General features: G+C 46.0%; 3 protein-coding genes and 1 long non-coding RNA gene across 6 annotated transcripts; all 4 read left to right on the forward strand.

The window, feature by feature from the left end:
• Positions 1 to 3,461: 3,461 nt before the first annotated feature.
• Positions 3,462 to 4,416, forward strand: LOC141018980 (uncharacterized). The gene is made up of 3 exons (XR_012180758.1): positions 3,462 to 3,538; positions 4,135 to 4,208; positions 4,345 to 4,416. It is a non-coding gene; the product is annotated as an uncharacterized lncRNA (long non-coding RNA).
• A 6,084-nt stretch (positions 4,417 to 10,500) lies between these two features.
• Positions 10,501 to 18,711, forward strand: LOC141019921 (uncharacterized). 2 transcript variants are annotated; one of them, XM_073494951.1, is made up of 3 exons: positions 12,120 to 12,165; positions 12,267 to 12,340; positions 16,195 to 18,711. In XM_073494951.1, the coding sequence occupies exon 3, from the start codon at positions 16,197 to 16,199 to the stop codon at positions 17,871 to 17,873; it is 1,677 nt and encodes a 558-aa protein (XP_073351052.1). In that variant the 5' UTR covers positions 12,120 to 12,165; positions 12,267 to 12,340; positions 16,195 to 16,196; the 3' UTR covers positions 17,874 to 18,711. The 2 variants fall into 2 exon arrangements, with proteins under 2 accessions (XP_073351051.1, XP_073351052.1); XM_073494950.1 differs by lacking the exons at positions 12,120 to 12,165; positions 12,267 to 12,340 and adding an exon at positions 10,501 to 10,587.
• An 11,816-nt stretch (positions 18,712 to 30,527) lies between these two features.
• On the forward strand, positions 30,528 to 52,918 carry arhgap27l (Rho GTPase activating protein 27, like). The gene is made up of 20 exons (XM_073494499.1): positions 30,528 to 31,928; positions 32,220 to 33,172; positions 37,781 to 38,002; positions 38,630 to 38,809; positions 39,446 to 39,610; positions 39,779 to 39,847; positions 40,062 to 40,139; positions 40,232 to 40,318; positions 40,438 to 40,518; positions 44,584 to 44,651; positions 44,788 to 44,875; positions 45,532 to 45,633; positions 45,716 to 45,814; positions 45,902 to 45,974; positions 47,241 to 47,360; positions 47,452 to 47,550; positions 47,626 to 47,703; positions 47,850 to 47,984; positions 48,771 to 48,876; positions 49,895 to 52,918. The coding sequence occupies exons 1-20, from the start codon at positions 31,898 to 31,900 to the stop codon at positions 50,070 to 50,072; spliced, it is 3,012 nt and encodes a 1,003-aa protein (XP_073350600.1). The 5' UTR covers positions 30,528 to 31,897; the 3' UTR covers positions 50,073 to 52,918.
• Positions 52,919 to 58,585: 5,667 nt separating this feature from the next.
• On the forward strand, positions 58,586 to 60,624 carry dnaaf19 (dynein axonemal assembly factor 19). Of its 2 annotated transcripts, none has more exons than XM_073495188.1 (3): positions 58,586 to 58,653; positions 59,209 to 59,360; positions 60,350 to 60,624. In XM_073495188.1, the coding sequence occupies exons 2-3, from the start codon at positions 59,209 to 59,211 to the stop codon at positions 60,486 to 60,488; spliced, it is 291 nt and encodes a 96-aa protein (XP_073351289.1). In that variant the 5' UTR covers positions 58,586 to 58,653; the 3' UTR covers positions 60,489 to 60,624. The 2 variants fall into 2 exon arrangements, with proteins under 2 accessions (XP_073351289.1, XP_073351290.1); XM_073495189.1 differs by lacking the exon at positions 58,586 to 58,653 and adding an exon at positions 58,757 to 59,045.
• Positions 60,625 to 60,948: the final 324 nt, after the last annotated feature.

Consider the following 60,948-nt stretch of genomic DNA (forward strand, 5'->3'; position numbering starts at 1 on the left):
TGACTAACTGTCAGTTTGTCAGTTGGCTGGACTTTTCTGCTGGACTCCTCAGTTCAGATGATTTCTCCAAGTTTCCTTTGGCGTTTTCTTTTCTGTTTTTCTTCTTTCAGGGAGGTAATTCCTCTAAAAGTGTTTCCTCTTCAAAATTTGTCACAAAATTGAAAGTTTATCTCATCTTAAAACACAAAAAAGAGATAATTTTCAGGAGCTCATGTTGCTGCTAACTGCTGCGGAACTCTCTCTCTCTCTCTCCCTCTCTCTCTCTCAATTTCAATTTCAATTTCAAAGGAGCTTTATTGGCATGAAAGTTTAAGCAATTTTGCCAAAGCAACAAAACACAATATACAATGTTGACACAGTAAATAATTACAGAATAAATAATAGATATATGATTAATAATAATGATAATAATGATAATAATAAAACAAATAAATTAATAAAGAAAAGAAAAGAAGAAGAAAAGAAAAGAGAAAAAATAAATAAATAAATAAATAAATAAAAATAAAAATGGAAAGTGTGTGTGTGTGTGTGTGTGTGTGTGTGTGTGTGCGTATCAGTGTGCAGGTTAGTGGAGGAGATCATGTCCGGTGTTTGCAGCTTCTCTTTTTCTGTGGCAGGCACTAACATATTTTGCTGCATCTGCAGCAGTGGCACTTTTCTCTCCCAGTAAATATTGTATTTTTTCTGTGTCTGGGAGTTTGTCAAAATTTGGGGTTGTGTGTGTGATTTTGTTGTAAAGTTTTGTTCTGATATCTGTGTATTTGTCACAGTGCAGCAGGAAGTGCTGCTCTGTCTCCACCTGTCTGTGTGGACAGAGCCGACACAGCCGCTCCTCTCTGGGCAGCCACGTCTGTCTGTGCCGGCCGCTCTCCAGGGCCAGGTTATGGCTGCTGAGTCTGTACATAGTCAACGTTTTCCTCAGTCTCGGGTCGGTTACAGAGCTCAGGTATTCTGCCATTGTGTATTGTCTGTTTAGGGCCAAATAGCATTGGAGTTTGCTTTGGGTTTTGGTTGTAGATGTCCAATAGTTGATGTAATTGTCTTTTTCTTTTGCTATAATTTGGCGGGGCCGGATTGTGTGAGGGCGGTCTTGGTGCCCGGTGCTGTTGGAGCTGAGCCTGTGGACCAGCTGGCTGAGGGGACTCCTGTCTGTGCTCTCCTCTTGGCATTGTAGGGCTTTGTAGTGGTAGGAGCCGGGCTCGCTGGCTTTGAGGTGTTGGTAGAATTTTATGGCTCTTTTTTGGATCCGAATTAACAGGGGAAATTGGCCTAATTCAGCTCTGCATCCGTTGTTGGGGGAGTTCCTGTGGACTTTGAGGATGCTTTTGCAGATCTCTGTGTGCAGGCTTTCCATTGGGTGTTTGTCCCATTTTTCAAGGTCTTGGTTGATGAGAGGGCCCCACACTCCACACACCCTCTCTCTCTCCCTCTCTATCTCTCTCTCTCTCGTAGACATCCAGGCTGTCTGGGATCAGTTTGCCGGGGTTGCTTCATCGCCCCCCACTGGTGGTTTCGGCCTATGCTGATGATGTTAATGTTTTTGTTCGGAATCAGGGAGACGTGTCTTTTCTAACACATGCCTTGGATCTTTTCAGCAAAGCTGCTTCAGCAAGGGTAAATTGGGGGAAAAGTGAGGCTTTGCAGTTGGGGTCGTGGGGGGAAACAGGGGCACCGGTGTTACCGGGGAACCTGAGCTGGGGAAGGCAGGGCATGAAGGTGCTGGGGGTGTTTCTGGGGAGTGAGGAGTTTCAGAAGAGGAACTGGGAGGGTGTGATGGAGAAAGTGTGTGCCAGACTGTCTAAGTGGAAATGGTTGCTCCCTCAGCTCTCCTACAGGGGAAGAGTCCTGATTGTCAATAACTTGGTTGCCTCGACCCTTTGGCACAAGCTGAGGGTCTTGCAGCCACCGAGGGGCCTGGTTGAAGCCATCCAGAGGAAGACGGTGGAGTTCTTCTGGTCGGGACACCACTGGCTGAGATCAGCGGTGCTGCACCTGCCGGTACATGAGGGTGGACAGGGCCTGGTCAACATCGCGGCGCGGGTCGCGGCTTTCAGGCTGCAGACGGCCCAGAGGCTTCTGTACAGTTTTGGTCTGCCGTGGATGGACACAGCCTGCTTGCTGCTGAGGAAGGCCGGTCGTCTCGGGTACGATAAACATCTGTTTCTGCTTGAGCTCAGCTCAGTGGACTTATCTGGTTTGACATCTTTTTACCAGTCGGTGCTCGAGGCGGCGCAGGTCTTCATTTTCCAGCGGAAGGATGCAGTAACACCTGGGATGTGGCTCTTTGAAGAACCTCTTCTATGGAACAGTTTTATCACCTCGGGGGTCCTGTCCTCCGACAGCCTCAGGGTCAGACTGAGGGAGGCCGGCTGCCTGAAGCTGGGGCACCTCCTAGGGACCTCCATCCCCCACCTGGCAGAGCGACTCAGCATTAGGTCCAGCAGAGTGCTGCACAGGCTGGTGGCAGAGGTCTGTGGGTCCCTGCCGGAGGTTCTTAGGGGGTTCGTGAAGGACCGGACTGTTCTGGACCAGTGGGATGAGCAGCATGAATATGTGTTTCCTGCCCTGATGGTTTCTCCTGCGGTTGGCCAGTGGCGTGAGGAGGAGGACCTCCTGCTTTCTCTGAGGACCCCACAGCTGGGAGACCTGGAGTCTCTGGGGAGAAAGGAGGTGTATAACATCGTCCTGAAGGTGGCAGGCCTGCGCTCTCTGGCCGAGTTGAAGGTGTCGAGGTGGACTGAGTTTTTTGGCAGGGGCTCTTCTCCAGGAGGTTGTTGGCGGTCCCTGTACAAACCCCCCGTTGAAAAACGGACGGGCGACCTCCAGTGGAGGATTGTACATGGGGCCATAGCTACAAACAGGTATCTGGCACACCTTGATCCTAGCACGGGGGTCAGCTGCTCCTTCTGCTCTGACACTGAGACATTACAACATCTCTTTGTCCAGTGTCCCAGACTGGAGCCTCTGTTCAGGCTGCTGCAGGGCTGGGTTCAGGGGTTAGGGGAGCACTTCACTTCCTGTTTATACATCTATGGGCCACGCTATTCCGCAAAGAAGAAGGCAACACACACACTCATCAACTACATCTCAGGGTTATCAAAGCTAGTCACGTGGAAAACACGTAAGAACAGGGTGAGGGGTCAGGGGTCACAGGAGGTGGTGGCTATGGTAACGGGGATGCTGGCAGCTCGGCTGAGGGTGGAGTTCAGCTTCTACAGGCTGACTGACCAGATGGAGGGTTTTGTAAAGACCTGGGCTGTAAATGGTGTTTTGTGTTCAGTCCAGGAGGACTCACTAGTCCTGAGTTTCTGAGTCTTTTTCTGTTGCTCAGTTGATTATGTCCTGTTTTTCTCTGTTGCAATTGTGTGATTGAATTTGATAGAGTTGTGTGACATAGTATGGACTGATAATTAAAGTTTGGTTTTAAAAATCAAAAAAAAAAAAATCTCTCGTAGACATCCTGACTTCAGGTTGCCCCGACTACAAGAAACAGCCTGTGAATCCGGTCAGTTCCTACTGGAAGAGCGTCTCGGCTGCAGTGAGTACCTTCACCTTCACCTTCACCTTCACATGACACAAACATTAAGGTGTTGCATCCTGAATGTTTTGTAGCTGTGCTTCTTGTCACTTTGCTGTTTCCTAAATAATATTAATTTCTAAATGACAGAAAATGCAGCACCTGCCAGGTGAACTCTCAGATTTAAGCAGGAGGGTCACATATTGTTCCCTCACACAACCTTCCTCATAAAACCGCAGGTTATTCTGAACTGGAGAACAGATCAGTCGCAATATCAGTTCAGTAAAGATGAGCGAGGGTTCACTGCAGCAGCCCTGACCTGGTTTGTTGGGTCAGAACTGGTGGTAGCGCGTGGGTTGCACAACGTGAGTGCTGGGTGGAGATGACGCCTGCGTCGGTCTGAGACTCACACTGGCTGTAAGATGAGTCGAGTCAGTAAATGTTTGTGGCAGCGAGCCCGGCAGGAGTCTGAGGGCTGGAACCTCTAAAACATCCGTCTCTGGCATTTATCTGAAAGGTCCTGAATGTTGTTGCCACCTCAAAGGTTCATGTACTATAAAATGTGCATTTGGTCTGGAATCAGACCCACTGAGCTGGTGTTTGTTGCTCTGCTGCAGTTTGCAAAGGCAGCCACAGGGGTGGTCACAGTGCTGCTGAGTGGAGCAGAAGATGCACCATTCAACAAGAACAGGTGAGCAGACGGTTCATTCACTGACAGCACTGGTTCTGTTCTACAACTCATTCACTGGTCAACAGCATCGTGTGATCCATGTAAGAAGAAGAATGACAGCTTTCCTGTTTTTATGTCCTCTTTATTTAATTTAAAGTATATTAGCAACTGATGAACTGATCAACTTACAAAAGGGGAAGGTGACTGCCCTGCGAGTGATTCTGGTCAACAAAGGGTAAGTGTTTAATTAATCAAACCTGTAGTTTTATGTATTGATGTGAACTGTGTGAGATTTATTTATTTATTTAGACAGTTATGGACACAAATATAAAGCTGTAGAATCATAAATGTGATATTTGTGATGTGATAGAGGAGGAATGTGTCGTCTGACCATCCTGTCTCTCATTTTATGACCACACTCGTTACTGATGTGTTTTTCTTTCTTGAAATCTTGAACGACTGATGCCCCAGTGGGCAATAGACTGGATCCTTTCTCCACCTGCCCCATCACCCATCATCTACCTGCCCCATGACCCCCCTCCTCTACTTGTAGTATGAAATCAATTGATCCAAACTTTGAATGCAGCACTCTGTGGTGACGAATCTCTGCAACACCTGAGAAGCGAGGTGGAAAGCAAGGTGAAAGTCAGCTATGAATGCAGATCTGCAACAGAGTAAGTGATTTTGATCAGAACATTGCTGCTTACATTTATTGATAGACAGAGGTTATTAAAAGTGTTCACCCCCTTGGATGTTTTCCCCTTTTGTTGCTTTTATAAATGGAATCATGATCAATATAATTTGACTTTTTTGACAAAAGATTGCAGAAACAAATGTGTGGCTGCACTAAAGGCTGGTCACACCTGCCTCCGCCAACCTGACAGAGCTGCAGCAGGTTTACAAAGAAGATGGAGGAAAGTCTGATTGACTCCACACAGACTCAGTGTTGTGACACCACACTGACCTGGAGGGTGAAAACTTATGCAGTCACTTACTTTATATATTTTCAATTAATTGACGTTACTTTGTAGAAACCTGTTTTCACTTTGACATTAAAGAGTTTATTTCTGTGTGTTGACCATGATTCCATTTATAAAAGCATGAAAAGGGAAAACATCATCAACATGTGGTGAACTTTTTATAGGCGCTGTATAATTAAATGAATTGCAGTTAACTGAAAGCTGATTTCTGATCTTAACATCGTTCTCTCTCAATTTCTTGAGAAACCGTGACACAGCTTTTCAAGCTGGTGCTCACAAAGGCTTAAAGCTGACGGAGACGCTGTAGCTCAGAATGAGACGTGTCTGAACAGGATCATGGTTCATATCTGATCAGCACTTCCTTCTTTGACAGTTTGATCTGAGTTTTTTCAGCCTCTGTTTTCATCGTACAGAACCGATATGGGGCCACTTCCGGTTCAGAATCTTTCTGGATGCTGCTCAACAGTTTGTTAAACTTTCTTTCTGAGAACATTTCAGGCAGAATCGAGCAGCACAGCAGCAGAATATTGGTTTATAGTTTTCAGCCCTGACTAGTTCAGGAAGTTTGGTCAGAGATTGGGCCTCTGGGTGCAGCGTCACACTGTTCATCCAATAAACTGCCAACATCAGACTGATACGGAGTTAATGTTTAAAAGAAGAAGTGGACTTGTGATGGAGGGGTTCAGTCTGGTGTTTCTTTTCAAAGTCTCCTGCGTATGAACGATAAACTTGGTTATGAACTGGCAGCAGATTGGATCTGTGAGCTGCTTTGTGTCGTGGTGTTTTGGGCCTCTCAGGTTGATTCTGGAGGCAGTGAGACGTGATGAATATTAAAACTTTGTTGACACGTTCAAATTATTCTTTCTTGGATAAAATATTAAAAATGTAAATCTTTCAACTTTTTCAATACAAAAAAACAAACTACACACGAGAAGTGTTACACTGACTTTAACTGGAAACACAATCTTCTTTTTCAGTTCGAAGTTAACAGCTGTAACTCCTGACAAATGGTGGGAAACTGCTAGTAAGTATATGTCTGAGCTACTTTTTAGAATCAAGAAACATTATATTTGGAAGCATTTACTCCTTTGAGGGGATTGAAAACGGGCCAATAAAAAGTGTTTTAAAGACACATCACATGTTGGAGCGACTGGAGGTCCGATCACACTGAACTCATATTTCCTCTCTGAGCTTCTTATGGACCAAATGAGTGGATGGTGTTGATTTGTGGAACCTGACGTGTCCTGGTTTCACTATTCTTAACTCACCAATGATACTGAAACACTTTAACCTGGATTCTGAGCAGTGCTTTAAACTTCACTCATGCCTGAGAATCAGACAAGAACAATCTTTACATGTTGTCTCCACTCTGCGACCCTGAGGTCCAGACTGACCAGGTCCAGACTGAACAGGTCCAGACTGACCAGGTCCAGACTGAACAGGTCCAGACTGAACAGGTCCAGACTGAACAGGTCCAGACTGAAGAAGTCGAGCCGATCAGCTGACTTGATTTATGTAGCATAAACTGATACACAACAACACACAAGATCAACAACGAATATGAACCATAACTCAGAACTCCAGATTAAACATCCTAGTCTACTAGTGTATGACTGACTGACTGACTGACTGGCTGGCTGGCTGGCTGGCTGGCTGGCTGGCTGGCTGACTGACTGACTGACTGACTGACTGGCTGGCTGGCTGGCTGGCTGACTGACTGACTGACTGACTGACTGGCTGGCTGCCTGACTGGCTGACTGACCGGCTCTCAAATATGTATAAAATGTATTATTATTCAAATATTTTAAACTTGTTCCTCATCTCACATTTCAGAACCCAAACAGGACGTCGTCGGGTAGAACTGCAGCCCAACATCAGATCCTTTATAAAATATATTCTGCTGCTCGTCTGCTTTCACTCTGCTGTCACACACACACACACACACACACACACACACACACACACACACACACACACACACACACTCACATGATGTCACATATGTTTCAGGCCTGAACTTGTTTTGAAACAAAAACTCTGTGTCAGATTAATTTGACGGCTGAATATCAGATTCCACTTGATCAAAGCTCAAATGATTGAAATGAAAGTTATTCTGACTCCATCATAACTTCAGTGTGTCAGGTTGCATCACCAGGTTCCTCATTACATCATGTCTGATCCTGCGACTCACTGCTGGAGCTGCTGACAGATTCAAAATCATTTCAGTGTATTTCTGCTCTGCTCAGATGGTTTTTAAACATCGACGTGTTACTCTGTCACTCTGCTGTTATAACCGGCTGTATGCTGTATACTTACAACAGGCTGACTGGAGGATGTGAGGAGCTCGGTTGTGACTGATTTCTGTTATTTTCTGTCGTTTAATAAAGCTTCAGCAAAGCACATGAACTCGGTCTCTTATTTCAGCCTCGACGATCAGACTCGTCTGCCTCCTCCGACCTGGGCTCTGTTCACCAGACTGAGCTCAGAGCTAAACTCTGAGTCGACGGTGCCTGAGATGAAAGTTCAGCCTGAGATTAACGTGTGCGTTGAGAATGACATCATCTAAAATTCTCCATGGCAACAGATAAATGAAGAGCAGAAAGCAGAAGGTTAACACTGTTCAGTTAAATCCACGTTCATCAACTTACAGACTTGAACTTCCTGAACGGGAAAGTGCTGGAACGTTATTGGATATTAGAGGTTTAAATAACATCTATTTACTGAGCTGTCACCTGACAATACAACACAACACTACACTTTTGTGTTTAGTGTTGTGTTTAGTTGTTTAGTGCAAACAACCAGCCTGTTAGCTGTGGGACGTCGGTGCTGCAAAATCATTCAATCAATATTAAAAGTTATTAAAGTGACAACTCTGGACATGTCATATTGTTGTATTTTTACATTTGCATTTTACACACTTAACATTAATTATTTTTTGTGATCAATTTTTTATTGATTTTTAAACATAAGTATGCAGGGTGAGGTTACACATTGATGAATCATCAATAAAGTAAGACAAAGTAAACTCACATGTCCATGTGATGTAGAATAAGCAAGTAGCTGTGGGGAGAAAGGGGAAAAACAAAGCAAACAACGACAGGAAGAGCAAATAAAAACAAAAACAAATACGCATTTTAAATAAAAATGTCTACGTCTACGTGTGGAGCTTTCCATCTGCAAGCTTTTAGTCGCTTCGCAGCTGTGAGGCCAGATTCATCTCTGCTTAACACAGAGGTTCACATTGGAGCTGTCATTAATTGGCAAGACTTCCGGTGAATAGTGTTTGTGTTTGGCCAAGTATTTTGGATAGTGTCTCTGTAACCATCCTCCAGAACTCTGCAACCCTCGGCCATCCCCAAACCATATGAAGAAGAGTGCCTGATGCAGTGTGATTACATAAGGTGCAGTTTGGTGATGGCACGGCTTTCATTGTATATAATATGCGGGGGGTGAAATATGACCTGGTGGTTGGGGATCCTGGAAGATAGTTGTATGTTCTGCCAGATTACTTTTCAGCTGAGGTTGGAGCTATTTAGAGAGAGGCCTGTCTTCCACAGTCTATCAATGGTTAGTGGCGTACAGGAGGCCTTATGCAAGTGTAGTGAACCTCAGTGAAGGTTGTGAACGCAACCCAGGTAGTCCAGCAAGACTCCTCCCTTAGCTCCTCCCCCTGCCCAGGTGCAGTATAAAAGGCCTCAGCTGGCTCAGTTCAGCCTCTTGCTGGTCCCTGATGGTGGTTGCCTGCCGAAGGTGGTTCACCTGCTGCTGTTCTGCTTTGCTTTTGTTAGGTTTGCCTTTTTCCCCTGTTTCTTTTCCTTTTGGACCAGCTTTTTCATCTGTTTTGGCCTTATTTGCACTCTTCTGATTTATTTTTGAGTGCTTTTGCTTTATTTTGGCCATTGTTGCCTATTTTGCTCATTTCTTGTGGTTTTGATTTGCTCGTTTGGTCCAGATTTATTAAGTTTGCTTACTTTAAGTACATTTCTGTTTGACACCTTACTTTGAGTGTGTATGTTTTGAGATATTGTTTAATTATCAGTTGGGTTGTTGGTTTTGTTAACTTAACCATAAGTGCGCAGTGCAGAGTTGAAGGTAGTGCGCCCCCTAGAGGCTGAGTGTATATTTCAGTGAACCTCAGAGCAGCATGTGAGCATGAACAAAGAATTTGGTTGTGAGAGCAAAAATCAAACTTTCAAACAGTTTGTGTGAAGTTTTGTGATCTAATGAAAGATGTTTATTCGTCCAGCGAATCCAGCGAACGTTCTCTCCCTCAAACACGTTTCAGAAATGATCAACCAGGTGTTGTTGTAGCGCCACCAGGTGGTCTGTTGATGTAGTTATTGTTGCCTGACAGTAGGATGTTGATGAGTTTGTCTACAGATTATTAGTTTCATCATAGCTTCATGACAGCTGAGCAGATTACACACACGTGTATAAAGTATATTCTGAGTCAGTCATTGTTTCCCAGAGGTCACAGGTGTCATTGATGAATATAAGTATCATCTGCATCAATGTAATATTCATGGAGTGTTTCCTGATATTACCTGAGGGAAGAATATATAATCAGAAGTGGTCCAAGCACAGGAGCTTATGGAGCTCCACGACTGACTTCGCTCCATGGAGGACTCATCGTTAAAGATCAGGTCTGGAGGAGGAAACCTGATTGTTGAGTCTCACTTCCAGGATGTCAAACACAGATGTTTTGTGTTGTTGTTGTTGTTGTTGTTGAGGGTCGGATCGAGCCACAAATTGATCGTTTACTCTCACCAACCTGAAACGTTGATATTTGACGTCCTGGGAATGAGACTCAACAATCAACCGTCTCTTCTCCAGAATCGATGACATAAAATAATAAAGAATAGAAAGTAAACATAAACCTCACAAACTTTTTAAAGTATGTAGATGATCTGAATGATACTGAAACTACAATGAAAAACTGACCTTTAAAGTTTAGTTGAAGCAGTTCTGTCAAGATCCAAATCAAATACAGAAAACTGAAGTTCAAATTACAGTGAAAGTCTCTGCTCAGAAACCTTGTGCAATATTTACTTGTTCAATAAAGATTGTGACAGCATGAGACCACTCAAGAGACTTTGTGACTTTGAGAAAATTGTGCTAAAAAACATAAAACATGAGGCCAGGGTTAGTCTGTGCAAACTTTACCTTTACTTGTACCCACTGCGTTGGAGGATCACTGGAAATAAAGGTTGTGAAAGTGGTGCTGGCCAGTTGGAGCCAGAGAGGGGGCATTAGTTTTATCAAAAGACCAAAGTATCACTCTGCTGATGTCAGCAAAAAAAATAAACTTCTGATTGCCAAAACAAACACAGTTCACATGTTGTGTACTTAAAGAGCAGCAGCCCGACAGAGAGTTTATTTCTTCGATTGCTTCTGATTCCTGCAGCCGCTCCTCAGCACAGGTACTTCTTCTTCTGCACAATAATAATATCTATCTATCAAAGGTTTCTCTATATATACATGTGAATCTAGGGAACGTTGGTTTTATATGTTGTGAAATAATACACTGTATGTGGATTGAGAAAGGAACTACAATTAAAATTGTGTCCATTAAATGAAAAAATGTAACGCAATGATTCTTGAGACTTCGGAGAAAACTTGTCCCAGAAAGAAAAGTGCTAATTCTGTTGAAAATAAGAAACATTTTCTTGCTTAAAATAATCATGGCTGATCATCCGTGGGTCATTTGTACAAGTGTAAAATTTTTACAATTTTTTGTTAATGTTTTTACAATTTATATGATTATATGTCAGCCCAGTACCCTCAAAACCAGTTGACCCAAAACAAGAGAATAACATTTGAATTTGATAAAAACTGAAAAAATCATGCAAAATGTATAAAACACATTCCAGATGAAAGAGCAGAATGTAAAACATCTTTAACACTAAAAGCGGAACATTTTCAACAACAGTTATTCTTATTTAATGGTCAGTCAAAATGTGTCTCTAGTTTTTGTCAACACCGTCAAATATTTATGAAAACACAATCAAATCAGACACCCACATGGTCAACTACACTCCCGGGCCGTCCCTTCCACCCTCCATGTTTACTAAATGCAACAAGGTTAAAAAAGCTGCTATAAGTTTGGTATTTTTTCTATAATTTTTACATATTTATTGATGTGTCTACTGTCACAACCATGAAATGTCAACTCAGATTCAGGGCTTCAGAACATTTATTGATTTACCAAATGTTGTTAATATTTCCAGAAGGATAAATTCTGCATGAAAAAATGTGATTTGTATTAATCAATGTAACATTGACTTGAGTGGTGAAATCAATTATTTGTTGTAATTGAGCCTCAGTCAGCACCGTCGGGTTGAGTCAACACCATCAGATGGACATTTTGTTTGTGTTAAATGAGTTTGTTTACAATCTGTTCCTCCAGTGCAGTTGATTTATTAAAGTAATTCTCTCTTTAAAATGACAAATGCTGTTTTTATGTCCAAATTTCTTATTTTATATATTTAATACAAATTATAAAAGTTGCATGATGGACGAGTTTCTAAAAGAGTACATGTGAAGTAGAACCTAAAATCTATTCTACACATAATAAATATATGTGTACTTATGGTATAGACATAATGCTGTATAAGCTCTGCAAGAGTAAATAAATAGGAATAATTAGCTTTTTATGGTGTTTGACAATGTTGAGTGAATTAAAGCATATTTAATTTTTTAAAAAGTACAAACTCAGGAGGTTGTACCAAAATAGTGCATGATTGCTGAGACCCTGCTCTATCAACATATAACTTGAGATTTCTTAATTCCTTCAACTATTTTCTTTTCAAAATCGAAACCTGTTTTATCCAAATTCTCAAAACATCAGTGAACAACCAATAATGCTTCTTGCTAAACTTCAGTCTCCATCAGTGACTCAGTGAGTTTTTCAGCTCTGAAGCTATTTAACAACAAATAATGTCACTCAGTTTTTTCTGCAGGACCAAATAACTTATAGATGTGACAGAACTACATTAAAGGTGCAGTACGCAAGAATTTTTGTTTAAATCATAAAAAAATGTTGACACAATGTGAAGAAATTACAGTTTTGACATCATGATGTCTGTGTATTGTGTTGCAGAGATATCTACTGAAGTTAACATGCTAAGTTAGCCTCTTCCCATCCCAGTCCAAAGCCCCTTTATAAGGAGTCAGGTATACACACCAACACTTTGCCAGTGCTTCAAGCCCCCAGTCCAGACTGCTAGCTGCACAGCTAACTGAGCTAACTAGCGACCAGCATCTTCAGTTAGTAGCAGTAAGTGTCTGGTGATACGCTGTTTGTTTAGAGTATAATTTCGACAGGTGACCAGTTCTTACATACTGCACCTTTAATACTACACAGAACCAACATCTGGCTCAACACAGTGAAGACTAGTGGAGAATGACATAACAATGACTTCCTGTTATTAACGTGACTGTCAACATTCAGCAACAACTTTTTAAATGAACACATGTTGTAAATGATCTTCAATGTCTCTGAGGTTCACGACACATTTCAACACAATCCAGTGAAAAAATAGACGTTGTTGAGAAAACACATACAAAGCGTCACATGATCATATTTGGATCAGGAGAACGGCTGGAGGATTTTGCAAGGTCCAGCAATTTATTACAACTTCTACATGAATCTTCTCAAGAAAATCCATCCTCATGCACATATATTCAGTCGTGGTCAAAAGTTTCCATCCGCTCATAAAGAACATGTTGATCATGTCAGTCTTCAGTTGATTCCCACAGCTCTCATGTGTCTGTGATCAATGAGAGGAACACAAACTACTTTGTCACAAAAACATTCATGAAGTTTGGTTCAATAATTAATTTATTATAAGTCTTCTGAACATGTGATCAAATCTGCTGGATCAAAAACATACATACAGTAATTTTAATATTTGGTTAAGTGTCTCTTGAGAAGAGGAGTAAAATACTCCATCTATGTCAAACTGGAACGACCGTCTCTGAACAGAGGAGGAGGCCTAAGACATCACTAATCAGCTCAACAACCATTCACACCTGGACTCACCTGGCCTTAGCAACCCACATGAAGGCCGGTTGGGTCAAGTGTCCTTCACTTCACAGAACCTTCATCAACATGGCTCTCTGTCATTTTCACCTCAGTTAGCTGCTTCTGATTAGTGATGTGCGAGTCATGAACGAATCGTTCAAAACTCAGGATTCTTTTTACTGACTCGGGAGTTACGAGTCATTGTCTCCATTAACTTGTTCACTGACTCACCGCTGCTGCTGCTGCCAACTAACTGCAAAGAGGAGACACGCCACACAACTGTTATTCTAACTGCAATTAAACTGCGTAAATGTATCAAGCTAATTGCTGTATTAGCTCCGTGGCTGAAGCAACGGCTCTGGTCATTATTTCAACTCAACTCCCCTGTCTCCTCTCCCTTCTGCCCGAGCTGCGCTGCATCACAGGCTGATACAGAAAAAGAAGGATTGACTGACCCAGCAGCTCACAGCTCACTCGCTCTCCCTCCCAGCTCGTAGAGCCCCTCCCCTACCTGAGAAACTCGCACTCCATGGCCACACTCTGGGTGACTGACTCAAGTGACTCATACAAACGAGTCAGTAAAAGGAATCGAGTATACCATCACTACTCCTGATCTCCATCCACAAGCTTCTGGTCCTCTGGATGAATGTTTACCCTCTCCTCTTGACAGAATCGGTGAAGTTCAACTAAATTTGTTGTCTTCCTGGCACAGACTTGTTTCTTCAGCACAGTCCACATGTTCTCGATGGGCTTCAAGTCAGGATTTTGGGAAGTCCATTCCTAAACCTCAATTCCAGCCTGATTGATCCGTTCCTTTACCACTTCTGATGTGTGTTTGGATCATTGTCCTGTTGGATCATCCAACTGCACCCAAGACTCAATCTTCTGCTGATCATTTTAGGTTTTCCTGAAGAATTTGGAGATAATCCTCCTTCTTCATTATTCCATTTACTTTCTGTAGAGCAGCAGATCCACTGGCAGCAGAACCGCCCCACAGCAGAACTCTACCAGCACCATGCTGGACAGTTGGTTTGGTGTTCTTGGGGTTAAAGGCCTCACCTTCTCTCCTCCAAACATATTGCTGCTCATTGTGGTCAAACAACTCAGTTTCTGTTTCATGTGACCACAGAGTTTCCCTCCAGAAGGTTTTTCTTCGTCCGTGTGATCAGCAGCAAACTTCAGTGGAGCTTTAAGGTTCTGCGTCTGGATCAAGAGCTTCTCTCAACGCAGCAGCCTCTCAGCTCATGTTGATGTAAAACACACCTGACTGTGGACTCTGACACCCGTCTCCAGCAACTTCTGATTCATTGCAGACTTGCTTTTTGGTGGTTTTTGGTTGAGTCTTGACCATCCTGACCAGTTTTCTCTCAGCAGCAGGTGATAGTTTGTGTTTTCTGATCATGGCAGTGACACAACTGTGCCGTGCACTTTATACTTACAAACAGTTGTTTGCACAGTTGATATTGGGACCTGCAACTGCTTTGAAATGACTCCAAGTGACTTTCCTGACTTGTTCAAATCAATAATGTGCTTGTTCCCCATTGTATATTGTATGTTCCTATTAAAATGATCAGCTGTGATCAATCAGAATCAGTCAGAAGAAGTTAAAGTCATTATGGACTCACCCTCATGCTGATGAGAAGTCCAGTGTAGTTTCTTATTCCTCAGAGTGCAGCTGGAGACCCGCGGGGTTCCCTCCTGCAGCGATAATCCATATAACAGGCGTCAATGGCGTCCGAGATGAAAAGGTCCATAAAACTACACAAAAACTTTGTAATATTCCTCCATACTGCTCGTCCGCTGCAATCCAAGTGTCCTGAAGTGGCGACATCCAGAGTTTACTGGAAACAACGTCATTCAGTACATTTTACAGCCTAAACAGTCACTGTGCTGTATCTGCCTGGAGGCACGAGGCTCCTCACAGCGTTTGCACTACGGAAGCTGCGGCGGACAAGATGAACGAGACTCGCGATAGATACACACACCGGTATTTACTTCCTGCTGTGAGCGACCGAGCGACACACAAACACAAGAGGGATCTTCTGCACTGGTGATTTGAAACTTTGACACTCACAGCAGGAAGTAAATACCGGTGTGTATCTATCGCGAGTCTCGTTCATCTTAGGCTGTAAAAATGTACTAAATGACATTGTTTCCAGTAAACTCTGGATGTCACCACTTCAGGACACTGGGATTGCAGATTGCAGCAGTATGGAGGAATATTACAAAGGTTTTGTGTAGTTTTATGGACCTTTTCGTCTCGGACGCCATTGACGCCTGTTATATGGATTATTGGTGCAGGAGGGAACCCGCGGGTCTCCAGCTGCACTCTGAGGAATAAGAAACTACACCGGACTCTCATCAGCATGAGGGTGAGTCCATAATGACTGAATTTCCTTCTAGAGTGAACTATTCCTTTAAGATGCTACAAAGAACATTTGATTCACAACTTTCTATAATCACCTGAACTGATGGTTCAACTTACTGTATGTATATTTATGATCACATGTTCAGAAGACCTATAATAAATTAAATTATTGAACCAAACTTCATGAATGTTTTTTTGTGTTGTTTTTGTTCTGCTCATTGATCACAGAAACATGAGAGCTGTAGACGGTCTGATGAACATGTTCTTTATGAGTGGATGTAAAGGTTTGACTACGACTGTACTCACACTGTGTCGTGTTATTCAAGTAAAACAATGTCTTATAAAATTTCATAATTTAATTGAGTCCTGTTAAAGGACATTAAAGGCGCAATATGTAAGATTTGGCCACTTGTCAAATTCATGCTGGAGTAACCACTAACTGTAGCTGCCTTTAGCTAGTTAGCTCAGTTAGCTGTGCAGCTAGCAGTTTGGACTGTGAGCTCTGTACCAGGGGAGTGTTAGTGTCTACCATCAGAGCTGTGGACTGGGATGGGCCAGGGCTAGTTAGCATGCTAACTTCAGTAGATATTCATCTCATTTAGTAAATAATTCCATGTCTTGTTGTCTGTGTTGCAGTCATGGCGTTCCCTCGGCTGTCTGCCTCGATGCTGTTGGCTTCACTGATCCTTCTTCTCTACTGGACGACCTCCTCAGCTCGCTCACACGAGCCCACCTCAGCTGATCTGTCAACGACCTCCAGGGAGAAGAGAGACTTAGATTTCGAGACCAGAGACAAAGTCAGTAAGACCTTTGGGGCGGCAACAGACGCTCTGTCTGCACTCAAAGACACCACATCAGAGGTGAAAAAGATTGCAGAATCAACGACAAAAGCCCTGAAGGCGCTCTCCAAATTTGCCAGCATGGCTCCCGGCATCGCTGGTGCGCTCTTCTCTATTGTCAACATGGTCTTGGCCTTCATTCCTCAGGATGACCCTGTGATGAATGAGGTAAAGAAAGGGTTTGCTGAGGTGAACAGGAAGCTGGACTCTCTCTCCATCCAGATCTCCAACCTGGCCACAGACGTGGAATGGTTCAACTACGTCAGCATCTACTCCCAAGACGAGCTCCGCATCCTCAACGCCTGGAGGAAGCTCAATGAGTTTATTGAGAACAGTGAGTCGGCAGAAAATCAAGAGGAAAAACTCCAACTGGCAGAAATATTCACCAACTACTACGAGTACACAGGAACTGAGGCCAGTGTGGCCAACTTCTACCATTACCTGACGATTGACAGCACGTCTCTCAGTGAAAACCTCAACAAGCTGCTGATGAAGAAGTTTAAATGTGACATTCGCAAGATGGCTGGTTATAACTTCTATTTCAGCACATTGCTGTTAGAGGGAATGGTGCTAAATGAAGCCTACTGGAAACTGATCGGTGTCAAAACATCAACCAAAGAAGCCGAACACGTCCAGATGTTCAAGAAGGTCTACAAAGCTCAGATATCAGCTGTGGACTTCTGCCTGAACAACACTGAGTATTACATGAAGAAGGACGTGGAGGAGATCAGCAAAGCACTCAGTCCTGACAACAAACAAGCCGTCGCTGCAGAGGTGAAGAAGAAGCTGGATGAGAAGTACGACTGGTACAACTGGGTGGTGCTGGTGTATGACACAGCCGATGATGATTCTTACATGCCGTATGAATTGACCAAGATCCCTGTGGGCACGATCACCATCGCTGTGGGCTACACTAGGAAAGCAAGCGTGGTATATAGAAGAGAAAATATCCAAGAAGAAGTAATTAACAAATACTTTGAGGGGAAAACGTGTGCTGTTAGGGACGATTTATCTGCACGGCGATATTTCTGGACAGATGACAATTTAGGTGGTTTGGTCAACGAGCACTATGTAACACATGCAGAATATTTCAGTGCGGCACATTTCATCTATAAGAGCGACTTTGTTGAGGAACCAAAACCCTTTTTTCAAGCTACATGTAGTTGGGAAAACTACAACTGGAAGATGTTCCTGCATGAATCCAGGAGGACGCCTGCCTGCAGTGACGACACATGTAACAATGGTGGAACCTGCAAGCGGCTGTTGGACTCCAATGACGGTCTGTGTGAGTGTCAGGACGGTTACTATGGTGACAGTTGTGAAGAGAAAATGGACACGTCATTGGCCAAGAAGATTGATACGCTTTATCCTGTAACCATTATCACCGGCACACACAGCAGGCTGAGAACGGTGGAGGCCAAACTGGTCCAGATCATTGACACCATCAATGACAGATGTCAACTTCGTCCCAACTAAACTAAACACACATCAACGGACTGAGAACAGCAGCATGACGGATGAAATGATGGAACAAGTAAAATCTCCAGAAAATACTCTGATGAAGTTAGAAACAAGAGATCTTCATCAGCCCAATCATACTTCTCAATTCTGCCAGCAGATGGCACCAAAGTCAAAAGAAAAGTTCCAGATTAAAAAGAAAATTCACCAAATAATTTGAAGGACACAAATAATGACTGTTCAATACAGAATTGCCCCTGTTGGAATTCCTGCCCGATATTGTACTTGTGTGTAAATAATTCATAATAAACAAAGTTTTAAAATCAGTCCAGTAGATCACCTCAGCTGGCAGCTGCAGCACAGCTGTAATGAAATCCTTTGGGGCAACGCCGACCGTCAAAGTTACGTTACCAACCAACCAACCAACCAGCCAACATTAGTGAAAACATATCATGTAACTATTTCACTCCGTTTATGTCATGGATCTGTGAACCAGCTTCAGTAGCTTTGGCTTGTTTCTGATTTTATTTTGGTTAATTGGTTAAATGGTTGATTTAACAATAAATTGCATGTGAGCCTTGATCACGTGGCGCCCCCTAGAGGCTGAATGTGTGTATATTTCACAGTGAACCTCAGAGCAGCATGTGTTTTGTGATCTAATGAAAGATGTTTATTCGTCCAGCTAATCCAGCAAACGTTCTCTCCCTCAAACACGTTTCAGAAATGATCAACCAGGCGTTGTTGTAGCGCCACCAGGTGGTCTGTTGATGTAGTTATTGTTGCCTGACAGTAGGATGTTGATGAGTTTGTCTGAAAAAGATTCAGAATCATTAAAACATTTGCAAAACTGTCAAAAGTGTGTCACAGTTTAATTATTGAATGTGATGTTATCTACTGTCAATCTACAGATTATTAGTTTCATCATAGCTTCATGACAGCTGAGCAGATCACACACACACACACACACACCACACACACACACAAACACACCACACACACCACACACACACACAAACACACCACACACACACACCACACACACACACCACACACCACACACACCACACACACACCACACACACACACCACACACACACACAAACACACCACACACACACACCACACACACACACCACACACCACACACACCACACACACACCACACACACACACCACACACACACACACACACACCACACACACACACCACACACACAAACACACCACACACACACACACACACCACACACCACACACACAAACACACCACACACACACACACCACACACACACCACACACACACACACACACACCACAGACACACGTATATTCTGAGTCAGTCATTGTTTCCCAGAGGTCGCAGGTACATAAATCGAATGTCCCAGTTTATTAAATACGATGTTATATTGTATATTTACAGTCCACAGATCTTCAGTTTCAGCATTTCAAGGTTTCCTCCTCCTGGTTTGCTTATAAAAGAGAAAAAGGAAAAAAGGACTTTTGTTAGCTTGAAAACAGCAGCTGGGGAAGCGGTCTGAGCACAGAACAGGTACTAAGGAGCATTAAACCAGACATCTACTACAAGCAGCTGATGAAGCACCAGCAGTGAAATATGCAGTATTATTAGTATGATATGATATATATGATATATTTGATCCTCCTCCTGACGACCCGTCTGGTTTCTGTTCTGTACTCTCTCTGTACGTTACTTTCTCTCTGAGCGATCGAGGTGTCATCAGAACGTGAATCACTCATCAGTTTGACTTTTAATCCCTTCAGTCTCTCATTATGAGGACGGAGGCTGTTGGAGGGACGCAACATTTCCTGTTCCCGATGTTGATTCAACTTCCTGTTGTTTTCAGCAGTGTAGAAGAGTCACAGTGTGCAGCTGTGCTGTGTCCACCTCAACCTAAACACTGTGTTCACTGACGTTTAAACAGAGAGAAGAAAGGAGTCCGGACAGACAGCACAGAAACAGGGAGACCAGGGAGACCAGGGAGACCAGGGAGACCAGGGAGACCAGGGACAACAGGGACAACAGGGAGACCAGGGACAACAGGGACAACAGGGACAACAGGGAGACCAGGGAGACCAGGGACAACAGGGAGACCAGGGACAACAGGGACAACAGGGACAACAGGGACAACAGGGAGACCAGGGACAACAGGGACAACAGGGACAACAGGGAGACCAGGGACAACAGGGAGAACAGGGAGACCAGGGAGACCAGGGAGACCAGGGACAACAGGGACAACAGGGACAACAGGGAGACCAGGGACAACAGGGAGACCAGGGACAACAGGGACAACAGGGACAACAGGGAGAACAGGGAGACCAGGGACAACAGGGACAACAGGGAGACCAGGGACAACAGGGACAACAGGGACAACAGGGAGACCAGGGACAACAGGGAGACCAGGGACAACAGGGACAACAGGGACAACAGGGAGACCAGGGACAACAGGGACAACAGGGACAACAGGGAGACCAGGGAGACCAGGGACAACAGGGAGACCAGGGACAACAGGGAGACCAGGGAGACCAGGGACAACAGGGAGACCAGGGACAACAGGGACAACAGGGACAACAGGGAGACCAGGGGGAACAGGGAGACCAGGGACAACAGGGAGACCAGGGACAACGGGGACAACGGGGAGAACAGGGAGAACAGGGAGACCAGGGACAACAGGGACAACAGGGACAACAGGGAGACCAGGGAGACCAGGGAGAACAGGGAGACCAGGGACAACAGGGAGACCAGGGACAACAGGGACAACAGGGACAACAGGGAGACCAGGGAGAACAGGGAGACCAGGGAGACCAGGGACAACAGGGACAACAGGGAGACCAGGGAGACCAGGGAGAACAGGGAGACCAGGGACAACAGGGAGACCAGGGAGAACAGGGAGACCAGGGACAACAGGGAGACCAGGGACAACAGGGACAACAGGGAGACCAGGGACAACAGGGACAACAGGGAGACCAGGGACAACAGGGACAACAGGGAGACCAGGGAGACCAGGGAGAACAGGGAGACCAGGGACAACAGGGAGACCAGGGAGACCAGGGACAACAGGGAGACCAGGGACAACAGGGACAACGGGGACAACGGGGAGAACAGGGACAACAGGGAGACCAGGGACAACAGGGACAACAGGGAGACCAGGGAGACCAGGGAGACCAGGGACAACAGGGAGACCAGGGACAACAGGGACAACAGGGAGACCAGGGAGACCAGGGAGAACAGGGAGAACAGGGACAACAGGGAGACCAGGGACAACAGGGACAACAGGGAGACCAGGGAGACCAGGGACAACAGGGACAACAGGGAGACCAGGGACAACAGGGACAACAGGGAGACCAGGGAGACCAGGGAGACCAGGGACAACAGGGAGACCAGGGACAACAGGGACAACAGGGAGACCAGGGAGACCAGGGAGAACAGGGAGAACAGGGAGAACAGGGAGACCAGGGAGACCAGGGACAACAGGGAGACCAGGGACAACAGGGAGATCAGGTCTCTGCTGACGACGGAGACACACCTAGAAACTCTGAAGCCTTTCAGTCGCCGGCTGGTTTTGACTCTGTTCGTCTGCAGACTGGACCACAGCTGTAGTGTTGAGTGTGTGCAGCGAACAGAATACAGCGCCGCCGGTCCACCAGAGGGCAGCATGTACATTTACTCTTGTGCTTCCCAAGAGTATTTCTTTTTTTACTTTGTACTTCCACTCCTCGACATTTTGGAGACAAATATTGTACTTCTCACTCCACTACATTTATTTGATAACTTTAGTTACTAGTCACTTTACAGAGGTTTGTCTCTGACTGAACTCAGACGAGCTTCACTCAAACTGGACCACAGTCACCAGAACAGTGTTGGTTTGTCTCCACAGTCACCCCTGGTTCTGTCCAAATGAATCCTCAGTTCACAGAGTAACATGAAAATATTCTGTCCTCTCCTGTCTCTCTCTCTCTCTCTCTCTCTCTCTGTCCTCTCCTGTCTCTCTCTCTCTCTCTCTGTCCTCTCCTGTCTCTCTCTCTGTCCTCTCCTGTCTCTCTCTCTGTCTCTCTGTCTGTCTGTCTCTCTCTCTCTCCTGTCTCTCTCTCTGTCCTGTCTCTCTCTCTGTCCTCACCTGTCCTCTCCTGTCTCTCTCTCTGTCCTCACCTGTCTCTCTCTCTGTCCTCACCTGTCCTCTCCTGTCTCTCTCTCTCTCCTGTCTCTCTCTCTGTCCTCACCTGTCCTCTCCTGTCTCTCTCTCTGTCCTCACCTGTCTCTCTCTCTGTCCTCACCTGTCCTCTCCTGTCTCTCTCTCTGTCCTCACCTGTCCTCTCCTGTCTCTCTCTCTGTCCTCACCTGTCCTCTCCTGTCTCTCTCTCTGTCCTCACCTGTCCTCTCTCTGTCTCTCTCTCTGTCCTCTCCTGTCTCTCTCTCTCTCTCTGTCCTCTCCTGTCTCTCTTTCTCTGTCTCTCTCTCTCTGTCCTCTCCTGTCTCTCTCTCTCTCTGTCCTCACCTGTCCTCTCCCCTCTCTCTCTCTGTCCTCTCCTGTCTCTCTCTCTCTCTCTGTCCTCTCCTGTCTCTCTCTCTCTCTCTCTCTCTCTCTGTCCTCTCCTGTCTCTCTCTCTCTCTCTCTCTCTGTCCTCACCTGTCTCTCTCTCTGTCCTCACCTGTCCTCTCCTGTCTCTCTCTCTCTCCTGTCTCTCTCTCTGTCCTCACCTGTCCTCTCCTGTCTCTCTCTCTGTCCTCACCTGTCTCTCTCTCTGTCCTCACCTGTCCTCTCCTGTCTCTCTCTCTGTCCTCACCTGTCCTCTCCTGTCTCTCTCTCTGTCCTCACCTGTCCTCTCCTGTCTCTCTCTCTGTCCTCACCTGTCCTCTCTCTGTCTCTCTCTCTGTCCTCTCCTGTCTCTCTCTCTCTCTCTGTCCTCTCCTGTCTCTCTTTCTCTGTCTCTCTCTCTCTGTCCTCTCCTGTCTCTCTCTCTCTCTGTCCTCACCTGTCCTCTCCCCTCTCTCTCTCTGTCCTCTCCTGTCTCTCTCTCTCTCTCTGTCCTCTCCTGTCTCTCTCTCTCTCTCTCTCTCTCTCTCTCTGTCCTCTCCTGTCTCTCTCTCTCTCTCTCTCTCTGTCCTCACCTGTCCTCTCCTGTCTCTCTGTCTGTCTGTCTCTCTCTCTCTCTCTCTCTCCTGTCTCTCTCTCTGTCCTCGGCTGCCGTGTCTTCTCGTCCCCGGAGTCATAGTCCTGGTGAGAGCTGCTGTAAATCACCTCTGTAGTGTGTCCTCTGCCTTCACACTGACCTCAGAGTTCAGTCCCAGTCTGGTGCCATGACTCCAGTCAGCTAACAGCACCACTTAGCTCCACGGCTAACTGAGCTAGCAGCAGTCGTTGGTTACTTTGCTGATGTTTTTGGTGCTACCTTTGAATTCTCGTGGCCTCCCGATAACATCAAACATGTTTCATATTCACAATTTAAAATCTTTTAAATGAGCAGATACTGCAAGTATATACACATAAACATAAAGTATCAGCCTGTTTGTCACACATGTACACATCAGTATGAAACACATCAATATCTTCTTTCTCTGTGATTTATGATCATGATGTTGAAATACATCACAGTGTAACTCATGTCTGAAGTGGACTGACTGAGAAATCACACATATAGAAAAATAAATCCCTGGATGAATAATGAAACATGAACCGAGTGTTTATATTGACTCCTCCCTCTGTCTGCTCGTTTCAGACTCTCAGAGACGACACCATGAATCCACCTGTTTGCATTTTGCTTTTAAAGCCTTAATGAAGTATTTTCTTCAAATCAATGTGTTATTTTCTTTAATGGCAACAAAAAATGAATTCCTGCAATCATCCCGTCTGGATGAGATCTTCTGATTTTATGATTTGGTGCAACATGTGACGCAGCAGCAACCAGTCAGGTTCAGATCTGAGACCAGAGGCTTCATCATTAATCACATGTTAACAAGAGAAACTGAAGAAAATATCACTTTAATTTTACAGTAAATTACTGGATAATAATAACGGTGAATTCACAGTACTGTTGTAATGTTGATGATATGTTGTGTTTCTACACTATTTACTGTGAAGATACACGATGCTACTGTGATTAGCATCTGTAGTGATATTCTGTACTATACTGTAATATTACAACAATGTGCTGTTTATATATTCACCCAAACATATTGCTTGTTAGCATGTTAGCCTGTTAGCATGTGTAACTTGTTGGGCCACTTGTAGCCTGTTGTTAGCATGTTAGCATGTATACCTTGTTGTAGCTAAATAGCTGTATGTTGCTGTGCCCTGATTACAGTATTTCCTTTTAATTTGTACCATTTTTACTTTTTTACGATCACTTTAGTTGCTTAAATTCAGCTTCACAGCAGTTTACTGTAATGTTCTAATAGTTCGCCGACCCAAACATCAATCATTACAGCAGCTTAGTGTCGTGAGAAGTGAAGAGCTGTTAACGTGTTTGTTAACGGTTTATTAAGTTACACTGAAGCAGCCGACACACTGAACTCAGAGCAGATTTAATCCAATCAAGTTATTTTTAATAATTAAATCACTTTTAATGTTATAAAGTATTTAACGTCCTAAAGGCCGACTGCAGATACTACTTCTACTAAATCTGAGTAGTTTCAACTATGTGAGCCTTTAATCAAAGTTTCATTATTTATTAATGATATTTGTTATTTTTTACATTATTGTTATTATGAATTCAGTATTTTGGGTCATTAGTATAATTGAAAATCTTTTGTTTTGTGTTCAGTACAGCTCTGCACGTTGTTTATGAAAGCTTCTGTATAAATCTGTTTTATTAGTGATGTTCTGATCAACAACATGAAGTCTGAGACGCTCAGGTGCTGCTGATGCACCGCCTGCTGACTGCAGCCAGGGGGCGACGCTGGTCCACACAGAGAGAGCTGCAGGTCCGACTGTCCTCTTCTGTCAAACAGGAAGTAAACTGTGGGGGGGGGGGGGCAACAAGCTGAGACTGGCAGGTCAGGGAGGGGCGAGAGAGAGAGAGAGAGAGAGAGAGAGAGAGAGAGAGAGAGAGAGAGGAACCTGTTTCTGTGAGTTGGACTCGCCCCTTCAGGAATAGAAGAGAAAAAAACACAAAGAGCAGGATGGTTGGATCTGACTTTAACTGCCGGTAAAACAACTAACTATCATCTATCTGTCTGTCTGTCTGTGTGTGTGTGTGTCTGTGTGTGTCTGTCTGTCTGTCTGTCTGTCTGTGTGTGTGTGTGTGTGTCTGTCTGTCTGTCTGTCTGTCTGTCTGTGTGTCCATGGATTGAGTTGGGCTCGGACTTGGACATTTTTATTGCTGCTCTGATTGTGTGTGTGTGTGTGTGTGTGTGTGTGTGTTTGAACGTAACAATTCAAAAACTTGTTTCACTGCAAAAAGTAGAAAAAAGTCTTTCTGGTAAACCTACGCTGAGGGGACGTCAGTCTGATGGCACACCTGCGTTACGGGGACTGTTTTATTTATTTCTTGGTTAAGAACTGACGTGTGTGTGTGTGTGTGTGTGTGTGTGTGTGTGTGTGTGTGTGTGTGTGTGTGTTGGCAGGAATGTGTCACCGGGTGTGTTTCGCACAGACTCACACTGTGTCGTGACTTCTGGCTCGTTCTGCGTCTGTAAAATGTAAAAATGACAAAATGAAGCCGATCGTACGAAGTGAAAAGTTTAAATGTTGTTTAGCTCAGATTTATGTCCAAACGTGTATATCGTCAGCATAAAACAATGAGGTTGACTTCCTGTTTACTTTAAAGTGTTTTATTGTAAATTTGACATATTTGAAATATGAAATTACTTCTCAGATCTTTTACTGACAGAAAAGTGTAAAAAAAAATTTAAAGACACGTCCTTTTCAAAATAAAATATTTTAGGAGCTAGTCTTACAGATCCTTGAGATCCTTGAGTGGGGTTTGGGGGTCCTTTAGGTGCTTTCAGAGGTCCTTGAACAGGTTAGAGGTCCTGGAAGATGCTGCGGTGGTCCTTGAGGAGGTTATAGAAGTTCTTGATTTGAGCGTATAGGTCCTTCCTGAGAGTGTCGAGGTCCTTCATGAGGGTGTTGAGGTCCTTCCTGAGAGTGTCGAGGTCCTTGAGCAGGTTATAGATGATGTTGGGGCGATGCTGAGATCATTAAAGATTTTGTTGATGTCCTTGAGCCTGTTACAGAGGTCCTTGAAGAGGCTGGGGGCACCTGAGGAGGTTGTAGCGGTCCTTGAGCATCTTGTTCAGGCCTGTGAATAGGTCCTTGAATAGGGGTAGAAAGGAGAGCACTGACATCCTTAAGGAGGCTGTACAGGTCCTTGAGCAGTTTGTTGAGGTCCTTGAGGAGGTTGTAGAGGTCCTTGAGCCGGTTCTTGAGGTTCTTGAGAAGGTCTCAGAGAACTTCAGTGAGGTTCGACTGGTCTTTGAGGAGTTTCCAGGGGTTCTTTACAAGGTCTTGAGGGTTTTTGAACCTGCTTTGATACCTGCTTTGAACAGTCAGCTGACATCCAATCAGAGAGCAGTATTCATGTGTGTGTGGTGTAAACAGACAAAGAGATAAACATAAACAGTCAGTGTGGTCAGACTCAGAGCTCCTCCAAACATTCCTGTTAAAGTTCAGCTGCAGGAGGCGGAGTCCGCCACCGACCGGGTTATGATTTAAACTTGGTTATTTCTGTTCTGTGTGTGTGTGTGTGTGTGTGTGTGTGTCACCACACCCAGCGCTCACACTGAGGGTAAAGGTTGGCTGTTGTGTTTATGATGTCACATGACACATGGTGGGCGTGGCTCCAGACTCTGAGCCTCTCGGTCTGTTTTCTGTGAACTGCTCCTTTAAATTCTTTGTCTCTTCTGATTGGTCGACGGGGCGTGTCCGGCCACAAAGCCTCAACCTCGGTTTAATGATTGACAGCTCTGCTCGGTTTATTTTCTCACACACTTCAGTCCTGTGGTCGCACCGAGGAGGGAGTGTGTGTGTGTGTGTGTGTGTGTGTGTGTGTGTGTGCTTGTGTGTTACATTCCTGGCGGGGTGGGTGTGGCTCAGAGACAAGCCGGGGGGGGGGGGGGGGGGGGTCGGCTCCATTCCAGCTCCTCAGGCTCTCACACACACCTGAGCCAGGTGTGTTCAGGTGTGTTCAGGTGTGTGTGAGTCACAGCAGGTTCACTCTTCACTGCATCAGATAAACAGAAACACAACAAACAGGAAGTCTTTAAATCTATACATTAATTTATCGATCAGAAGTTTAATGATCATCTCACAATCTGCTGAGTACGGAGGCCTCCCAAAGTGTGTGTCCCTGCTGATTGGTTGTCTGGCAGCTGTGGGCGTGGCTTATGTGTGATGACCAATGAGAGTAGAGAGTGTTTGAAAACAACGATAGCTTCTCCAGAGGTTAGCGTAGCTGCTACAGCATCAGTTGGGGCTTTTCCAAACACGTATGACTCAGTTTGACTCGACTCGGCTCGACTTGGTTCGACTCAGTTTGACTCGGTCCGACTCGGCTCGACTCGGTTTGACTCGCCTCGACTCAGTTGGACTCGGTTGAACTCGGCTCGACTCGGCTCAACTCAGTTCGACTCGGTTCGACTTGGCTCGACTCGGTTCGACTCGGTTTGACCTGGCTCGACTCAGCTCGACTCGGTTCGACTCGGTTCGACTCGGCTCGACTTGGTTCGACTCAGCTCGACTCGGTTGAACTCGGCTCGACTCGGTTGAACTCGGCTCGACTCGGTTCGACTCAGCTCGACTCGGTTGAACTCGGCTCGACTCGGCTCAACTCAGTTCGACTCAGCTCGACTCGGTTGAACTCGGCTCGACTCGGCTCAACTCAGTTCGACTCGGCTCGACTCGGTTCGACTCGGTTCGACTCGGCTCGACTTGGTTCGACTCAGTTTGACTCGGTTTGACCCGGCTCGACTCGGCTCGACTCGGCTCGACTCGGTTCGACTCGGTTCGACTCGGCTCGACTTGGTTTGACTCAGTTTGACTCGGTTTGACCCGGCTTGACTCGGCTCGACTCAGCTCGTCTCGGTTGAACTCGGTTCGACTCGGCTCGACTTGGTTCGACTCAGTTTGACTCGGTTTGACTCGGTTCGACTCAGCTCGACTCGGCTTGACTTGGTTCGACTCGGTTTGACTCAGTTGGACTCGGCTCGACTCGGTTTGACTCAGTTCGACTCAGTTCGACTCAGCTCGACTCGGTTTGACTCAGTTCGACTCAGTTCGACTCAGCTCGACTCAGCTCGACTCGGCTCGACTTGGTTCGACTCGGTTTGACTCAGTTGGACTCGGCTCGACTCGGTTTGACTCAGTTCGACTCAGTTCGACTCAGCTCGACTCGGTTTGACTCAGTTCGACTCAGCTCGACTCGGTTTGACTCAGTTTGACTCGGTTTGACTCGGTTCGACTCAGCTCGACTCGGCTCGACTTGGTTCGACTCGGTTTGACTCAGTTGGACTCGGCTCGACTCGGTTTGACTCAGTTCGACTCAGTTCGACTCAGCTCGACTCGGTTTGACTCAGTTCGACTCAGTTCGACTCAGCTCGACTCAGCTCGACTCGGCTCGACTCGGTTTGACCCGGCTCGACTCGGCTCGACTCGGCTCAGTTCGACTCAGTTTGACTCGGTTTGACCCGGCTCGACTCGGCTCGACTCGGTTCGACTCGGTTTGACTCGGCTCGACTTGGTTCGACTCAGTTTGACTCGGTTTGACCCGGCTCGACTCGGTTTGACTCAGTTCGACTCAGTTCGACTCAGCTCGACTCAGCTCGACTCGGCTCGACTCGGTTTGACCCGGCTCGACTCGGCTCGACTCGGCTCAGTTCGACTCAGTTTGACTCGGTTTGACCCGGCTCGACTCGGCTCGACTTGGTTTGACTCGGCTCGACTTGGTTCGACTCAGTTTGACTCGGTTTGACCCGGCTCGACTCGGTTTGACTCAGTTGGACTCGGTTGGACTCGGTTTGACTCGGTTCGACTCGGTTTGACTCAGTTGGACTCGGTTTGACTCGGTTCGACTCGGTTCGACTCAGCTCGACTCAGCTCGACTCAGCTCGACTCGGTTTGACCCGGCTCGACTCGGTTTGACTCAGTTGGACTCGGTTTGACCCGGCTCGACTCGGCTCGACTCGGTTCGACTCGGCTCGACTCGGCTCGACTCAGCTCGACTCGGTTTGACCCGGCTCGACTCGGTTTGACTCGGTTCGACTCGGTTTGACTCGGTTCGACTTGGTTCGACTCGGCTCGACTCGGCTCGACTCGGCTCAGTTGGACTCTGTAGTCACGTTTCTTTCTGCTGTAGAGTTTAACATGACTCTCATTGACTCACTGCGGAGCCTCAAGTGGCCGTTAGTGGAGCTGCAGCTGCTACAGAGCTGCATTATGTGAACTACAGTGACGGCCACAACGTCTGAACTCAGAACTTGTGTAGAACCTGCAGCTGAGTTCGGACTCTGACATGCAGCGATACAGAAACACACTCGATCACATGTATTGATCAGTTATTGATGATCGTTCAGGTAGAAGGACACAGAGTGAAACTTCTGCTGAGCTTCATCTGAATCTACTGCTGTCACACTATTGTTCTTACAAAGACAGGAAACACACACACACACACTCACACAGCAGGGTGTGATGTCACCGAGGGGTGGAGTCTACATGGTCATGTGGGCGGAGCTTAGAGCAGACAGGAAGAGCAGACACTTCCCTCTGTAAACAGAACAGGCCTGAGATCAGCCTCCCGCTATTGTTCTGTGTGTGTGTGTGTGTGTGTGTGTGTGTGTGTTGCTCAGAGGTCAGTGTTGGTAGAAGTATTCAGATCCTTGAGTAAAAGTGCAACTACCACACTGAAAATACTTAATACAGTACTTTTTAAAATGCTAACAATACATATTAATGCTAACGATACATATTAATGCTAACGATACATATTAATGCTAACGATACATATTAATGCTAACGATACATATTAATGCTATCTATACTGATGTATGCTAACCTTTCTTTACAAACATGCTAACCTCTTGTTGCTCACATTACTTTATGTAATGCTAACCTCATGTTTCTTCATGCTAAACTTATTTTTGAGCTAAATGTTCTCATGTTTAGCTCTTTCATATCCTGTTGGCTGGTTTAACTTGCAGCAAAGCATCATGGTCTATAAGATCATCACATGTTTGTCTGGAGGAGACCCGGACAAAACAGCAGCACACAGAGACATTACAACAGAGCCAATCAAAAGGAGGTCTGAGAGCAGCTGAGAGAGACAACAAGTCCTCATGTTCAAATCAAATCAGTTCTCCACATCTGAAATGTGGATGAGGAGGAGGAGGAGGATCCATGGATGCAGGAACTAGAGGGGCCGAGGGGGCTGCAGCGCCTCCTAAAGTGAGGCCAACATTTGCTGAATTTACCGGACGGCCCAAATAATGAAGAATTAGTCAGAGACAGTGTTTCGCAAAGTTTATAAAGTTTGTCTCAACTCAACAACTCACTAAATTGAGATATTTGTTAAGGGAGTCTGGAGACTTTGTCTCCCTCTTCCTGTGACATGTTGGTGTTCAGTTTCTGTCTGCTGTCGTGTAAAACGTTTAAAAATGTTGTGAATTGATGTTAATAACATTCAGAAACATGAACGTCAGCGTACAGACGGCCTCCCTGTGAGGATCCGTTCACTGCAGCTCATTGAAACATGTTACCTGATCACCTGCACCCACTGATGAAAGGCAGGTTTTCACCTGAGCAAAGAATGCCTTTGTTAAGCCCCGCCCCTCTACCTGAGGAGTGGGCGGACACTGTGCAGTGTTGTCTCTCTGAGGCTGAACCTCCATTTGCTGTGACTTTGAGCGCAGAGTTGAAGAGAGGAGCAGAGAGGTGAGTGTGAATATGATCATACTGACACTTGACAGGTGAGTGATCAGCTCCACCTGTTGACTCCACAGACCTGCTGCTGGACATCATGTGATTTACAGCTGGACCAGGTGTGAGGTGTCAGGAACGCACGAGGGAGAAGCATGAGGGTTAGCGTTAGCGTCAGCAGCTAATTTGTAGTCAAACTTGTTCTGACAAGAAGAAGCAGAGAAACACATAACTGTCATTCCTGTGTTTGTGTGTGAGGAGCTGTTTACACTGGGGCTGGTTCTGATCCACTGGGGCTGGTTCTGATCCACTGGGGCTGGTTCTGATCCACTGTCACAGCCGGAACAGTCTCATAGAAAACATTCAAATATGAAAACTGGACATTAAAACAGACTGAAGTGTTCTGACTGTGTCTTCAGGTACGTCTCTAACGTTGATCTGCAGCTTCAGTCCGACACGTCTGAGCCTGTGTAAGTTAATGTTCAGAACCAATCAGAGGAGAGGACGGCAGGTCACATGATGACGCAGAATAATACACTTTAATGTCACAGATCTGAGGAGGACCGTGAAGACAGCAACACAGAAACACAACAACAATCTCTGAAACATGAGGGTTAGCTGTTAGCATGTGGCTAACTGATGGAACTTTAAACTGTATTATTTTACTGAACATGTTTATGATGACGCTGCCATGACATCATGACATCATGACATCATGTTAAGAGTTTCTCCACATTACAGTGTGTTGACAGCTGTTCTCCTGCAGATGTGAACAAAGCAGTACTAAGACTTTAACATCTCCAGAGGAAGCTGCAGGCAATCTGATAAACTACCTCCAGTGATGTCACTCAGTGTCTGAGTTGCATTGTGGGTAATGTAGGCTCCAGGGTTTGAAAAGGAAGCAGACTGAGTGGGATAGTAAAGGTGCTCACATTAGAACTTGAGGATGTGACCAGCTGAGGTCTGGACGTGTTCAGTCACTGAGGCTAATGCTAAGCTAGCTGCTGATGATCAGACAGGCTGCTACGTGTTTGTGAGGACTTGTTGAATCTGCTCTGATGTGACTTTCTCTCCTTCAGGGGGTTGATGATCAGGTGTGACCTTTGACCCCTCACCTTCAGCACCATCTGCCTGTCTACCTGAGGGGGGCGGGGCTTGAGGAGCCCAGAGCCGTCACCATGGCAACGACCTCCACCATGCTCGGCAGAGGTGAGTCAGCGGCCAAGATGAGTCCTGAATGGATCAACAGCAGGAGTAACGTTAGCATCAGTAGCATCATAGCAGTTATGTTAGCAGTGCTAACGTTAGCAGTGATAGCGAAGTAGCAGTTAAATAAGTGGCATAGTACTTTAGCAGTGTGAGTAATTATAGTAGGAGAAGTGATGTCATGAGCAGCAGCTGTAGTAGTTGAGTTAGCATTAGCATTAACCTTTGATCATGGATATAACTCTGTTCTTCATCAATTCCCCTGATCCTCCTGTCTGGTCTGGGTCCCTTCAGGTCTGGGTCTGGTTCTGGTGGAGTTTCAGTATGAGTACCAGGGTCGGGACGGGGCGCTGGTCTCCATCAAACCCAACGAACGCTACGTCCTGCTGGCCAAGACCAATGACCACTGGTGGCAGGTCCGGAGCGACCAAAACTCCAAACCCTTCTACATCCCTGCCAAGTACGTCAAGGAGCTGCCATCAGACTTCCCCTCCCCTCTGGACTTTGCTGATCCAACCAGTCCTGAACCAGTGGTGCTTCCTGTGGCTGTCCCAGCCCCAGTCCCAGTCCCAGTCCCTGTCCCAGTCCCTGTCCCTGTCCCTGTCCTAAAGACTCTGGAGGAGTCCAGTGGGACTAAAAGCAAACCAGGAGACGAGGTGACGATCCGGCTCAGACCGGATGCCTCCACCGGGTACCGCAAGGCCGAGAACCGCATGTCTACATTTGGCGTCCCACTGGACTTCCATGACCTGTCGCCTCTGGTGGCACCGACATCGCGTCATTCCAGCAACCCTTCTGCCGCTCCTGCAGAGACGGAGACCACAACCACTGATGGGACTACAAACATGTCCGATGACGGTCTGAGTAAAAAGAACCCAGGGCTCCTGGACGACCACTGGGACTCTGGGAAACATCGAGTTCCCAGTTTCAGTCCAGCAGACCCCCTCTCCACACCCCGGACCCAGACCCAGCCCATCCCCGTGGAGACTCCAGTGGTCCCCCCTCACAATGAGCTCCACAGCTCGCCATCCACAGGTCACCATGACAACCAGGAGTCCCCGATGGAGGTGGAGGAGGAGATCAGCGTGGAGGAGAGCACCGGCGAGGAGGATTCACTAAAAGAGGAAGATTCAAACCACATCTACGAGTCCATCCAGGACTTGAACCTGGACCTGGACACTCTGGTCGGAGGAAGAGTGAGTCCTGGAGTGCCACCTGAACCTGCGCCGGCCCCACCCCCCACACAGGTAAGACACCTGAGGCATCCTCAGTCTGTGTTGTTGTCAAAAGTCTTCAGTTCTGTTGTTGTGTTGTCTGGTCGTCTCTGCTCACAGTCTCATGTTTGGTCTGATGGCGGCTGATTAATCATCAGTAATCAAACCGTGTGAACACAGACGCTGTCAGCAGGAGTCGATCTGTCGTTCAGTCAGGCTGCAGCTTCACAAAATAAAAGCCCTGTCCAGCGTCTCACTTCCTGCAGCGTCCACACAGGAAGTAGAGAGGAGAGAAAGAGAAGCTGTTTCCTCTTTTTCTTTGACCTTTGACCTCCAACTCCTCCACACTCTCCTCATCTCGACCTCGATCAACACGTTTGTTTTCTTCTTCTTTCATTTTAATTATTTCATTTAGCACCAAAACACGTGTGTGTGTGTGTGTGTGTGTGTGTGTGTGTGTGTGTGTGTGTGTGTGTGTGTGTGTGTGTGTGTGTGTGTGTGTGTGTGTGTGTGTGTGTGTCTGATGGTGATGTCACAGCAGGATGTGATGAGGTCAGCAGGATGTAGTGATGTCACAGCTGGCAGGATGTGTTCAATGTCAGACAGGAAACTGGGAGAGGATGACGCTGCAGTGACACCTGCAGGATGAGGGAGGAACAACCAGAGTAACCTGACACCTGAGAGAGAGAGAGAGAGAGAGAGAGAGAGAGAGAGAGAGAGAGAGAGAGAGAGAGAGAGAGAGAGAGACAGAGAGAGAGAGAGAGACAGAGAGAGAGAGTGTGTGAGAGAGAGAGTGTGTGAGAGAGAGAGTGAGTGTGTGTGTGTGTGTGTGTGTGTGTGTGTGTGTGAGAGACAGACAGAGAGAGAGAGAGAGATGATTTTTAGTTTAAGACTTTAGTTCCCAATTGATCCAGATTGAGTCAGAATCAGGACCTGTGGGTTCTGGTCTGATGTCGGTCATAAAGTCCTGAGGCTCTGTCCTGATTGGCTGAAGTGTCGACAACACTGGACGACAGGAGAGGAGGTTCACCTGAACAGGTGGTCCTGGAGCTGAGACCTTCACGGTGCTCTCACAGCTCTACAGTACAAGTACACTTCTTCTCCTTCTTCTTCTTCTTCTTCTCCTTCTTCTCCTCCTTCTTCTTCTTCTTCTCCTCCTTCTCCTTCTCCTTCTTCTCCTCCTTCTTCTTCTTCTTCTCCTCCTTCTCCTTCTCCTTCTTCTCCTTCTTCTTCTTCTTCTTGTCGTAAGAGTCAGTACAGACCAGCAGGGGGCAGCATCACGTTGTCTTCCTGCTGTCTTGACTCTGGTCACAGACTCTGCTGTTGTTGCTCTGACTGAGCGACATTAAAACACACCTGGACACACCTGGCTCAGCATGATTCCATGAAGGTTTGGAAAAGATGACTGGGATCATGTGAGCTTCCAGGAGTCCTTGTTTAAGCTCAAGGTGTCCCTAAAGGTTCCAGGTGTCTTTGAGAAGGTTTTATGAATTCCTGAGGAGGTTCCAGGAGTCCTTTAGGAAGTTCTGAGGATCTGTGAAGACCTTTGGGGATGTTCAGGAAGTCCTGTGGGCCCTTGAAAAGGTTCCTGGAATCCTTGAAGACAGTGTGTGAGTCATTGAGGAGGCGATGAAGTTAAAGAAGTTACTAATACCCAGACAGCCAATCAGCGGACAGGGGGCGTGGCTATATATATACAGCAGATTGGCAAGGGGCGGGGCATCCGGTAGCAGATAGGCAGGGGGCGGGGCTTCCTGCAGCAGAGAGTCATCATGACAGCTTCAGTATCAGACGGATTACAAACTGACAGAGAGAGGCATTATGGGTAAGTCCTCACTGGTTTTATTTGTTCTGCAGGTGAAGTTTTTTTAAAAACAAACAGAAACCAAATGGAGTTTTGAATGGAAACAGTCACTGAGAGCTGCCTGTGTGTTGCCTGTGTGTTGGTTGTGTGTTGCCTGTGTGTTGGTTGTGTGTTGCCTGTGTGTTGGTTGTGTGTTGCCTGTGTGTTGGTTGTGTGTTGGTTGTGTGTTGCCTGTGTGTTGCCTGTGTGTTGGTTGTGTGTTGCCTGTGTGAGGCTGCAGAGCTCAACATTAACATGAATAATAGATGAGAACAGAGAGGAACAGCTGATCTGCAGTCAGCTGACAGGAAGTGAGGTGTGCTCTCACCAGCTCCCTCACTGTGGTCTCTACACACTGAAGGATTTAAATCATCAAGTAAAGACACGACAAAACAAACTGCATTCTTCTTCTTCTTCTTCTTCTTCTTTGTCTTCTTCTTCTATATATATATATATATAAATATATATATGTATATGTATATATATATATATATAAGTTCTTCATGTTGAGTCAGTGTGATTATATTTATTTAATGCAGACTTTCACATAAACCTCATGTGTTTATTATTTACATTCAACTTATAGAATTTAATAGAAGAAAACTTGTAAATACTCAAAGTTCCAGTTTGAGACAAAATCATTAGTCTCATGTTTTCAGTTTAAATCTGAGCCGCTGCATGTTTGTTGTTTTACTGTAATCATTTAGTGTGTGTGTGTGTGTGTGTGTGTGTGTGTGTGTGTGTGTGTGTGTGTGTGTTTATAAAACAGAGGAGGAGCTCTTCCTGTTGGACAGCAGCTCACTCCACCCAGAGACAAACATTTCTGTTAATGAGGAAGAGATGAGACGTTTGTCCAAAACACAAAACACATTCAGACACAAGAGAAATGAAACGCTGTCACTTTACAGAGCGAGCGACTGAAATGATGAACAAACCAACTCATGGCTGCAGCTCTACTGTGAAGCTCTACCGCGAGCAGAGACGCGAGCTGCAGCTTCACCGCGAGCAGAGACGCGAGCTGCAGCTTCACCGCGAGCAGAGACGCGAGCTGCAGCTTCACCGCGAGCAGCACATGAAGTCAGCCACAGCATGCAGATATGTCCTCTGTGTTTCTGCCGTTTATGACTCAGAACAGAAGGTTTGATCAGCGTCTCTGTGTGAACAGCAACATGCAGTATATAAAGAGACGAGGTGTCCGTTACCAGAACTAATGGCGGCGTGTTGGCCTGAACCATCTGACCCACAGCAGAGTGACCGCCTGATACCATGGTCACTCACCAAAGGATGAAAACATGAAAGGATGAAACATTAATTTATATTTTCATGTGTTTTGTGATCAGAATTGAAATGTTTTAACACCTGAGGGTCGGACTAACAGCTGGAACAATCACTACAATCCCATCAGGTTCTTATGTAATGGAAACGGTCAGTACTTTAGTAAATAGGACGGACCGTAGCTACGACTCAGCAACTTGACGCTAGCTACTCCACTCAGCTGTTAGCCAGAAAGCTAATGTTGGACTAACGGGATTAAAATGTAATTAAAATGTAAGATACAGGCTGTAGGGTCGTTCCAGAGGCGACTGTTTATCAGAAGTTAAGTTAAGAAGGATGTGAGGTGGATGTGAGGTGGATGTGAGGTGGATGTGAGGTGGATGTAAGGTGGATGTGAGGTGGATGTGAGGTGGATGTAAGGTGGATGTGAGGTGGATGTGAGGTGGATGTGAGGTGGATGTGAGGTGGATGTAAGGTGGATATAAGGTGGATGTAAGGTGGATGTGAGGTGGATATAAGGTGGATGTGAGGTGGATGTGAGGTGGATGTGAGGTGGATGTGAGGTGGATGTAAGGTGGATGTGAGGTGGATGTGAGGTGGATGTGAGGTGGATGTGAGGTGGATGTAAGGTGGATATAAGGTGGATGTGAGGTGGATATAAGGTGGATGTGAGGTGGATGTGAGGTGGATGTAAGGTGGATATAAGGTGGATGTAAGGTGGATGTGAGGTGGATATAAGGTGGATGTGAGGTGGATGTGAGGTGGATGTAAGGTGGATGTAAGGTGGATGTGAGGTGGATATAAGGTGGATGTGAGGTGGATGTGAGGTGGATGTAAGGTGGATGTGAGGTGGATGTGAGGTGGATGTGAGGTGGATGTAAGGTGGATGTGAGGTGGATATAAGGTGGATGTGAGGTGGATGTGAGGTGGATGTAAGGTGGATGTAAGGTGGATGTGAGGTGGATATAAGGTGGATGTGAGGTGGATGTAAGGTGGATGTGAGGTGGATGTGAGGTGGATGTGAGGTGGATGTAAGGTGGATGTGAGGTGGATATAAGGTGGATGTGAGGTGGATGTGAGGTGGATGTAAGGTGGATGTGAGGTGGATGTGAGGTGGATGTGAGGTGGATGTAAGGTGGATGTGAGGTGGATGTGAGGTGGATGTGAGGTGGATGTAAGGTGGATGTGAGGTGGATATAAGGTGGATGTGAGGTGGATGTGAGGTGGATGTGAGGTGGATGTGAGGTGGATGTGAGGTGGATGTTTGGTCATCAGGATCTCAGCCACATCACTTGATAACAGCAGTCACATGATTATGAAGTGTCTGCAGAGACGTTGTAGATTCACATGTTACCATGTGACCCGGAGCTTCGTCATGTCGGAGCTGCCTGGTTCAGTGTGAACAAACACAGACTGTGTAGAGGTGAGACTCTGATACAGAACCTGTGAGCAGAGCGTCAGACTGTGATATCCAATCAGAGACCAGCCTCTCTCTCTCTCTCTCTCTCTCTCTCTGTCTGTAGGATCACAGCTCGCTCGACCCTAGCTCGCCCATCTACGCTAACATCTCCAGTCTGAAGAAAACGTCTGTCCCTCAGATCTCCGTCTCTGGCCCCGCCCTCCCCTCATCGCCTCCTCCGGACCACGCCCCCTCAGCTCCAGACCACACCCCCTCATCGTCTGTCTCCTCGTCCGCTGGGATGATAAGCCCCACCTCCCCGCTCAGCCCGCAGGACGGATGGCAGGTGAGGTGACCTCTGATAGGTCGGAAGCACAGGTGTGTGACTGAGCAGCAGTCTGAGACACAGACGGATGAAGTTAAAGGGTTGAAAGCAGCTAAAGCGACAGTTTAGACAGAACACCTCACAGACGTGAGGACTGTAGAGAGACGAGATGGTGGGAATAAGGACAGAGGACAGTACATGTGTCGGTCCAAAAGATGATTTCTGAGACTGAAAGGAGTTAAAGTGATGACATTCAGGGACTAGAAGAAGAAGAAAGGAGGAAATTAAACGTCACTTGACAAGTGTTTTTCTCCGCTGTGTTGTTTTATTGTAATGATAATCTAAATACCAGCCTCAGGTTCCTGGTTCCTCTCTGATGTTCACAGCTCAGTCACATGCTCCTGTCGGCCGCTCACGTGCTCGTATGTAATCCAGCTTTCTTCGCCGTCTCTTCATGTCACTGACACTCACTGATGTAATTAAAGTTTAATGAGGCGTCATCGGAGCGGTTCAGGTCTGTTTCAGTGTGATCAAATGAACAGGTGAAGCTCACACGTTACTGAGGAACCTTCCTGTCCGACTGCCCCTGAACGCACCATCCTCTGTGTGTGATGTTTAAATGTGGTCTGTGCTCGTTGACCCGTCCAGGTGCACACGGACCAGGACAGCGGGAAGGTGTTTTACTTCCATCCTGTAACCAGACAGACCACCTGGACCGACCCACACGGCCCGCCACCCCCGCCTGCTCGAGACACGGACCGGTCCAGGACGAGCGAGGGGGGGCAGCTGACCTCCCCCTCCCCTCTGCTCTCCCCCGCCTCCTCTCAGGTAACAAACACCTGGACTCAGTCATGTGACTGAAGACAATGTGACCTTCACTTGACCTTTAATCTGAGTTCACCTGTGCAGGAGTCCATCAGCACTTCAAAATAAGACAGGGACATGTCAAAATAAAACAGGAACACTTCAAAATAAAACAGGAACATGTCAAAATGAGCTGTCCTTTAAGGTCAGTTTGTTTCTTCAGATTGTGAAGATCGATCTCTTCTCATTAACATTTCTTCCTTTAATGTTACAAAACAAAGTAAAGTCACAGTTAATGTGAACAAACAGTTTAATTCAATCAAACAGTAAAACGATGCGTTTGAAACAAACGCTGACAGACACAGACCAACAAGCTTCATCAACTTTTAAAGTTTAATTATTTTACTTCAATATCCAACCAGGCTAACGGTTCTGCTAACAGATGATTGTGTGTAACGTTGGTGCCTTCAAGACCGTCAGTGAGCTGATGTAAACGTTTTAATTTATCTTAATTAGTTAGTCTCAGTATGAATATAATGCTGTGAAATAATTACAGTGTGATTCTCAACACGTTACAACGGCCTGAATAGAATTAAAGTGTAGATTGTGACGTCATGATGTCACAGCGTCACTCACCAATGACACGTCACTTCCCGACAGGGTTCTGGTGGTTGGGAGCAGCTGGTGGATGAAGTCTCAGGGAGGTTTTACTACTACAACCCCACCTCAGGAGCCACGTCATGGGTCGCACCAGAGCCTCCCTCCCCCTCCTCCCCCTCCTCACCCCCAGGATCTACAACCAGCAGGAGGCCCGACGACGGCCCGGTACGTCCTGAGACGAGTCCGGATTCAGTCTGGATTAGTTAAATTACAGCAGAACATGTCGTCTGGTTCTACACGGACCTTTAAATGTGACGTCATGACAACAGATCTGTAATCTGATTACAAACTGTGAATTATCTTTAATAACTGTTGTTTCTGATTGAACCGAAGCCTCCGCTGCCAGAGGAAGATTATCCTGTACAGCTCCACAAGGACAACATGGACGCTGTCTTCACATCGGTACCACACACACACACACACTCTCACACACACACACACACACACACACACACTCACTCACTCACTCACTCACTCACTCACTCACTCACTCACTCACTCACACACACACACACACACACACACACACACACAACACACTCACACACACACATACATGGATCAAGTGGATTTTACAACTCTAACATTTGAATTTGCTTCCTGTTTTTTTTCCCAGAATCCTCAGCAGCTCGTGATTCCCAGAGCTCATCTGGACATGAAAGACGGACACGGCTCCCAGTGGAGGCCGCAGGAGGTAATCAATCAATCATTTACCGATCAGTCACTTTCAGTGAGTCAGACCTAATTCATCAATAATTAATTCATTTATTGCTCCACCTTCCACAGTTGCCCCAAAGGCTGATGGGAAATGGAGTTTCCGAGGAGGTGTCGACGGTGCAGATCAGGAACTGGAGACACAGCGTGGCCGAAGACGTGAGTGGAACCCACAGAACAAACACAGGATGAGTTGTCACTTAGAACCACCTGCAGAAACAGAAGGACACGTTCAGGTAACGTCTCTCAGGACAGACAAACTCTGCTGTTTGTTCCAGACGTTCTCGCCGAGCCACAGGAGGAACGTCTCTGACTTCACTGACGTGTCCAACAGAAGACAGTCCCCTGACAGTCCACAGGTACACTCACCCCCGTCTCTCTGTCTCACACCTGTCTCACCCTGTCTCACACCTGTCTCACCCTGTCTCACCCCTGTCTCACCCTGTCTCACCCCTGTCTCTCTGTCTCACACCTGTCTCACCCCTGTCTCACCCTGTCTCACCCCTGTCTCTCTGTCTCACACCTGTCTCACCCCTGTCTCTCTGTCTCACCCTGTCTCTCTGTCTCACCCTGTCTCACACCTGTCTCTCTGTCTCACACCTGTCTCACCCTGTCTCACCCTGTCTCTGTCTCACCCCTGTCTCACCCTGTCTCACACCTGTCTCACCCTGTCTCTCTGTCTCACCCCTGTCTCACCCTGTCTCACACCTGTCTCACCCTGTCTCACCCCTGTCTCTCTGTCTCACACCTGTCTCACCCTGTCTCACCCCTGTCTCTCTGTCTCACCCTGTCTCTCTGTCTCACCTCTGTCTCACCCTGTCTCTCTGTCTCACCCTGTCTCACCCCTGTCTCTCTGTCTCACCCTGTCTCTCTGTCTCACCTCTGTCTCACCCTGTCTCTCTGTCTCACCCCTGTCTCACACCTGTCTCACCCTGTCTCACACCTGTCTCTCTGTCTCACCCCTGTCTCACCCCTGCCTCGCCCCTGTCTCTCTGTCTCACCCGTCTCTTTGTCTCACCCCTGTCTCTCTGTCTCACCCGTCTCTTTGTCTCACCCCTGTCTCACCCCTGTCTCTGTGTCTCACCCCTGTCTCTCTGTCTCACCCCTGTCTCTCTGTCTCACCCCTGTCTCTTTGTCTCACCCCTGTCTCTGTGTCTCACCCCTGTCTCTCTGTCTCACCCCTGTCTCACCCCTGTCTCTGTGTCTCACCCCTGTCTCACCCCTGTCTGTGTCTCACCCCTGTCTCTCTGTCTCACCCCTGTCTCACCCCTGTCTCACCCCTGTCTCTTTGTCTCACCCCTGTCTCACCCCTGTCTCTCTGTCTCACCCCTGTCTCACCCCTGTCTCTGTGTCTCACCCCTGTCTCTTTGTCTCACCCCTGTCTCTCTGTCTCACCCTTGTCTCTCTGTCTCACCCCTGTCTCTGTGTCTCACCCCTGTCTCACCCCTGTCTCTTTGTCTCACCCCTGTCTCACCCCTGTCTCTGTGTCTCACCCCTGTCTCACCCCTGTCTCTTTGTCTCACCCCTGTCTCTCTGTCTCACCCCTGTCTCTTTGTCTCACCCCTGTCTCTCTCTCACCCTTGTCTCTCTGTCTCACCCCTGTCCCACCCCTGTCTCTCTGTCTCACCCTTGTCTCACCCTTGTCTCTGTGTCTCACCCCTGTCTCTGTGTCTCACCCCTGTCTCTCTGTCTCACCCCTGTCTCACCCCTGTCTCTTTGTCTCACCCCTGTCTCACCCCTGTCTCTGTGTCTCACCCCTGTCTCACCCCTGTCTCTCTGTCTCACCCCTGTCTCTTTGTCTCACCCCTGTCTCTCTGTCTCACCCTTGTCTCTCTGTCTCACCCCTGTCTCACCCTTGTCTCTGTGTCTCACCCCTGTCTCACCCTTGTCTCTGTGTCTCACCCCTGTCTCTCTGTCTCACCCCTGTCTCTGTGTCTCACCCCTGTCTCTCTGTCTCACCCCTGTCTCACCCCTGTCTCTTTGTCTCACCCCTGTCTCACCCCTGTCTCACCCCTGTCTCTGTGTCTCACCCCTGTCTCTGTGTCTCACCCCTGTCTCACCCCTGTCTCTTTGTCTCACCCCTGTCTCTCTGTCTCACCCTTGTCTCTCTGTCTCACCCCTGTCTCACCCCTGTCTCTGTGTCTCACCCCTGTCTCACCCCTGTCTCTCTGTCTCACCCCTGTCTCACCCCTGTCTCTGTGTCTCACCCCTGTCTCACCCGTCTCTGTGTCTCACCCCTGCCTCACCCCTGTCTCTGTGTCTCACCCCTGCCTCACCCCTGTCTCTGTGTCTCACCCCTGTCTCACCCGTCTCTCGGTCTCAGTCCGTTTCACCTCATTCATTCATCCTGTTCTCCTCATCAAGCTCTCTGACAGGATCAGACTGAAGAGGAACCTGTCCGACCGGAGCACAGGCTCCTCCCACCAGCAGCACGTAGGTCCCGGCCCCTGATTGGCTGCTGGGTGTCTGTTGGGTTGTCTGTCACAGATCAGAACTGGGTCAGGTCTCTGGTGGTTGTCGTCTGTTACAGCCGCTCAGTTTTTACAACCTTTAGTTCTTACACAGAGAATCAAACTAACATTATACTTTCTCAAACACTAACTGGTCATGTGGGGGAACCTTCAGACGGGCGGCGCCCCCTGCTGTCTGCCATCAGTATGACGGCTGCAGGCTCACCTGGATGAATCAGAACAGCCTTAAAGGACGCCGTCCAACACTTTGACGCAGATCATGTGAGGTCCAGATGTGGCCGTAATGAATACTGTGGCCTGTAGGAGGCGCTGACAGGACCAGAGAGTTGCCCCATGTGTCTCCACTAACCATTCGTTCATGATGAGTACTAACATGACTGAAGCTCTGCTCAGGTTCTGGTGGTGGTGCTGTTGATGGTCCTGCTGGTGGTTCTGGTGGTGGTCCTGTTGATGGTCCTGCTGGTAGTTCTGGTGGTGGTCCATTCAGTGGTCCTGCTGGTGGTTCTAGTGGAGGTCCTGTTGATGGTCCTGCTGGTGGTTCTGGTGGTTCTGATGATGATGCTGAGGATCTAACTGCTCTGTGTGGATAATAATAACATGTTTATGTTTATTTGTTAAGAACTGAGTTCTGTTCGCTTCCTGTGAGTGGATGACGAGGGACTTGTCACAGATATTGATTGGTGTTAACAGAACCAACAGTGCTGGATGTGTATTCAGCTCTGAACTTTTTCCTTGGCTGAGACCTTCCCGTCTCTCTCGGTTCTCTTCACAAGCCTGTGGACGACATGTTGAAGTTGTTTACTGCTGCTGGGCCGTGGATTTCTCTGTGATGGACTGGGATCAGATTTTCTGGAGCAGTCCAAATGATGTAACTTCATGTCTCGTCTCGGTGCTTCTCTCCGCTCCGCTAACAGAGAGCAACAGCAGCTAACGTTAGTTTCACAGAGAACCTTTAAGAATAACATTGTTGGGCTGATGCCGGCGTGTCGGTGAGATATGGTACAACATGAATTGTAGCACTTTTAGGGAACAAAAGACACAAACTGGATCAGAATAAAACTGATCAAACTAAAGTTGGTTCACGCTCCAGCTTGTAAGACTTCCCAACTTGTCAAAGACGCTTTGGGATGGACCCGACCTGCAATCCTGAAGCGTCAGTATCTGAGTCGGAATGAGGCTCAAAAATCAACTTTCTTACAAACTGGACCTTTAAACGAGATCAGATCAAACATTCAGAGGTCTGTTTGAAAGACGACTCAGTCAGACGTCCTTCACTGCAGTGAGTCCTTGGGAAAGTTTAGAGGTCCTTGAGAAGCATCAAGGAGAAGTTCTAGAGATCCAGTGGTTCTTGAGAAGTACAGTATATGTTGGTTTTAGAGGACGAGCTTCTAGAAGTGGTTGAGGAGATCCAACAGGGTTTCTGTCGTCTCTGTTTCTTGTTCTTGTGTTTAAGGAAATTCTCTGAGACCTGGAGGAGTTTAAGGTGTCCTTGAGAAGGTATTCTGGATCTTTGCCGAGATTTCTCTGAGGACAATCTCAGGGTCCATGAGAAGTTTTTAGAGGAACAGCGAGTGGTCCTTGAGGAGGTTTTGTTTGTCCTTAGGTGGCACACGGGGTAATTGTGCAGGTTGAAAGGGTCTGTGATGGTCTCCAGGTCCTTGTGGATCTTTGAGTTGTCTTTAAAGAGGTTCATGGGCCTCAACGGACTCCTGGTGATGTTCCAAAGGTTCTCAAGACTGATAATTCACTGAGACAAAAGTGTTTGAGCTGCAGACACACACACACACACACACACACACACACACACACACACACACACACACACACCACTCCCATGTTTTCACAGGACTCACATTTCAAAGCTGACCTGCAGCTTTGAAGAAACCTGAGAACTCACCTGTGTGTGTGTGTGTGTGTGTGTGTGTGTGTGTGTGTGTGTGTGTGTGTGTGCAGTGCCATCTGCTGGAGAAAGCAGGAATCATCAATAAAACCAAAGTAGTTGATGGCGGCAAAAAGATCAGGTGAGTTTGTGGGTCTGTAGATTTTAAAGCTGCAGAACGATTTCATAGAAGAAGAAACTGTCACTGTTTTTTCTTTCTTTTAGTTTTCTCGTCATTAACACAAGTTAGTGTCTGTTTGTGTTGTTGTTGCTGACAGGAAGAACTGGAGTCAGTCTTGGACCGTCCTCCACGGGGGGATCCTCACCTTCCACAAGGACCCCAAATCTGCTCCCACTGGGAACGCTGTAAGAACCAGTGACACATACTGGAGCTGTGACTGGGTTTTAACACCGCTCATTATATTAATAACACTGAGCTGATTAATTATCACAATAAGTCAACAGATAATTCAACATAAAACATCAAATGTGAAAAAACTCCGATGATTAGATCCTCAGAATTATGAAACTGCCAAAATCAAATTTTAATAAATAAATAAATAAATGCCACAGTTAATAAATTATAAGCCATTAAATGTATAATGATTTTTCTTTTCATTTAATTTATTATTATGTTTTATTTTTATTTATTTAAATGTTTATTTCTGTATTTTATTTTTGTCAATAAACACAGAAGCAAATATAAACAGAAATATTTATTAATACATTAATTCATGTTTGTTTTTAGTTTTATTTTTGGTGAATTTAATAAAATTGTTTTTTTATTTACGTTGGATTTTCGCAGTTGCAGTCCTCCAAATACTGTTTATCACCATCACTGTTTCATCTGACTCATCATGAAATACATTCATTTAAAAATATGATACTTTGGCTCTGATGCAGCATCTGTAAAGTAACTAGTAACTTAAGTTATCAGATAAATGTAGTGGAGTAAAAAGTGATGATGATGATGATGATGATGATGATGATGATGATGATGATGATGACTTCCTGTCCTTCAGAGTAAGACGTCTCAGATCGTTCCAGAGTACACGGTGGAGCTTAGAGGAGCCTCGTTGGGCTGGGCCGCCAAAGACAAGTCGTCCAAGAAGAACGTTCTCGAGGTACGCTACCTGTTGCCATGGTTACAGTCTGATGTCATCGTGTGTGGCGTGTGCAACATGGCGTGTTTGTGTTTGTGTGCAGCTAAAGACTCGTCAGGGCTGTGAGTATCTGATGCAGTATGACACCGAGAGCATCATCACTGATTGGCTGAAAGTGATCCAGGACACCATCAGACAGCTGGTAACACGCACGCGCACACACACACACACACACACACACACACACTCAGATAGTAAGAACCAGTTGAACTGAGTCTGAGTGTTTCAGGAGCTGGATCATCTGTCAGAGGACGAGGACGAAGCTGCTTCAGACAAAGAGGACAAAGACAGGAAGAGGACATGTGAGTCTACAATCACTGTAACACTTTCCATTCATCTCCACTGAGCAAACTCAGTTTGCAGAGGAAGATGATGATGCTGCTGAAAGCTCCAGAACAAGCAGGAGAGCTGACCTTCAGCCCAAAAGTCCAATTTTAATAACCTCGTTACACAGAGGTGTTGGCTGGTTGGTTGGTTGGTTGGCTGGTTGGCTGGTTGGTTGGTTGGTTGGTTGGTTGGCTGGTTGGTTGGCTGGTTGGTTGGCTGGTTGGTTGGTTGGCTGGTTGGTTTGTTGGATGTTTGTTGGCTGGTTGGTTGGTTGGCTGGTTGGTTTGTTGGATGTTTGTTGGCTGGTTGGTTGGTTTGTTGGATGGTTTGTTGGCTGGTTGGTTTGTTGGATGGTTGGTTGGTTGGTTGGTTGGTTGGTTGGTTGGTTGGTTGGTTGGATGGTTGGTTGGTTGGTTGGTTGGATGGTTGGTTGGTTTGTTGGATGGTTGGTTGGTTTGTTGGATGGTTTGTTGGTTGGTTGGTTGGTTGGTTGGTTGGCTGGTTGGTTGGCTGGTTGGTTGTCTGGTTGGTTTGTTGGATGTTTGTTGGCTGGTTGGTTGGTTGGTTGGTTGGTTGGTTGGTTTGTTGGCTGGTTGGTTTGTTGGATGGTTGGTTGGTTTCTTGGATGGTTTGTTGGCTGGTTGGTTGGTTGGTTGGTTTGTTGGATGGTTTGTTGGCTGGTTCAGTTAATGGTCGGTCAGTCAGTTACACAGATAACACAGAAGCTACTGAACAGACAAACCCGGATGGAGGATGGGTCTCTGCCCTGAATGTTTTTGTTAATTTCTCAGGGAGTAATTCGTGGATCTTGATGAAAAAATTCATGTGTATTTAGGTGGCTGGTATCTATGACCGAGTACAATCTGATGCAGATCCTGATAAGAACCCGGATCTAGTGGATTTAAATCTGTCTTATTTCATATTGAACTGGATTTGATTAAATTAAAGGAGTCTGTTGGGCCTTGGTGAAGGTATGCACTCTACTGAGTGCCATTCTACTTCTATATGTTGTTGAATTGTGTTCCTACATTATCCCAAATGTTTCCAAGTGTTCAAACTCAGAGAAAGAGTTCTTGTAAATACCGTTTGTAAATGACGTGTTTCAACATTTCTGTTTCGTACCAGCTCTTTTGAAGTTCACGACTGACATGAATGAATTATGTTAAGCAGAAACACCTCCTCAGAGTGCAACAGTACTTCCTGTCATGCTCAGATGTTCTACTTCTTCTTCTCTGTTTCAGCGACCAGAGGTTCATCAGGAACAGCCGACTCCGAGCAGAGACGAGTTCGGACCAAACTGCGACGTTTCCTCCAGCGCAGGCCGACGCTGCAGAGCGTCAAAGAGAAAGGCTACATCAGAGGTGACCTGTCAGAGTCGGACTGAGTGATGTTAACACAGAGTGTTACAGTCAAACTCAAGACGCCATGTTTTTATATCCTTCACCTGTTCAGATAACGTGTTCGGCTGTCACCTGGACACACTGTGTCACAGAGAAAACAACACCATCCCCAAGTTTGTTGAGAAGTGCATCAGAGCGGTGGAGAGGAGAGGTAAACACACAACACACACACATTTAATACACACAAACATGCACAGCAGACTAACAGCTGAATGTGTGTGTTCAGGTCTGGATGTGGACGGGATCTACAGAGTGAGCGGAAACCTGGCCGTGATCCAGAAACTACGACACAAAGCTGATCATGGTAACAACCTGTCTGTCTCTCTGCCTGCCTGATAAACAGACAGCAGGATTTATCTGTTTCAATCCGTTTTGTAAAATAAATTTGCTGTAATCACACTGTTGGCAGCTGATTAGTTCCTCTTGCTTGTGTCTTTGTCATCCCTGCAGAGGAGCAGCTGGACCTGGAGGACGGACAGTGGGAGGAGATCCATGTGATCACCGGAGCCCTCAAACTGTTCCTGCGGGAGCTTCCAGAGCCGCTGTTCCCCTTCAGCTGCTTCGACAAGTTCATCGCTGCCATCCGTCAGTACAAAAAGCCCACGTCACGTAACACATAAACCACAGCCATGAAAAATTTGCCCTCATGGATACAAATATTTCCGTCTGAAAATTAAATTTAGACCAAAGGATCAATTCTGTCCAGTCAAACAGGAAAAAGATCATGCGACTGAACCTTGAGACGTTTTTTATTCACAATCTGAAATTTGTGTAAAGTTAATGAGAAACTGAGTAACAATATGAGATAAAATTCCACTTTTATGTTCAGAGGCAACAACCAATGAGAGCCCAGTGAACTGTGCATTCATTAATCAGCTGTGGGGAGTCTTTCATTTTCATTACAGGTCATCCAGGTCATGGTAATTCTGAGTGCTGTGTCGTAGTCAACTGGACTTCAGTGACTACGACCAACGATCAGCGACAAACTTCACTCCCACACAGAGTTTAAAAGCCTGCAGCTCCTCTAGTTAGTTAGAACTGAAGAAGCCTCTTGGATGAGACGGGAAACGTCTTCAAGAAACTGAAACAAATCCAGTTGACTACGATACAGCACCTAGAAGAAAAATACTTTGCACATCTATTTCACAAGTCAGGAGTGCAGGAGAGGGCTGAGAGAAGGTCTAGTACAGAAACATCACAAATACATTTATTTTTGGCAGGTTAGAATGTGTGTGGGAGTTTGCGTGCAGTCAATTTAAAAGAAATGACAAGACTCGACCCGAGGACAGTCAGACATGATCCAAGATAAACATGGTTTAATTTTACAATGATGCTTGAAAAGTGAAGGTGTTCGTGTTTGTCCCCCTGCAGAAGTCCCAGACTACAGCCTGAGAGTCTCCTACATGAGGGACCTGGTTCGCTCTCTGCCTCTGCCCAACCACGACACCATGGAGCTGCTCTTCAAACACCTGCGCAGGTGAGTTCACTCTGAGGCTAATTGCAGCCTGGACTAACACAAAAATCAGGGGAGTCGTTTCTACACTTACGAAGCGAGGGCTGGTAGTGAGCCAGAGGTGTGGAGTCACCTCCAAACACTAACAGCACAGAACGAGTTGACAGATTATCCTGAGGTGTTTTCTGACGGGTTAAGACTCACGTGTCAGATTTATGCCGCTTTATGTCTGAAAATAGATTCAATACATAAACTTCCATGTGTCCTTTACGTTGGCGTGGATGTTATGAATATATCCAGTCAGGAGCTCTTGACAACAACAAACATGGTGACGGTGGAGGAGGTTGTGATACTGTTCCTGTGGACAGAACTTGAACTGCTCCCTTTAATCCACATCCATAATCTGTCTGACGGCAGACAGAGAACTCGACTGCATCTAACCACGAGAGTAGATTAGTCTTCACACGTTCAGATCTGTTCTCACAGAAATATGTTCACCCTGATCCGACACATGTGGGACGAGTTTTGTTTGGGAGTTGTCCCTCATTCAAATGAGCGGTACAAGTTCAGAGGGTGGTGGATGCTGTGCATATTATAAAGCTCATCAGGCAGATTGTGATCTGTGATTTTGGGCTAAATAAATAAAATTTGCCTTGACTTGAATCAGGATACTGAGAACACCTTATTTTGAAAACTGGCCCAGCTACACCTGCACACCTGAGTGTCAGTGATCTACAGTATATCCAGTCTGTTTGATGGATTTAGGACACTTTGTATTTGTGCCACCTGAGCCTGGAGGACATTTTAGTTAAACTAGGAGTGTGGTCACATAAACCTTTAGTCCCACAGCAAGACAGGATGTAAGGTCAAAGACAGTGTGGTCATAACAGTGTAAACAGAAGGTGATAAACATGATGGTGAGACATTAAAATGTGAGTTCAGTTCATCTGAATAAGAACAAAGGATTCCTGACGACAGTGCTGCAGTTTGTAGTCTGATACTGTGACGATATTAATTCATGATCTTGAATTTCTCTGTCCAGAGTGGTCGAGCACAAGGACTCCAACAGGATGTCTGTTCAGAGCATCGCCATCGTCTTCGGCCCTACGTTGCTCCGCCCCCAGACCGAGTCAGCCAACATGACGATCCACATGGTGTTCCAGAGCCAGATAGTGGAGCTCATGCTCAACGAGTTCAACACCGTCTTCTCCCAGAGTTAGGGGGAACCTCTGGGACCAGAACATCAAGAGACCTGCCAAAAGTCTTCCAAAGTGTCAGAGAACCTCCTGGAACCGTGGACCTAAATGTCACCTCCTCCTGAACCCAGGTTCACAGGGACTGAACCTGGAACCTGCCGGCTACATGATGTCTCTTTTTAACCAATGCGCCTTAAATTACCTAAGTAGAACTTAAATGGAACCATCTAGAACCCTGAACTGGTTTAGAAACCTTTGACAGCAGTTTTGACAACAGACCAAATGGAACATCCTGTTTTTTCTCAGCAACCTTAGAAACCACAACCATCTCACTTTGAGCAAGAACTCTCCAATATATTCCAGATCCTGCTAGAACCTTGCAGATCTCTGGAACCAAACATCATCACTTCACAACTGGAACCAGCAGGCTTCCCCAGGCCCTTCTCTCACTACTGTGCCTGAATGATCCAGATTGAACCCGAGTGGAACCATATAGAACCCTAGACTGGTTTTAAAACTTGAGTCATTGTTATATGCAGAAAACAATCAAAAAAACTTGTCACAACAACTTCTGGATCCTTCCAGGATCTCTGGACCCGAACTCATCTCCTCCAAATTTTATGGTCAATAAAGCTACAGGAGTGGAACCTGGAACCCCCAGGCTACACAACACCTTTCTCTAACCACTGAGTCTGAAATAATCCAGCTAGAATGCTAGTGGAATCATCTGGAACCATCTGGAACCATGGACTGGTTTTAAACCTTAAACTTGAGTCAACTTCAGAAGCAAAAGACAAACAAAAAAACAAGTTCCAGTACCTTGTTGATCTCTGAACCGGAACTCTTCCTGTTTTTTTGTTATTTATTGTCGTGAATACTTGGGGAGTGGAACCTGGATCCCTCATGACACCCTTCTCTAACCACTGTGCTCTAAATGATCCAGCTAGAACTTGAGTGGAACTACATGGAACCCTGGACTGATTCTGAAACTTTAGCCAGCAGCTTCACTGTTCTTTCAACATAACAGTCCAAAACAAACCCCACTAACTCAGCACCTTGAGAATCACAGAAATTCTCACACTGGGACAGAACTGTCCCAACATGCTCCAGATCCGTCTGGAAACTCCTAAAACTTTGGACCCAAACATCATCTGCTGCTTTTTTAGAAATTCTATATACACTTCTATATACAAATGTATTAGGCCTGGAACCCGTTGACTACATGAAATGCTCTTACCAAGCCTGAGAGAACACAGTTAGATCCTGAATGGAACCATCTAGAACCCTGGACTTTGTCTGAAACTTTGAAACCATCACTTTACTTTCGAAGCAGCGGAGCAAACGAAACACACATACTTCGTTCCTCAATAAAGCCTAAACCCAGTATCTTACTTTGAGGGAGAGCTATCCACGCAGGTTGCAGATCACTGAGGAACCAAGTAGAATTTTAAAACCAAACATTTCGTCCTTTTCTATAACTTCCTGTGGATATTGGTGTGTACAAGTAGTTGAACCTGGAAGTTTTGGGCCACACGACACCTCTCAACCACCAAAACTAACTGAAATACTGTTGTGGAACCACCTTAAGCCCCGAACTGGTTTTAAGATGATAAATCTTTTGTGTTCCACTTTTTTGACGCCTTAAAAACACAAAATATCTCTAGAACCTTTGAAACTGCAGACCTCAATGACCCGTCGATCTCTTGTGCTTTTCTGTTCTTAAAGACAAGAAAGTTTTATATATTTTCTGAGGGAACATTTTGGATGAAACTGTGGGAATCTTCTGGAACTCAGCTTCAAGTTTCAACCATGGATACGATGTGGTTTAGCTTGTGTTCAGAACAAATCTATTAAATGTATTAACTGTCCTTGTTGTCACAGAATCCCAAACGTCTGTACGTACAGACTCTCTGGAGTCACGAGAATTGCTCAGCTGAACATGAGAGATTGTTCGAATCCAGAAAATACTGAAGAAGTTTACAGAGGAAGGAACAAATACAGGAAGTGAGCGAACAAACTGAAAATGTGTCACATTGATTGATTTGCTGAGTGACTCACTGCATGTGTCATAGATTTCAATGCTGATTGGCTCAAGTCTTACCTGCTGACTGTGTTACATCCAAGCAGCCGGTGTTGGGTTAGGGTTACTCTCGGGGTCCGACTGGTTGTTTTCAGTTCGGTCCAACAACTTCCAACATGTAGATGAACTCTGGATCTTCTACAAACATATTTTTAATTCTAAACATCTCCCTGTGGTTTTGCTCTCAGTATCCATCAGTCTGGTGTTTTCCCTGACACTAGAAAACACAGATTTGCACAGAACAGTAATGTCCTCAGTCAGTATATGTTAATACCAAGCATATGTTTCACGAAGGTTTGACATGAACACGACCGTCATCGTATTTAACACTGGATCAATAGTCGTGTATAGTGAGGAGCCATCGAGTCATGTCTTGTTTCAGATGTCGTGTGAAGAAGTCATGAAGTCAGGATCCAAATGAGAAATTATGAAACTGCTTCCATGTCTTTGTGCTAAGCTATGCTAAACACTTTCTGGATGTATCTGTTTGAAATGTCTGACTCTCAGAGGATCTGCAGAAATGTAGAGGACCGGAGACGTTTCCCTGAGAGGCTCCACACATGTTTAAGTGTTTTTAAAGGATGAATTGTACAGGAACATTTTTACTGTCGTTTGTGTTCTGCTGTAACCAGAAACTCTACAAATGATCATCTGTACAATGCTGTATGTTTTTATAGTATTGACTGTATATGTATTACAGATATAGAACAAAGTTATCGTGGAAGATTTACAGATGAAACTCTGTACATAAGAGGGTATTTTACTGACCTTTAATAAAACATAAAACCGATCTGTACGTCAGTGTTCGTTCGCTCTCTTTAGCCTAAAATCCCTCAGATTTCTTCTGCACCTCATCCACCTGCAGCCTCGGCAACAAACCTCTAACAATCCAACAGCAGTGAGCCTCGACCACGGCTTTACTCCACCATCCAGTCACCACCATAAAGTGTTAACGTTTCTGCAAACCACTTCAAGCTTGTACGTGTCATCAGCTAACGTATCAACATTTCTGCTGAACGTGTTATCATGTTCACATGGAGGTGTGTGGATGGAGCGGTGTGGATGGAGCGGTGTGGATGGAGGTGTGGATGGAGCGGTGTGGATGGAGCGGTGTGGATGGAGGTGTGGATGGAGTGGTGTGGATGGAGGTGTGTGGATGGAGCGGTGTAGATGGAGGTGTGGATGGAGGTGTGGATGGAGCGGTGTGGATGGAGGTGTGTGGATGGAGCGGTGTAGATGGAGGTGTGGATGGAGGTGTGGATGGAGGTGTGTGGATGGAGCGGTGTAGATGGAGGTGTGGATGGAGGTGTGCGGATGGAGCGGTGTAGATGGAGGTGTGGATGGAGCGGTGTGGATGGAGCGGTGTGGATGGAGGTGTGGATGGAGCGGTGTGGATGGAGGTGTGGATGGAGGTGTGTGGATGGAGCGGTGTGGATGGAGCAGTGTAGATGGAGGTGTGGATGGAGGTGTGGATGGAGGTGTGGATGGAGCGGTGTGGATGGAGCGGTGTGGATGGAGGTGTGGATGGAGGTGTAGATGGAGCAGTGTGGATGGAGGTGTGGATGGAGCTGGTGTTAGAGCAGGTCAGGAAGTCTTATGAGGGGCAGTTCTCGTCTTCCTGAGGTGTTTACAGGACGGTAGGTAGGATGACACTTGCTGTCACCACTGGTCAGGTCAGCTGTATTTAGGTGAGAAACATCTGGAAGACTGCAGAGACACTGTAGCTCTTCTCTCTGAGCTGATGAACAACTCTCCACCTCAACAAGGAGAATCTCCTCCACATGAAGAAATGTAAAGTGTCAGCCTGTCTGGTTTGCAGAGACTGAGAGTATTTATTCTGTCAGCAGTGTTTTTGCTCCGTTAGTTAGAAAATAAACTGCACCCAGAACCAAACATGAAGTTTGAGAGCGAGCCTGAACAGAGCCGATGATCGAAGGTGGAGACGGTTCTGAGACCTGACAGAGGTGAAAATGGTCCTTTTTTACAACAAGCTGTGTGCAGGAGAGCCTGCTGGTACATTCCTGCTGTAAATCAAAGACTGCAGACTGAAATTTAAATATATCAATAATCAGTTTTCAATGTCAGTGACTAATCAGCAAAGGGAAGAGAGAGTACGGAGGAGGACCAGACTCAGAATTTATTCTTTTATTTATTTTGAGGGTCGCACTCAAAGACTTTCTCTCAGAAACCTTCGACCTCTGTTTTTTTCAGTGGCTGTACTGGAGCCTAATGAAATGAAACCAAAGTGCCTGACGTGTGGACGGACAGTGTTATCTGATGTGTCTGTGGTTCTGTCCTGATGTCCTCTCACCTGCTGAGCACTGTGCCAGGCTCTCTGCCACGTCGTTCCTCCCCATCTTCAGTAACACCTCCTGGGTGACCTGCACCGGCTGCTGGCTGTACACCTGAGTGATCAGATCCACCGTCCTCCGTCTGTCTGCGTCCTCCAGGTCGCAGGGGGAGATCTTTAGGAAACTTTGATCTTTGGGCAGAGTCTTCTGGACTTTGGTTCCGTACTCCAGCAGGTAGAACTTGAAGTCTTTGAATTCGTCACCCTGCAGATTCTTCAGCTCTCTGAGCAGAGCCTCTTTCACTGTGTCCATCTCTGCTGCCTGTTCAACACTGGAGACATCAGCAGACACGTTCACATGTGCTGGACAGTAACTCAGTATTTTTCCTCAAGTACAAGTGAAGTACTTTTACTTTACTGCAGTGTTTCTGTTATCTATTCCTTTATGCTCAGAGAAATGTTGAAGTGTTACTTCACTACATGAACAACTTTACAGATTCATTTTATAAACTTTATAGACTCATGTGAGAATGCTGTTCGTAGACGTCAGTTCAACATCAACACCATAATCCCACAACAACTCATCTGCAAACTTGACCAGCTGGGGCTCAACACCTCCCTCTGCAACTGGCTGCTGGACTTCCTCAGTGAGAGGCCACAAGCAGTACGTGTCGGCAGCAACACACTCAGCACAGGGGCCCCCCAAGGCTGTGTGCTCAGTCCCCTGCTCTTCACCCTGCTGACTCACGACTGCACACCAACCCACAGCACAAATCACATGGTGAAGTTTGCGGACACAACTCTGGTGGGACTCATCACCAAGGACGATGAGTCCCACTACAGGAAGGAGGTCGACCTTCTGACCACATGGTGCAGAGACAACAACCTCCTGCTGAATGTCAGCAAGACCAAGGAGATTGTTGTTGACTACCAGAGAGGCCACACCCAACACCCACCACTGACCATCAATGGTGCTGCTGTGGAGTGAACTCTCCCCCCTCTCTGCCCCCCCCCCCCAAAAAAAAAAAAAACTCTGGACTCTGAACCCTGACCTTCAGACTGTCTTTTGCACTATTACAATACATCATACAGAAACGTTTTGCCGCTATACTGACTATCTTTTTTTACACTACATATCATACAGACACTGGACATACTGTACATACAGAAACAGTAGTGTTTTATATGTTATTGTTTACTTTAGTGTTAGGAAATGTCTGTCTTCATCTGTTGTGCTTGTGCACTTTATTTCTCTCACCGTGGGATAGTGAGAAACGTCTTTTCGATTCCTCTGTGTGTCTGGTACATGTGGAGAAATTGACAATAAAAAACTTGAAACTTGAAACACTGAGAACGTGATCAGCTGTGAGACTCTGACTGTGACACACTGGACCACGTTCAGTGTGTGCGCTGACTCAACACAAACAGCTTTACTGTTCTCACTGTCTCATATCGGACCTCAGGAACAACGTGACTGTGGAACAGAAGCAGCAAGTTGATGTAAAAATCTCAAAATGGCAAAATGTGCTCAGCTTCTTCACTGCACCAGTTAGCTCCAAGCTAATTTACACCTGCAGTCTGACAGGAGGCGGAGTCAACGTCTGGTTACAAAATAAACATTACAGAATGAAAATAGTCACACAATAACAATAATAATAACAATAACACATAATGATAAACAACAATGACGACGTCGACAACAACAACGACCACCACAGCGTCTCAAGGATTTACTTTTCATTTTTAAAACGTGTTATTTTTGAATGTGAATCTTTATGAATGAGTCACATTTGACAGTTTCTTCTTTGTCTTCAGTGTTTCCTCCAACAATCACACTAAACTAATTATTAAACACTCAAAACACTGATAGTTATTTAAAATACAGGAATTTGCAGACACAAATCCAAAGCGTCTGCCAGACAGAGTGGAATCATCAGGAACAGCGTAACGAGACTTTTTGTAACTTTTCACTGAACCGTTTAATAACTGTGATAAATTTCCTCATAAGAAATAATTAAAAATCAAGTTTCTAATTGTTGATTGAGTTTAAACGAGTCAGCAGACTTGAGACTTTACGTCCATAATAAACGTTCTGCTGATGTTAATGAAGACGTTTAAAGCAGGTTTTATACTTTTACACAGTTAAAGTCATTTGTGCTGAAACGCAGCAGAAATATGTTTAACATAAACATAAATCATTACATATTTACTGTATTGATGATATGGGTTGTTTCTTGCGTGTGTGACACTAAAACATCTGCTCATGTTTTAGTTCCTGATGATGACATCAGAAAAGGTGACGATGAACAGGTCGGTTGAGTCTGAGCGTCGACACGCTTCACAGCTGAAAACAGGTCTGAGACAAAAGTCTCACTCTGTGGGAACATTCCAGCAGAACTGGTCACTGTGGCGGTTCCTCCTGTGGCGGTTCCTCCTGTGGCGGTTCCTCCTGTGGCGGTTCCTCCTGGTTCCATGGTTCTGTTCCACGCTGACAATATTCACAAAACATTTTACGAACAGCAGAAATGTTTTTAGTTGTTTAAAGTCTGAAGCAGATTTTGGATTCGTTTGAAAAAGGCAATCACGTTTGAAGTAAAAAGATAAAAGGTTCAAATGTTTCGAGAAAAAGATCCAGTTTGTTAAAAAATGTTCCTGTTTAAACACAAATGCAGCAGAAACATGACGTCAGCTCCGAGTTTCAGTTTCAAGATGTTTGCTGAGACCAGCTCAGCTGAGACCAGCACAGCTGAGACCAGCACAGCTCAGACCAGCACAGCTCAGACCAGCTCAGCTCAGACCAGCACAGCTCAGACCAGCACAGCTCAGACCAGCACAGTCTTCTTACCTTTATCAACCAGCTGGATGTGACAGAAACTGGATCAGATGTGACAGAAACTGGATCAGATGTGACAGAAACTGGATCAGATGTGACAGAAACTGGATCAGATGTGGAGTCGGCTTCCTGTTGGTCCGGTTCACTCCTCGTCTCTCGCTCTGACCTACCCTTCATCTACCTGATCACCTCCAGGCTCCGCCCCCTCACTTCTCTGGAAACACTTTCTGATTTCACCTGCAGTCACGTGACCTCACCTGAGTCTCACCTGCTGTGATGTCACAGGGGAAGAGATACATTCTACAAAAAGGTACTTGGAAGTACTTGGATACTTTGAGTAATTAAGTATTCAAAAACAGTGTATTAGTACTTAGTAGATGTTGTGTTGTCACCTGTCTGCTGTCTTATTCAGTCCTCATTAATTATTCATGTTATTGTCGTGTATGTTGAATACCTGATGATGTCATATCATGATGTCATATCAACAGCAGTGGAAAAAAGTACTATGACTAATACTACATATACCACAGTGTAAAAGTACTCTATTACAGAAAAAGTCCTGCATTTAATATTTTACTCAAGTAAAAAGACAAAAGTATTTGCATCTTAAAGTAACAGAAGTAAAAGTACTCATAATGCAGGATAATATACTGTACAGGATACTATTTACAACAGTTTATCACAAACATCTGGAGATACGTGGTTTTCACTGGACAGGAAAGTAATCTGAAAAGTAACTAGTAACGCTGTCAGACAAATGAAGTGGAGTAAAAATCACAATCCTTACCTCTGAGATGTAGTGGAGTACGAGTATAAAGTTGCATTAAATGAAAAAACTCCAGTAAAGCACTTTGAAGTTGTACATGTACTGTAACAGTAATTGAGTAAATGTACTTAGTTACTCTTCAGGATGATAAAATAAAATACAGGAAGTGTTTGTAATCAGCTCGGTTACACAAAAAACTTGTTTGTTGAGTTTAATGTTTCCACTGATGAAATGTAACTAAGTACTCCACTACATTTATCTGATAACTCTAGTTACTAGTTACTTTACAGATTACATGCTGCATCAAAGCCACATGTGTATTTTATTATTGATGCATTAATGTGTTGATCAGCTGGTTGTTTATTATATTTGACGTCATCATCAATTATTATTGATTGTATCTGTTTCAGTAATCTAAATCTGTAAAGTGTAATAGAGTAAAAGTATCAAGTGGAATAGAATGAAAGTACTTGAGAAAAGTATCTGAGTACTGTACTCAGTTACTTTGCAGTTATTTGAATGGCTGCAGCCAGTGCACTGCGCAGGCGCCGGCCGGCAGCCCGTCGTCATGGAGACGGTTTGTTGTGTGTGAGCCTCGAGGAGCCTGAGGAGAAACGGCAGCGCGAGGGGCTGCAGGTACGTCAGGTCTCACCTGTGTGTTAGCTGCTGTTAGCCTGGAAGCTAACGGTCAGTAACAGCAGGTTGAGCTGTGTGATGTTAGCTAGCTGAGAGCTAGCGTTAGCCACAACACGGTTTACACGTAAACTGTGTTGATCCATTTAATCAGCTAAAGTTAGCGTTAGCATCAGGCTAGCATGTTAGCTTATTGTGGCCAGCTGTTAGCGGTTCAATAACAACACGTTTAACACAGTTTAAAGTGGAATATTTGACGTCAGCAGAGATACTTCATCCCGCTTTATTGTTCTAAAAGTGACGAAAACAAACAAACGAAGAAAGAAAACATTGATTCAGCTGAACTGTAAACATCACTCAGGATGTGATGACCCAACCTGCGAGAGACGAACACGGTGGAAAGTAACTACAGTAATCAAATAAGTGTAGTGGAGTACTTTAGGACTTTTACTCGAGTATGTCTGTTGAGTATTGTGAGGGTTGAGTTGTGAGAGAATCTACAAACTGAAGTTTATGATGTCATCCTGGAACGCTTCCTGTCTTCTGTGACATCATCAGATGATGGCGAGGTCAGAGCGTGATGTCATCGACTTCTCAGCGCTGGAGAGAGAGCTGCGAGGGGCGATCGAGTCTGAGCAGAGATACAAGAGAGAGAACGAGGCGAAGCTGAGGGCCGTCAGCCAGAGAGTGTCCTCCTACAGCCAGTTCAGGTAATTCAAGGGTCCTGGAAAACCTCCTACAGCCAGTTCAGGTAATTCAAGGGTCCTGGAAAACCTCCTACGGACAGTTCAGGTAATTCAAGGGTCCTTGAAAACCTCCTACGGCCAGTTCAGGTAATTCAAGGGTCCTGGAAAACCTCCTACGGCCAGTTCAGGTAATTCAAGGGTCCTGGAAAACCTCCTACAGCCAGTTCAGGTAATTCAAGGGTCCTGGAAAACCTCCTACGGACAGTTCAGGTAATTCAAGGGTCCTGGAAAACCTCCTACGGACAGTTCAGGTAATTCAAGGGTCCTGGAAAACCTCCTACAGACAGTTCAGGTAATTCAAGGGTCCTGGAAAACCTCCTACGGACAGTTCAGGTAATTCAAGGGTCCTGGAAAACCTCCTACGGCCAGTTCAGGTAATTCAAGGGTCCTGGAAAACCTCCTACAGCCAGTTCAGGTAATTCAAGGGTCCTGGAAAACCTCCTACGGACAGTTCAGGTAATTCAAGGGTCCTGGAAAACCTCCTACGGCCAGTTCAGGTAATTCAAGGGTCCTGGAAAACCTCCTACAGCCAGTTCAGGTAATTCAAGGGTCCTTGAAAACCTCCTACGGCCAGTTCAGGTAATTCAAGGGTCCTGGAAAACCTCCTACGGCCAGTTCAGGTAATTCAAGGGTCCTGGAAAACCTCCTACAGCCAGTTCAGGTAATTCAAGGGTCCTGGAAAACCTCCTACGGACAGTTCAGGTAATTCAAGGGTCCTGGAAAACCTCCTAATGCCAGTTCAGGTAATTCAAGGGTCCTGGAAAACCTCCTACAGCCAGTTCAGGTAATTCAAGGGTCCTGGAAAACCTCCTACGGCCAGTTCAGGTAACTCCAGGGCCCTCGGAAACCTCCTACAGCCACGACCCAGGTATGGGGCTCCTGGTGTCCTTGAAAACCTTCCATGGGTCCTTGAAAGACTTTCAGACTCTGTGTTACCTGTGTGTCTCTGTCAGGGACCTGGTCCTGACGTGTCACCTGAAGCCGCTGGAGAAGAAAGACAAAGACGGAGCTCCACGGAAACAACCCTGGAACCCCGTCGCCCCGAGCAACAAGGGATGTCCTGTCGCCCAGAGCAACGAGGAAGATGTGTGACTTTTGATGATCCAGTTGTTTTTATTTGTAAATCCTCTAAATGATGGATACAGGTGTGATCTGTCAGTGTGGAGATACGTGGTTTTAACAGAACATGTTAACGAATTTTAAATAAATAAATAATTTCGACAACAGAGCAGTTTGTCATGTTTTATTCATCTTCCTTCGCTCTTATTGTGAAAACAGTCACAGTTTCTGTAACGATCAAATGAAATAATTCAAACTGGACATCATTCATGACAGGTGGAGCTGCAGAGCCTCAGTGTGACCAGCAGGTGGAGCTGCAGAGCCTCAGTGTGACCAGCAGGTGGAGCTGCAGAGCCTCAGTGTGACCAGCAGGTGGAGCTGCAGAGCCTCAGTGTGACCAGCAGGTGGAGCTGCAGAGCCTCAGTGTGACCAGCAGGTGGAGCTGTATCACAGTCATGTGTGACTGATACATTGAACATTCATGATCATGATT

Source organism: Pagrus major, chromosome 23 (assembly GCF_040436345.1).
Source record: "Pagrus major chromosome 23, Pma_NU_1.0".
NCBI classification, from domain to species: domain Eukaryota; kingdom Metazoa; phylum Chordata; class Actinopteri; order Spariformes; family Sparidae; genus Pagrus; species Pagrus major.

Excerpts from the sequence above, each read along its gene's own strand:
- LOC141019921 (XM_073494950.1), top strand. The coding sequence starts at position 16,197 with ATGGCGTTCCCTCGGCTGTCTGCCTCGATGCTGTTGGCTTCACTGATC.
- arhgap27l (XM_073494499.1), top strand. The coding sequence starts at position 31,898 with ATGGCAACGACCTCCACCATGCTCGGCAGAG. Across the intron at positions 40,140-40,231 it reads CCCAGTGGAGGCCGCAGGAG|TTGCCCCAAAGGCTGATGGG; the intron begins GTAATCAATCAA and ends CACCTTCCACAG. Across the intron at positions 40,319-40,437 it reads GACACAGCGTGGCCGAAGAC|ACGTTCTCGCCGAGCCACAG; the intron begins GTGAGTGGAACC and ends TGTTTGTTCCAG.
- dnaaf19 (XM_073495188.1), top strand. The coding sequence starts at position 59,209 with ATGATGGCGAGGTCAGAGCGTGATGTCATCGACTTCTCAGCGCTGGAG. Across the intron at positions 59,361-60,349 it reads TCCTCCTACAGCCAGTTCAG|GGACCTGGTCCTGACGTGTC; the intron begins GTAATTCAAGGG and ends TGTCTCTGTCAG.